The following is a 72,089-nucleotide window of genomic DNA, read 5'->3' on the forward strand; positions in this document are numbered from 1 at the left end:
TAGTAGTTAACGAATGTTGGTTAACAAGGTTAATGAGTTTAACCGGTTAATCTTGGATCGTTGGAGCCCATGATCTATAGGTCCATTAGATCCCTCTGCTAGCTCATATCGGACTAAACCATAGAACAGTGTGACGAGTGAGTTCGAAGTGTTCAAATTCAAATTAGGGAATATGCGCTACATATATACGATATATTTAACCGCATTTTTGTTTTATTTACAAATTAAACAAAAAGAGAGAATCTGAGATATTTAAAGAAGATTTAAATATCTTAATCAATTATGTGTCGGAATTGATTAGAATTGGCATTTGAATTAATATTAAATATTAATTAAATAGTTTAATTAATCATTTAATGTTACTTTAATTTGAAATTCATTATTCAAATTAATTGTTGAATTAAAATGAAGAAAGTCAAAATGTTGACTTCATTTAATGGAAAAATCCATGTTAGTGGAATTTTGAGGTGTCAAAATTTGGTTTAACCAAACTTGCATGCTTGCCAAATAAACCCCACAAGTTTGAGTGGAATTTTGAGTGTCAAAATTTGGTTAACTCAAACATTCATGCTTGCCACATAATCCCAAAAATTTGAGTGGAATTTTAAGTGTCAAAATTTGGTGATATCAAATTTGCATGAACATGCAAACATGACTCTTTAAATAGAGTGATCATGGTACATGGAAGGTCTTCTTCTTCTTCGTGAAAAACCTTGAGAAAAATCTCTCACAAACACTCTCTTCACATATACAAAATCCCTCCCAAGTTTAGTCACTCACCGGATTCCACAATCCCGTTCTAAGGCCGAAGGATAGTGGAGAAGACATTAGTGGTGGTTCGAAACCGGTTCGTGAGGAAAAAGGAGTTTGAACTACAAAAGGTTAGTATCTAAACTCATTAAGTTTTAATACTTATGAACATGCTAGTTATTTATTATAATTGATGGTCTAAAAGTGCCTAAGATCTAAATTGCTTCCGCATGTGTTATATTGACACCATCAGCATTAACACACATCCTAGTCCATTCTTGGATGCGACACTATAGATTACGTACTCTTCTGAGATCTCGGGACTGTGAGTACCGGGGTGGTTACCAATCTCTCTTCTAGGTCCTGGAAGCTTGCCTCAGAAACATCATTTCATATAAATGGTACCCCTTTTCTCGTTAACTGTGTCAAAGCAAGGCTATTCTAGCGAAGTCCTGCACGAACCTTCGATAGTATCCCCCTAGTCCCAAGAAACTCCGTACTAATGTTACCGTAGTTGGGCGTTCCTACTTTGTGACTACTTTGACCTTAGTAGGATTTACGGATACTTCGTCCTTTGTCACCACGTATCCTAGGAAAGAGACTTGTCGTAACCAAAATTCGCACTTTGAGAATTTGGCGTATAACTTGTTCTCTCTTAGGGTGGCTAGGACTTTTCAGAGGTGTTCCTGGTGTTCCAAGTCTATTTTCGAGTACACTAGGATGTCATCAATGAGCACGATCACAGAAGTGTCTAGACAGTCCTTGAACACTCGGTTCATTGACTCCATGAACATAGCTGGAGCATTGGTGAGGCCAAATGACATCACCACAAACTTGTAGCGATCATACCTTGTCCTAAATGCTATCTTTGGTACGTCTTTTTCTTTACTCTTTATTTAATGGTAACCTGACCGCAGATCTATCTTAGAAAATAACGTTGCCTCTTTGAGTTGATCGAATAAGTCTTCTATTCTAGGCAGAGGGTATTTGTTCTTTATGGTTCTCTTATTTAACTCTCTGTAATCGATGCACAAACGCATCGATCCATCTTTCTTCTGAACAAACAGAACTGGCGCAGCATAGGGGAATATGCTAGGTCGAATGAACCATTTATCCCGTAAGTCTTGTAATTGCGTCTTGAGTTCCTTCAACTCTGCTAGAGTCATGCGATAGGGTGCTTTAGAAGTAGGCCCAATTTCCGGCTCGAGTTCGATGACGAAGTCAACCGCTCGGGAAGGGGTATTCCAGGTAGGTCGTCCAGAAATACATCTGGGAACTCCTTTACTATTGGCATGTTTTAAAGGGTCTTTTCTTTTCCTCTTATGTCTACGACACCTACTAATATAGTCCAACCGCCTTGTTGGACTCATCTCTTTGCTTTCATCATCGAGACTACCTTTGGGGTAGTCCCGATACTTGTGGATTTAAATTTAAAGCAAGATCACATCGATGGTGAGTTGCGACAGTCTATACTAGTACGGTTTGCAGCTAGTCAATCCATGCCTAGTATTACGTCGAAGTCGGTCAGCTTTACTACCATTAATACTACGCTTAGCGTTTGGTTGGCTACTAATTCAAACCCTGTCTCTGATCCCTCTCGAGGTGGGCTCTCTTCAGCCTCACCTCGTCCTCTACCTCTAATATGAGGTCGTCCCATTCCTTGTCTTACTCTTTCGCGTGGTCTAGGCAGCATGGTTCTAGAATCCAAGCTAGCATCTCTTAAGTCTAAGGCTCATTACCTATGAAATTATGCTATACATTACATCTACTAAGTTCACATCATATTGCAAACAAAATCACTCAGCATGCAACACATCACATCATGCTCTTAAATAAATACGTGAAATATCACAACTATTTTAGTAACATTAACATAAAAATGCATGCGAGTTTAAAGACGTTTCTCTTTTCTTATTTGGTGCAAGGCGTACCTGACGGTGACGGGGCATCGACGTTGGGACCATGGAACGTGTCAAGCCTACATTGTAGGCTAGTCTACAGAATCTAAAACCTAGAGCTCTCATACCAACTGTAACGACCCTAAATTTCCACATATCTAGAGTCGCCACTAACTGTTAGGCTATGGAGCCTGATACTTATTTATAGCTTGGTCAACGGTTATATCCGGTAAAGCTATATTTAGTAAAGCTATATATAGTAAAGCTATATATGGTAAAGCTATATCCGGTAAAGCTATATATGGTAAATAGCTATATATAGTAGATGGCTAAATCTGGTAAAGCTATATATAGTAAACTATACCATATATATATCTGGTCCGGTAGAGCTTTGAAAATGTACTTTTCTATTCTCTGTACTCTCTCTTGTTGTACATACTGAAGTCATCAATACAAAATCCTTTTAGCCAGAGTTCTCCTTGCAACTTTCTCTATCCCATTCTTTGTGTTCATCTAGATCGAGCGTGTGCGTTGTTGTGCGATCCTAACAACTGGTATCAGAGCTAACGACTGATATCGATCCTAACAACTGGTATCAGAGCCAGGTTGAAGTCAGAGCCAGGTTGAAGTCAGAGCCAGGTTGAAGTCACAGCCAGGTTGAAGTCACAGCCAGGCGGAAGTCACAGCCAGGCAGAAGTCACAGCCAGGCGGTGTCAAAGCTAGGTAAAATTCACCACGATCTGTGAAGATGGAAAGTTCAAAGATTGGAATTGAGAAGTTCGATGGATCCGATTTCGGTTTCTGGAAAATGCAGATTGAAGATTATTTGTACCAGAAAGATCTTCACGAACCTCTGTTGGGGGTGAAGCCGGATACCATGACCACGGAACAGTGGAAGCTCAAGGATCGACAAGCCTTGGGGCTGATCCGGTTGACGCTATCAAGAAACGTGGCATTCAACATTATCAAGGAGAAGACAATGTCAGGTCTGTTGAAGACGCTGTCGAATATGTACGAAAAACCGTCGGCTATGAACAAGGTGTATTTGATGCGGAGATTGTTATGAGTTCTTGTGAGAACTTCGTTATGAGCAAACATAAACGAGTTAGCTTCATAAAGACTGTTAGAGAATTGAAGAAAAGTACCGAAAGAAGCATCGCTGAAGCTCTAGAGGAGGTTGCGTCGCCCGGAAGCGTCGCTAAAGCTCTAGAGGGGGTTGCGTCGTCCGGAAGCGTCGCTGAAGCTCCAGAGGGGGTTGCGTCGGCCGGAAGCGTCGCTGAAGCTTCAGAGGGGGTTGCGTCGCTGAAGCTCTAAAGGGGGTTGCGTCGCCCGGAAGCGTCGCTGAAGCTCCAGAGGGGGTTGCATCGTCCGAAAGCGTCGCTGAAGCTCCAGAGGGGGTTGTGTCGCTGAAGCTCCAAAGGGGGTTGCGTCGCCCGGAAGCGTCGGTGAAGCTCCAGAGGGGGTTGCATCGTCCGAAAGCGTCGCTGAAGCTCCAAAGAAGGTTGCGTCGGCAAGAAGCGTCGCTGAAACTCCAGAGGAGGTTGCGTCGGCTGGAAGCATCGCTGAAGCTCTGAAACTCCAGAGGGGGTTGCGTCGGCCGGAAGCGTCGCTGAAACTCCAGAGGGGGTTGCGTTGGCCGGAAGCGTCGCTGAAACTCCAGAGGAGGTTGTGTCAACTGGAAGCGTCGCTGAAGCTTCAGAGGGGGTTGCGTCGTCCAGAAGCGTCGCTGAAGCTCCAGAGGAGGTTGCGTCGGCTGGAAGCGTCGCTGAAACTCCAGAGGAGGTTGCATGGGCCGGAAGACTCTTGCTGAAACACCAGAGGTGAAGCAAGTGGGAGTTGATGTTGAGTTGCTAAAAAATTCACAGAGTAATGTTGTAGCGGATACTCAAGAAACTCCGGAGACTCTTGCTGAAACACCAGAGGTGAAGCAAGTGGGAGTTGATGTTGAGTTGCTCAAAGATTCACAGAGTGATGTTGTAGCGGATACTCAAGAAACTCTTGAGACTCTTGCTGAGAAACCAGAGGTGAAGCAAGTGGGAGTTGAGGTTGAGTTGCTCAAAGATTCACAGAGTGATGTTGTAGCGGATACTCAAGAAACTCCTGAGACTCTTGTTGAGAAACCAGAGGTGAAGCAAGTGGGAGTTGAGGTTGAGTTACTGAAAGATTCACATAGTGATGTTGTAGCAGATACTCAAGAAACTCCTGAGACTCATGCTGTTGGCGAGGAACCCGGTCTATCATTCAAAACACAGAAGGCGATACTATTTCACTCGGAGGTTAGTTGAAGATGGTGATGTGTTTTGAGAAGATAGAGGGTGCAAAGAATCCAGCAAACATGTTGACAAAATGTGTTGATGTTGGAATATTGAGGTTGTGCAAAACCTCAATTGGTATGGTTCAGTGAAGATGCTCATGGTCGTTTGAGAGTGAAATTCTTGGTTGACTAGATAAGTTTCTAAGTGGGAGAATTGTTAGGCTATGGAGCCTGATACTTATTTATAGCTTGGTCAACGGTTATATCCGGTAAAGCTATATTTAGTAAAGCTATATATAGTAAAGCTATATATGGTAAAGTTATATCCGGTAAAGCTATATATGGTAAATAGCTATATATAGTAGATGACTAAATCTGGTAAAGCTATATATAGTAAACTATACCATATATATATCTGGTCCGGTAGAGCTTTGAAAATGTACTTTTCTATTCTCTGTACTCTCCCTTGTTGTACATACCTGAAGTCATCAATACAAAATCATTTTAGCCAGAGTTCTCCTTGCAACTTTCTCTATCCCATTCTTTGTGTTCATCTAGATCGAGCGTGTGCGTTGTTGTGCGATCCTAACAACTGGTATCAGAGCTAACGACTGATATCGATCCTAACACTAACGTCTCATGCTTATCTACAATGCGGAAATATAACTCTTACATGAACATCATTTATAACGTAAACTTCGGAAAACGTTTAAAACAACTTCTTCTCTGGAAAACACAGTCATGGTCGTACGTGTTTAAATACAAAATACTAAAATTTAGAAGAAAATAAAAACAAATACAAAATAATTTAAAACAATTTAAATATGATTCTACCCTATGCATGTGCCACAGTCTCTGCTCGCGATGCCGCCGTCCTCCGTACAAGTGCGCCTTGCTTTGACCTGAAAAATGATGTGGCACACGGCCTGAGTATTTCAAAGAATACTTAGTAAGTGGCCCCATATAAGGTGTAATAGCCGAAAAATAAATAAAGAAATAAACAAATATAAAAAAAAAAAAACTTTATAAAAAAATAGTTAAAATAATAATAATAATAAATTAATTAATTAATTAAAATTAGAATTAAAAAAAAAAAAATCATTCCCCACCTCTCTCCACTAACCCTTTGTCCCTTCCCACAATTATCTCTCCTCGACCCATCCCACCTGCCAAAAAAAGAGAAAGAAACAGAAAAACAACAATGGTCAGATTTGAGAAGAAGTACAATGGCAGATTTAGAGATTTTTGTCAGTTATTACGGTGAAATCCTATCTCAGATTTCCTTTTCCTTTAGAGTTATGGTGATAAGAAATTAATTTAGGATCAAATTTCTTTCCTATCTTTAACCGTCTATAATAATCACATCCCATATACAATTATTAGATTTTTGTTAGCATTTTAATTATACAAAATAAGGTTATAAGTTATATTCAATAAAATTTTAGGTGGCAAATCTATAAACTAAAAGATGGTAGCCTGTACTTAAAATTCGTTACAAATATCTATACAAAGCATCTACATGGCCAAGCTCCTTTCAATTTTGTGTAACAGAAAACATTCAGAATTTTCATCCGAGGCAGTGAGCTTCTTTAAATTTTGTCCAACAGAAAAGATCAGAATTTTAAGATGGCAATGTAAATTAGAGTAATAATTTTATAGAGATAAAACTTGAAACTGATGTCATGAGCTCATATAGGTTGGGGGGATACCCTTATCCCATCACGAGGGTACGGACGCGTACATCCAAATGGCAGGACAACGATCGTTATGCCCTGCATAGCGCTGCCGTGACGGTTTTAGTTTTAACGGGTCCCGGTGGGCCCCAGAGCATTCCCACCGGGTAGGGACAGTGGCCCAGCGGTGTGCGAACTAGCTGGTGAGCCCATACTCGCACGTATGGGCTGCGTGTAGAGTATATGGTACACGTCCACGATTACCTGTTAGGATTACACCGTGGGGAAAACGAAACAAAATGAAACGAAACGAAATGAAAGATAGGTCCCATCATTTCATTGCATGTGATTGTTGCATTTAACCCCATTAGTGGGGTCACTTACTGAGTATTTCTTTAAATACTCAGGCCATGTGCTACTACATTTTTCAGGTAAGGCAAGGCATTCCTGTACGGCTGACGACGACATCGCAACTCGAGATCATGGCACATGCATAGAATAGTAGTATTTATTTTTCTTAGACTTAGGATAGAATAGGATGTTTTAAACTTAAACGCTTATTTATTTTAGTTCGGGTCTTTTGTTGTGTCGTTTTAAAGATGTTTTCGAAACACGTAAGTCCATGGCTGTGTTTTTAAGTTAAAGGTTATGTTTTATGGAATTTAAATAAAGTCTTCCGCATTCAATGTTTATGGTATGTATATAATAGCGATCTTAAATTAAGTAGAAAATTTTGGGTCGTTACATAGGGGGCCATGCAAATGTAAACACATGCAATCATGATTTAGGGACCTATCTCTAATCATCTTAAAGGTGGAAGTCTCGGACAAATTGGGTGTGTAGTACTTTCCTACACACGACTCACACGTGCGAGTGTGAATCCCCAGGGTGCTCACACACCCCCTGGACCCTCTGACCAAGCTAATCTGTAGGGACGTCCGGAGGTCAGCAGAACCCCATAGTGTCATGCGCCTCATGAACACCCTCATCTATGTGCATTCGCACCTGTGCGCATTTGCGCTCATCATACGGTGCGTGTCCGCACTCATCATCTCTAGAGGAAGTAACCCTATGCTTATGAACATATAATATGCATGAGGTCCCTCTAAATCCATCATAATGTCTCTTCTGACACAACCCTCTAGTCTCATCTCTTTGTTACTCTAGGTAACACATACTCGTGGATATTTATATTAATATCATTTTCACGCTCTTAGGGTTGTGTCCTATGTCGATCTAACGACATGATGCAATATGACACTCATCATCATATAGCATGCTCAATATGGAAAACATCATCATATTAAGGTAAACGTCACGCAATCATCAGACTCATCATATTGCCACAAAGTGCATCAAACATATCAAGTACGACATTCATCAAAATATATATATACTGCGCACATCATCAAGTATCGTAACCCATACATTATCATAACTCATATACCGCAGACATAGTTCATACATCATCATAACTCATACAATTTTTAGCCTATCCTATAGTAAGACCACTTACCTGATTAGCTTATACGGGTGTCACCAATTTATCCTTAATAAAAGTTTGATTTTTCCCTTTGTATCCAAGCCAACTTATATGAATCTATGGCATAATTTCATGTTCAATTTTCTAACTCTTACAATGGTTCATGTGCTAAAGTTCATGTGAGCATTAAAGACTTTGCATGGATAAAGTCTTGGAACGTTATAATATACATCTAAATATGTATACATATTATATTTATATATTATATTTATATTAAGATTTTATTTTCTATTTTTATGTATATATTTATATATTATATTTATATTAAGATTTTATTTTCTATTTTTATTTCGAGGCACTACTTTCTTGTCTTCTGATATTATTGCTGTACTCTGTTTTTTCTCTCAATTTTTGTTCAAGACATATTCTGACCAATTTTAATCGATTCTTACCTAATCATATTATTGGTCAATTACGATCGATTCTTACTCCCAACTCTTTTCTTTTATTTTTCTCTTTTTCTGTATTTTTTTTTTCTTTTAATTTTGTATTTTTGTCTTCTCTATTCTCTCTTTTACTTCTATCCTGTTCTCTCTATTATTTTTTTTTCAAGACTATTCTTGACGAATTTTAATCGATTCTTACTTAATCATATTATTGGCCAATTTTAATCGATTCTTACTTAATCATTGGCCAATTTTAATCGATTCTTACTCAATCATATTATTGATCAATTACAATCTATTCTTACTCCCAACTCTTATCTTTTTTTTTCTCTTTTTTTTTTCTTTTGATTTTGTATTTTGGCCTTCTCTATTTTCTCTTTTAGTTATCTCATGTTCTCTTTATTATTTTTTTTTTCCTTTTCTGTAGTTTTCTCTTTTAGTTCTTTCCAGCTCTCTTTATTTATTATTTTTTCTTTTTTCTCCATTTCTTCTTTTCTTTTTTTCCTTTTGATTTTGTCCCTTTATTTATTTTTTCTTTCTTTCTTTTTGATTTTGTCTGGCCTCCTATATATACATTTTTGTCTTTTCTTCTGATTTTGTTAACAATATTTTACTTCTCTTTAGTCTTCTCAATTTTCTTGTATTCTAATTAATTCTTCCTTCCAAAATCTTTCCTTTCTGTTTGTTTTTTTTTTCTTCCTTCAATTCTGTTATCATTTAAATTCACACATATCACAAAGAATTATCTTTCCTTTCTTATTTACTTGGTAATTTTTTTTTAAACCAAATCTTTTCTTTCCTCCTATTTATTCTTATTTTCCATTTTTCTCTTTGTTCTGTATTTTTTTTTATTCTCTTGACACATATTAGCCTCAGTTATACTTAATTTTCTCTAACCTGATAACCAAAATCATCATAACCAAAATTAGAATAGATAAATCTTATTCTAATAGTATAAATAAAGAAGAGATCGAAAAAAATGACGTACCTTATTAACAAAGCAAGATCTCTCTCCAATAATTAAATCTCCAGCTCTCCTGGTAAATCTGGTTGTTGGTATGTTCTTTTTTCTTTCTTTAGTTTCATTGTAGGAACCACAGATGCATCCTGTATTATGATTTGGGATTTTGACTGATGAGTTCGTTAAGGAGAGATAGTTGGGAGAGAAGGAGGGGTGAGTGTAGAGTAGTTTAGGGAAAATTATTATTTTAATTATTTAATTATTATTATTATTCTTTTTTTTTTGTTGGGTCATTACAATTATAATAGTTAAGGGTGGAAAAAATATAATTTTTCTTGTTTCATGTTGTTTTCATCCTTAAATTGTAGCTTGTACAAGTAAAAGTAGACCAAAGAAAATGGATGTTAATTCCATAACTGAATATTCTTCCGATGATCTGTTTCATGTTCTTCTCGTAGCTTCTAAAAGTGAAATACAGCTCCCACAACACTTTTCACCATACCAATCCCAAACACACGAGTCTTCTCCTATGTCATTTTGCTTCCAATAGCTAATCACAGCTTTTTGACCACTCTTAGTTTGTCCAGCAGTGGCCTTATAATTTTTGTGCTTTACAATCAGGACATTGTGTAGGTGGAGGGGGAGGGATAATTCCTTCACAATCCATGGCTTGTGGCCTCAGAAGGGAAGAAACTCGCTTACTAACTGCCGGTGCACCTTCTTTGTTTATAAACAGGTAAAACTCAAACATTCATTTATTTTAGTTCAGTTTATTAGATGTTCAAATTATAATTAGTTCATTATGTTTGGATTATAATATTTAACGGTGAAAAAAATAATAATTTTCTTGTTTCATGTTATTTTTATCTTCAAATTGTAACTTGTACAAGTAAACTAGTAGAACAAAGAAGAGAGATGTTAATTCCACAACTGAATATTTTTTAGATTGCAAGCATTTTCCATCTTTAGCATCTGTTTAATGTTATTTTCATCTTCAAATTGTAGCTATACAAGTGAAAAGCTTAGATCAAATATTTCACAATAAATAGAGGTGCATAGTAACGCCATGATAAAAAATAGCTCCCACAACACTTTTCACCGTACCAATCCCAAACACACGAGAATTTCCCTGTGTCATTTTACTTCTAATAGATAAATCACAACTTTTTTACCACTTTTAGTTTGTCCAGTAGTGGCCTTATAATTTTTGTGCTTACAATCAGGACAATGGGTAGGGGGAGGGATAAACTCCTTCACAATCCATGGCTTGTAGCCTCAGAAGGGAAGAAACTCGCTTACTAACTGCCGGGGCACCTCTTTTGTTTATAAATAGGTAAAACTCAAACATTCATTTATTTTAGTTAAGTTTAATAGATGTGAAAATTATAATTAGTTTATTATGTTTGGATTATAATAGTTAAGGGTGAAAAAAAAAAAATTTCTTGTTTCACGTTGTTTTCATCTTCAAATTGTAGCTTGTGCAAGTGAATCAGTAGAACAAAGAAGAGGGATGTTAATTCCAGAAGTGAATATTCTTCAGATTGAAAGCATTTCCATCTTTAAGAGGTTTGTTTCATGTTATTTTCATCTTCAAATTGGAGCTTGTACAAGTGAAACACTTATATCAAAGACTTCAATAAATAGAGGTATATAGTAACGCCATAATAAAAAACAGCTCCCAGAACACTTTTCACCATACCAATCCCAAACACACGAGTCTTCCCCTGTGTCATTTTGCTTCCAATAGCTAAATCACAGCTTTTTGACCACTTTTAGTTTATCTAGGAATGACCTTAAAAGTTTTGTGCTTTTCAACAACGACAATGTGTAGGAGGAGGGATAAATTCCTTCACAATCCTGTGGCCTCAGAAGGGAAGAAACTCGATAACTAACTGACGGGGCACCTCCTTTGTTTATAAACAGGTAGAACTCAAACATTCATTTATTTTAGTTCAGTTTATTAGATTTGCAAATTATTAAATGAAATTTCTTGTTTGAAAGAGAATGGTCATAATATTTTTAAAATTGATGTACCTGGTGAAAAGGATGTATTTAATTGTGATGAGAAAAATGCATTAATTGATAAAGTTAAGTCTATTGAGCATGATTGTTGTGAAAAAGATAAATTAGGAGTGACCATGGAGGAGAATTTGACAGTATTGCCTTTGAAAATTTTTGTGAAGATAATGGTTTTTATCAGGACTTCTCCTCTCCAAGGACTCCTCAACAAAACGGTGTGGTTGAAAGAAAAATAGTACTTTACAAGGATTTGCTAGATCAATGTTAAATGAGTATAATTTACCTAAATACTTTTCGGTGGAAGCCATTATAACGCTTGTTATATTTTAAATAGAGTTTTAATTAAACCTTCATTAGATAAAATTCCTTATGAACTCTAGCATAACAAAATTCCAAATGTTTGGTATTTCAAAGTTTTTGGTTGTAAATGTTTTATTTTGAACAACAAAGAAAAGCTTGGAAAATTTAATTAAAAAACGGATATTGGTATTTTTCTTGGTTATTCATCTACTAGTAAAGCTTATAGAGTTTTCAACAAGAGAACTTTAGTTATTTAGGAATCTATGCCTGTGGTATTTCATGAATCTAGCAATAATATTTTTAATGAGTCTAGTTGTAGTGATGATTTAGTTGTAGTGATGATTTAGAAAGAAATTTTGGAGATTTACTTGTTTGTGACAAAGGCAAGGAAATTGTTTCTAGTAAGGAAGAAGTGAGCTTAAAGGAAGAAGGTTCTTCATCAATGACAAAAGAATGGAGGTATGCCTTATCTCATCCCAAGGACTTGATTCTTGGTGATCTCGAACAAGGTGTGAAAACTCGTTCTTTTATTAATTTATTTAATAATCTTGCTCTTGTTTCTCAAATTGAACCAGTTTTAAGGATGCCGAAACAAGCTCCAAGAGCTTGGTATGATAGACTTAGTAATTTTCTTATCGGGAATGATTTTAAAATGGGTAAACTCGACACTACACTCTTTATTAAGTAAAGAAAACGATATGCTATTAGTGCAAATATATGTGGATGATATCATATTTGGTTCTATTAATCCTTCTTTATGTGAAGAATTTTCTAAATGTATGCCAAGTGAGTTTGAGATGAGTATGATGGGAGAACTTAGTTTCTTTCTTGGACTTCAAATCAAACCACTCAAGGATGGTATCTTTATCCATCAAGAGAAATACACTAAAGATTTGCTCAAAAGGTTTTGAACGAAGGTAAGATTGCAAAAACTCCCATGAGCACATCCACTAAGCTTGACAAGGATGAAAAAGGAAAAGGTGTGGATATTAAAGCTTATCGAGGTATGATTGGATCTTTACTTTACTTGACCGCTAGTAGACCCGATATTATGTTTAGTGTATGTCTTTGTGCTAGGTTTCAATCTTGTCCCAAGGAATCTCATTTACATGCCGTTAAAAGAATATTTAAATTTTTGCTTGGAACTATTGAATTAGGATTGTGGTATCCTAGAAATGTTAGAATTTAAATTGGTAAGATATTCTGATGCAAATTTTACCGGAAGCTTGATCGTAAAAGTACGAGTGGAACTTGTCAATTTCTTGGTAGTTCCTTAGTTTCTTGGTTTAGTAAAAAGGAAAATTTGGTTGCCTTATCTACTACCGAAGCGGAATATATTTCGGTTGCTAGTTGTTGTGCTCAAATTCTTTGGATGAAACAAACTCTCTGTGATTTTGGATTAAAATTTGATAGTGTGCCTATATTTTGTGATAATACAAACTGCTATTAATTTAACCAAAAATTCTATTCATCACTCTAGAACTAAAGATATTGACATTAGACATCGTTTTATTAAGGAGCAGGTGCAAAATGAACATATTATTCTTGATTTTGTAAACTCTAATAATCAACTAGGGGATATTTTTACCAAGTTAATGAATTTTTTTTTTTGCAAAAATAGGCTTGAGCTTGGTGATATATCTTGAATTTTATAATTTTGTTTATAATTTTTTAAGGCATGTTTTTAGGGGAGCCACTTTGTCATTCTTGCTGTATTATTTTTCAATTGTTATTTTTGATGATTACAAAGGGAGAGAAAAATATATATATACTCTAAGTTTGTTGTTTTATAATTTATGAATCATTTACTTGATGTGAAGTTTCGTAATTTCTTGAGGCATTAATATAGGTGGAGAATATGCTATTGAGTGAAATTTATGATAATATATTAGCATGTTTGATATTATTGCATGGACGGTGTATTACTTTGGTTTTTATGATTTTTTCTTGAAATAGTTTGTCATCATAAAAAAGGGGAAGATTATTGGCTTTTTTGCCGTGGATCCCATTTTAATTAATTTCAATCAATTAATTGATTGATGTTTTGATGATATCAAACCTACTTTTAATTATTAACTATTTTCAGTATTTTGAACTGTCCATGGTATAAGGTCGGGAATAACGATTTCAACGACTTTTCAATTACTCAAATTAGAGCTAAAACGAAGAAATTATAGTCGAGACAACATACCCGACGTGATGATGTTGCTGCAAAATCAAAATGATGGACAAATCAAAAAATGTCAAAGTATGACATTTATAATTTTGGAAGAGTACAAATGGTTGAGTTTTTCTTATTATTATATTTCTAAATAAAATGATTTTTACCTAATATAAATTTGAATCTAACCGTTACTCACATGGATTTTTATTATTACTATATTATATTATTATATTATTATATTTTAAAATTTTGGTGGTTACTCACATAACTTTTTATTATTATTATATTATTATATTTATAATAAATTTGGAATGGATCATTCTACGGTTACTCACATTAATTTTTATTATTATTATATTTAAAAAAATTAAATAAATAATTTTGGAAAACTTTCTTATTTATTTACTTTTAATCTCCACCTTCCATTATTCGTAACACAATCCAATGGTCAATATTAATTCCTACATTTTGTCACTTCTTTGTAACAGCCAAATAAATAAATAAAAATTATAAGAAAGAACAAAAAAAAATTATTATTATGTAAAAAAAAAATAATAATAATAATAAATTAATAAATAAGTAAATAAAAATAATTATTCCCTCATCTCTTCTAGTCACTTTCCCCAATCTCTCCTCAACACACCTGATAGTTCCTGCACAAATGAAACAGAAATGAAAAATGTCAGATTTGAGAAAACAGAAATACCTGTGTCAAATTTATAGGAGATGGTTGTAGAGCTGATCAAGATTTACATGGGAGAGAGATTTAAGATTTCTCTGTAAGTTACATCTCAGATTCCTGCACAAATGAAACAGAAATGAAAAAATGTCAGATTTGAGAAAACAGAAATACCTGTGTCAAATTTAGAGGAGATGGTTGATTTATAGGAGATGGTTGATTTATAGGAGATGGTTGTAGAGCTGATCAAGATTTACATGGGAGAGATTTAAGATTTCTCTGTAAGTTATATCTCAGATTTTTTTTTTTATCCAATTATTTAGTTTTATTTAGCAATTTACGTTGTTAGAAAGATCGTGATCAATAGCAGAAAGAATCGATTAAATTGGCCAAAATAATTGCTAACCTAATTGAAAAGGTAGCAAACAAAACTAAAGAAGAAGGGTTAAACAGATTTAACGTATCAGAATTTCTTCTCTCGTAAAAAAACAAACACAAAAAAAGGTTCAGATTTAGTTTTGACAGAGATATTTTGGTAGAAAAAGATTTTGCATTTGAAAAGGTCAATCGTTTTCTTTTATTTTATTTAATGATATTAAAAAGATTTTGCATTGAATAGTTTTCCTTTTATATTATTTGATGATATTAAAAGTAGTTTTCCTTTTATTTTATTTAATGATATTAAAAAGACTTTGCATTTTAGTAGTTTTCCTTTTATATTATTTAATGATATTAAAAGTCATCCTCAAACACAGTGGATAATTAAAAGAAGGGAAATACAGTAAGAGATAGGAAGGGAAGATTGTGAATATAATTGAAATTATCTGGAAAATGTTAAAGAGTATTAAACACGGTAAGAGAAAATAGAATATGTGTAAAATTTTAATGGGTATTAAATGGTTTATATGAAAATAATATTATAACAAATGTATATAAATATTTCAAGACCTAACTCAAGCAAAGACTCTAACGTTCGCATGAAGTATAACACATGGATCAATATAAATCAGAGAAACAATTTTGTAGAAATTCAAACTTGGAACTGATGTCATGGGCTCACATAGGTTGACGTGGAGTTCAATGGGCTTTCATTAAGGATAACGACGAAATCAAACTTTCATTAAGGATATATTCGTGACAACGACTTAAGCTAACCAGGTAAGTGATCTTACTATCGGCATGGTTATTTTTTGATGTTGACACGTGCCCTGTGGTTCTACACGTGTCATATATATTGATATGTGTGAATTGTCTGTGGATCGATATGCTTCCTATATGTTATGTTATGTTATATAATATGTGGATTGTATGATAATAATTATGGTACGATGTGCCCTAGGAGATGTTTGAGATAGGATACGAGAAGGATGCACAAAACAAAATGTAACGATAGGAGTAAGATACGTTCACGAAACGTTAAGGTTAGGTTACATACCGAAGTGCTATGGATAGGAGAGATTGATGAAAGAATACGGTTAGGTTATGGGTAGAAAGGGATAGGTTTGTGATAGATTGATAGAACGATGGCGTTAGGATACGTTCTGGTGATGATATGACTAAGGTACGTCACGTAATGATATGTCTGTGATAGGTATAAGAACGTTAAGGCTATGGTAAGTTAGAGAACGATATGACTATGAAGTGTTTACGTTATGATTTGGTTATGATATGATACATTGTATGCTAGATTATTGTGCTTAAGTACGAAATCATGTGAACGTGAATGTATGTTATTTATGCTGCTTAGTTGATGTGATATGAATGCATGTGACGATGTGTGGCCCTTGTACGATTATGGCTTGTTGTATGGGTATTGAAATGTAACTGAATGAATTGTATGACATGAAATACGGTAAATTGCATGATACATAACCCCGCTAGAAATATGTATGATATGTAACGAAATGAGAATGAGAATGACATGTAAGCATGAAAACGTGACACGGGGTTATGTTCATTAAATGATGACTGTAGGACTAGTGGAACCTCATGCATATTGTGTGATCATGCATTTGGGGGAATACCCCTATCCCATCACGAGGGTATGGACGCGTACATCCAAATGGCAGGACAACGATCGTTATGCCTTGCATAGCGCTGCTGTGACAGTTTTAGTTTTAACGGGTCCTGGTGGGCCCCTAGAGCATGCCCACCGGCTAGGGACAGTGGCCCAGCGGTGTGCGAACTAGCTGGTGAGCCCATACTCGCACGTATGGGCTGCGTGTAGAGTATATGGTACACGTCCACGATTACCTGTTAGGATTACACCATAGGGAAAACGAAACGAAATGAAACGAAACGAAACGAAATGAAATGAAACGAAACGAAATGAAAGATAGGTCCCATCATTTCATTGCATGTGATTGTTGCATTTAACCCCAATAGTGGGGTCACTTACTGAGTATTTCTTTAAATACTCAGGCCATGTGCTACTACATTTTTCAGGTTAAGGCAAGGCATTCCTGTACGGCTGACGACGGCATCACAACTCGAGATCATGACACATGCATAGGATAGTGGTATTTATTTTCTTAGACTTAGGATAGAATAGGATGTTTTAAACTTAAACGCTTATTTATTTTATTTCGGGTCTTTTGTTGTGTCGTTTTAAAGATGTTTTCGAAACACGTAAGTCCATGGCTGTGTTTTTATGTTAAAGATTATGTTTTATGGAATTTAAATGAAGTCTTCCGCATTCAATGTTTATGGTATGTATACAGTAGCGACCTTAAATTAAGTAGAAAATTTCGGGTCGTTACAGTTGGTATCAGAGCTCCAAGTTATAGATCTTGTAGACTAGCCTACGATGTAGGCTTGGCATGTTCCATGGTCCCACCGTTGATGCCCCGTCTCCATCAGGTATGAAATGTCGTTGATTGTGTATGTTGTTATTGCTTGATCATTATAAAATATAACTCATAATTGGACTTTTACACCATTGATTGTATTATAATTTACTGCATTATTGTTGCCTTAATTCTACATTGATATTAAATGTAGAATATGTTATGTTTTACCTTGCATGGAATATGAATGTAAATTATTGTATTGATGATGTTTTGACTCACTGAGGTTGTTATTGTGAATGAGTAGCTATAGTTTTAGTAAGCTACTAAATGTTAGTATATGCGTGAAAATGATTTTGCTAAGCAAGATCATATGTTTTAGTTAGACGTCTTGAACATAGATAAACTACACAGTCTTATGACCATAGAGATGGGGAGGACTGTAACAATGTATACAGAAGAGTAAGTAGTTTTAGATGAAATAAAATGACTTAAGAAGCTTGATAGATGTCAATATCCTATAATATACTATAGATATTAAAAGTGGTAGTGTCTGAAAGAGAATTTTATAACTTTGAAGTATGTAAAGATGAAATTAAAGTATCAGTAAGAAAAAAAAATTGAGTTAAGACCATAAAAGTTTAAAACATGTATACTTAAATTGATTGGTGAATGACATAAGTGCCATTAATGGAAGATGAGCTTTGGAAGTACTGAGATGTAGAAAACTTTCCTGCCTTAATACGAGCTGAAAATTAAAAATTAAAAAATAAATAATAATAATAATAATAATACAACCAATTAGGGAAGTTGTGAGGTGATTTAAAAGTATCGAACCATAGTTTGGACGAGACATTACGATCATGGTCAAAATTTTAGAGGTATATGGAGAGGGACTACGATATGAGATATGAGATTGTCAAAATACCTTAAATTTAAGAAACCATGATTTAAGATGAACTTGGGTGGGGGACACACAAGGATTAGAGTGGGACATTGTCTCTAAATCAACTAGAAGTTTTATGGTAATCCTCCCGAAGGTATACGAATGCACTCAGGAAGCTCAACATAAACAAATTGTTGTAGAAAATTACCAATCAATTTTTCCTAGCAATGTCAACGTGGTTAAAAGGTATTACTATAGTTAAAGTTTCAAAACTGTCATTTTAAGTTTGATTTTCAAGTATCCCAAGTTTTATGGCATGTGAGGATATCCACCATGCTTATATAATACCAATTTTTATAAGAGAATTTTGTTAAGCCCATTCTTCATAGTAAAGGCATTGAAAGGGTTGTGATGTCTTTCCGTTATGGTTATAGGAGCATTAGTTTTGGGCTGTACTAGATAAGGTATGCCAAGAGAAAAGCCTATTTGACAATGTTTCCAATGAAAGTTACCAAATCCTCAAACTCTAGCTTGACCACAAACCAAATACAGGAAGTCGTTCATAGATCTATGTGATTTACCAGTGCATTCAATTTGCATTGGGTTAGGGTGGAGTTTTTAACCAGTTTCATGTCATGATTTTCACTCCAAAAAAAAATATATACTAGAATTGGGGTAGGTAGCCGAAACAGACGAAATATTAAAAATTTCTTGATTTTGTATGGCAAAATAGGCAAATTTGTATATGGAATTCATCTACAAAGATAAGACCTTAATGACGAACCAAAGCAAGTGGACACTTACAAACAATACAAATACAAACAATAATGTGGAAAGAAAAACAACTCTTTTTCTTTTTAATTATGAAAAATACAAAGAACGAACAATGTTAATTGGAAACATTCCTCTAATGAATTCCCTGAGAACTTCTATAGTAAACAGACTATACAGAGTTGTGATCAGACAAATATTGCGAAGCCCCAGTATCTATTACCTGTCAGAATTGGACTATAACGAAATTTTGATCTATACCGGCACCATAATATTTGATTGGGGAGGAAGATTAGAATTAGAGATTGATCGAGAAACAAAGGTATGAGTGCGTGTGAGTAGGAAACATAAAAATATCTATACTAGTTCCATCATCAGCTATGGGTTCGAATCTTAAGAGAAATTCTCGAGAAGGTTTCTACCCTGAAATTTTTGGTTGTCTTTCTTTAATGATAAGGAGAGGAAAAATTTAGATAAAAAGAAAGTGACATTTTGGAGTTTTACCAACAATTTTCTTGTGTAGGCCGAGATCCCGTATTTTAAAATGAGATTTTGAGGATGTATGGACAAACAGGTCAATTAGTGAACCTTTAGCTAAGTGTAGAAAATTGGATTTAAAGAACAATTTAAAGCAGAAACTAGTAAAACTATTGATCTAGTAGATGGAATCATAGTAAAAAAAAAGTGAGGAACTATGTAAGTTTTCCAACCTTATTGTATACATGAACATTTATTTCAATGAAGTGCCAGAGCCACAAAACTTAGATGAATTATGTTGTCCATGAAATTTTAGAAGAAGACCCAATATGACATGATAAGGCTATGTACGAAATTTGGTGACCATTAGGTTATGATAACGGGCTAAACCAAGTGTAGGTGTAAAATGACTAAAATGCCCCTATAATTACGTACCACTAGTTTATGACCAAAGTGACCTCTAAATGACATGAAATTTGATGAGGAGCCTTATATCATGGTGTAAAGGGATTACACAAAGTTACAAGACCATTGGAATATGCTGAAGACTTAAACCAAGATTTGGGGGTAAATGACCAAAATACCCTTTTGGAGTATGAATTAAGATTTAAAATACCTAACTATTTGACAAGACACCTTATAAGGATTCAAAGATTTTTTTGAATACAAAGAGAAAGGCTTATGAAAGTTTTATGCATGCAAATAAATGTTATGACTCATACGAATTAAGGTATACTTGTTAAGAATTTTTGCTTAGTGGTACTTGAAAACTTAACAAAGAACTCTTAGAATAAGGACCCGAGTTATTCCAAGATTAAAACACTTTCGAGGACGAAAGTTTTTTTAGAGGGATATAATGTAACAGCCAAAAAGATAAATAAATAAATAAATAAAAATTATTATAAAGAACAAAAAAAAATATTATTATGTAAAAAAATAATAATAATAATAATAAATTAATAAATTATTTTGTTCTAATAATTATCCTTTTTACTTATTTGTAAAAAGTTTCCATTATTAGAAAAATTAATGACGTTTAAACACTTTTATTGGTAAAACGGTATTCACCCCTCTACGGTTGCCATACCAATCTAAGGGTGTTTTCAACTTTTATTGGGAGTTCTTTGATTTGTTGAGTTTTAATGTTGTACAAGATTACTTGTCCTTTGTTGGCCTCCATTAAAAGTTCATGGGAGCTCACAACCAACCATGACTTGTCAACTCCAGAAATAAGACCAATTGTAAGCAATTTTGACCATGAACCCCGAGATTCATCTTTTTCCATCTCTCAAATATCGAAAGTTTTTTCAATTCCTTCTTATAGATAATGAAACACAACCATGGATCCATTTAAAATTCTCAAACTCCTTTGCTTCTCCCACCTTTCCTCCTCCTCATCCATATTAATGAAAGCTTCCGTTCCTCGAGAGTTGCTCTAAAGGTTGTCGGGAGTTGATTCTTATTATAACGTTCATCTTATTTACGTTAATAACTCATATTTTATCATAAATTAACTTAAACTTAGTGATAGGGTGTATACTGAGCTTATTTGCCTTAAATAAGATAAAAAAAATGGGTTGAGGAGGGTCGAAAATGTAGGAAACCATATATTAAATATGTATATGGAGCCGAATTATGTGTTTTTTAGCCAAGAGGCCGCGCCACGTCAAGCCGAAGGAGTCGGCGTCCGCATGAGTGAAACCGTGTCGTTGCGGGCGAAGAGACGCGTGTCGGGTGGCGTTTCGGGTGGAGGCGTAGACTTCAAGTCTTGTCCTCGAGTGCGCAGGTCGTGAGGCTGGGCCACGAGGGAGCGCATGTTGGGCCGAAAAGGCATCAATTGCATGCGTGACACATGTCGCATTCACATGTCGTTTTGGGCCGTCAAATTTAATGGATCGAAGGGGTATGGACCGTCTGCATGTGTGACACATTGGGCCGTCGGATTTTATGTTTGGATAAAAATCATTGATTGTACTCCATCTACTGCCGTCCGGATAGAGTTTGATTGATGAAAAGTATTAACTCTTTCTTTTTTTTTTACTTGAGAAATATTTTTAGTATTATATTATGATTCTCATTTTATTTCAAACCAATATCAATCAAATTGACCCTTGCTCTAAATTAGAGACGTAACAACATTATTTCACCTGATTTCCAAGCTTTCCAACTTTGCTTTCTGAATATTTGGTTTTTGAATAACAAGTTCAAGTTAAAGATATGTTCCCTATGTCAAGACATCTATCTTCTATTACTATATTAGACGTTTGAATTTTCTACCAAATATTTTAGGCTCAAAATAATATTTTCTTTTTATTTCTTTAAAGTAAAACAAAATACAGATTCATAAACAAAACTTTCAATCGAACGATCATCTCGTATTAGTTTAGTTTCTTTATCTTTGATGTCTAAGTAATTCCTCTTTTGTAACCTCAACCTTATCTCATATCTTGTATATGGTGGAATAAATTATATTAACTATGATATATTTATAAATCTTATACAATTATAATAATTTATTAATAAAACAATAAAAATAAAATAAAAACTGATTTATGTATAAATTAATTATTACACTGTAATACTTAATTAATGGTTATTAATTACATTTTTTTTATTTGAATCAATTAATTATAATTTTGATTATGATATATTAATTAATGAGCTAAAAAAAATTAGTCCAATAATCCACCGTAATTAATTATAATTCTTGAAAATAATTTTTTTAATAAGGTATCTAATCCTAATTAACCATGGTACTTAACATATTATTAACTAATTAATTAATAATTTTAATTAAAGAAGTAATTTATTTATTTAATAACTATTTTATCAAATTAAATGAAATATATATATTTAAAACAAATTATTGTTGATTTATTATTATCAATTAATTAAATAAGTTTATTAAAAATAAATTTAGAGATGGAAAAAAAAAGAGGACGGATATGGATTTACATTATGGATGAACGGTAAAAAAAAAATTAAAACCGCGAAAAATACTATAATCTTATCTAATAGATTAAATTAGGTTGATTGAATTTTTTGAACGTCTAAAAATAAAGGTAAAATTATGATTTTTTTTCTCAATTAAATGTATTTGATATATTAACCAACCAGAAAAAATACTCCTAATCTAATAATTAATCATAAAATTTAACCAAGATGATTGATAATTATTTAAATAGTTGAGATATGAAGAACAGAGTTTCAATATCAAAGAGGAGGGGTGGAAGAAGCGTAGTAGTTTCGAGATTTTGAATGAATCCATTGTTGCCTTTCATTATACATTGGAAATGAGTGAAAAAAACGTTCAATGTTTGGGAGATGAAAAAGGAGGCTGAAAATGGTGTTGTATCGTGGTCAAACCTTTTGAAATTGGTCTTATTTTTGGAATTGAGAAGCCGTTGTTCTTTTTGAGCTCAGATGAATTTTTAATGGAGGACGACTAAGGACGGGTTTAGCAAACTGAAATATGTGGGACTGGATCTGGGTCGGGCAAACCACCCAGATTATCTGTCTCTCTGTTTTCTTGTTTTCTCTCCCTCACCTTTTCTGTGGTTGTCGGATTTTGTCGTCCTTGTTGGTATAGGTCGAAACTCTGGTTGTTTTCTTCAGCAAAGTCATAGATCGTCCTCTCGTGAACCTTGGATCTAGAGCTCCAGTTCTTCCAGCGAACCTGGGTCTTTTATTTTTGCTCATCTCTTTAAGTTAAGACTAAATGTTTGTTTGTGATAATTTATTTGTACAAAAGACACGAGGAACCAGGAGGTTCCACTAGGAAGGATTCAAGAGTAGCAAGTGTTAGTGGCTCTAACAACGAAGAGACAAGGCCTTGACATAGTTGATCTTCTTGCTCTCTCTCGTAAGACTTATTTCCATAAACTATTAGTAGTCGCTTAAAAAAATTATCAACGGTCAAATGATAAAATTTTAAAATAAGTATAAAAAAATTAATCCGTTATGAATAACTAGTGTAACGACCCTAAATTTCCACATACTCAGAGTCGCTACTAACGTCTCATGCTCATCTATAATGCAGAAATATAACTCTTACATGAACATAGTTGATAACGTAAACTTCAAAAAATACGTTTAAAACAACTTCTTCTCTGGAAAACACAGCCATGGTCTTACGTGTTTAAATACAAAATACTAAATTTTAGAGAAAATAAAAACAAATAGAAGGTGATTTAAAACAATGGAATGCAAAACACCCTATTCTAACTTAAAACTAAGAATTTAAATATGAATATATCCTATGCACGTGCCACAGTCTCTGCTCGCGATGCCGCCGTCCTCCGTACAAGTGCGCCTTGCCTTTACCTGAAAAATGATGTGGCACACGGCCTGAGTATTTCAAAGAATACTCAGTAAGTGGCCCCACTATAGGGGCCATGCAAATGCAAACACATGCAATCATGATTTAGGGACCTATCTCTAATCATCTTAGGGGTGGCCTCCAGTCTCGGACAAATTGGATGTGTAGTACTTCCCTACACACGACTCACACGTGCGAGTGTGAATCCCCAGGGCGCTCGCACACCCCCTAGACCCTCTGGTCAAGCTAATCTGTAGCGACGTCTGGAGGTCAGCGGAACCCCATAGTGTCATGCACCTCATGAACACCCTCATCTGTGTGCTTTCGCACCTGTGCGCATTCGCGTTCATCGTACGGTGCGCGTCCGCACTCATCATCTCTAGGGGAAGTAGCCCTATGCTTATAAACATACAATATGCATGAGGTCCCTCTAAATCCATCATAATGTCTCTTCTGACACAACCCTCTAGTCTCATCTCTTTGTTACTCTAGGTAACACATACTCGTGGATATTTATATTAATATCATTTTCACGCTCTTAGGGTTGTGTCCTATGTCGATCTAACGACATGATGCAATATGGCACTCATCATCATATAGCATGCTCAATATGGAAAACATCATTATATTAAGGTAAACGTCACGCAATCATCATACTCATCATATTGCCACAAAGTGCATCAAACATATCAAGTACGACATTCATCAAAATATATATATATACTAAGTACATCATCAGGTATCATAACCCACACATCATCATAACTCATATACTGCATCGTACGACATAGTTTATACAACATCGTAACTCATACAATTTTTTAGCCTATCATATAGTAAGGCCACTTACCTGGTTAGCTTATACGGGTGTGACCAATTTATCCTTAATGAAAGTTCGATTTTTCCCTTTGTATCCAAGCCAACCTATAAGAATCCATAACATCAATTTCATGTTTAATTCTCTAACTCCTACAAGGATTCATGTGCTAAACTTCATGTGAGCATTAAAGACTTTATGAGTATTGAATATATATATATATATATCTTGGTATCTTTTTTTTTTACTCTATGTATTTACTCTGTAAAATTATTTCTGTTCACCAAATCTTCCATTTTCCTCCCCCACTGTCTCTCTCTTTTCTTTCATGTATTTAATTAGTTAAATATATATAATTTCCTTTCCTTTACCTCTCTCTTTTCTTCTTTTCTGTACTTAATTAAATATATGTATATATATTTTTCTTTACCTCTCCCTGTTTAATTCATTTCAAACCTCTTGATTAATTCTTGTTCAATTCTTTTCTTCCCTATTTAATTCTAACAGTTTAGTAAATGAAGGGTGTTGGATTTCGATAATCGGCCAGGGAAATCACCGAGAGGATATTGTCGATAGGAGGTTGTTGGAAGAAAGATAAAATGCCTAAAATAAGAGAGAGAAGGACTGAAAGTTTGACTGCTCTTCAAAATCCGGTTCTGAAATCTTGTAAACAGATTTCCTATTTAAATACAACCTATCCTAAAAATGGGTGGATAGTGGCCAACTGAATCTGTGCCACTTACTAGAAAATTGACGTCTAAGAATTAGCTAATCCATTCGACGTGTTTGTCAAATGGTCAAAGGTAAATTAAATGTAAACGTGTGAATCTAAATAAGGAAAAAACAAAGGTTTTATCTAACAATCTCCTCCTAAAACCTGTGTTATATCTGACTTATTTCGTTTCGTTTGAACTCCGTTTTGAGCCCTATGGCTCGGTGTCCCTGGCGGCATGTCCTCCAGACTCCACGTCTTGTTCGGCCGCCTCTTCTTCGAGTTGGCGCGCCGCCAGTCCAGGTGGTTCACCTCTCCCTAATAGGTCTTCCATCTTCCGGTACCTGGCCGAGAGGTTGACCGGTTGCTCGGTGTCCCTGGCGGCATGTCCTCCAGACTCCACGTCTTGTTCGGCCGCCTCTTCTTCGAGTTGGCGCGCCGCCAGTCCAGGTGGTTCACCTCTTCCTAATAGGTCTTCCATCTTCCGGTACCTGGCCGAGAAGTTGACTGGTTGCTCTATCTCTAGCTTTAGGATGTAAAGGCAGTTTGTCGTGCACCGAACTTGCGTGAGCAACCGTCGTCGATCATCGCGGATCCTAAGTAGCCCGCGTTTGATGGAAATGTGGCAGCCGGCCTTATCGAGTTGACCCAGGCTCACAATATTAGCCTTAAGTCTCGGGATGAAGTAGACGCCGGTCAGCTTGTGATGATTGCCTCCCTTGCCGACGAATAGGATGGTGTCGTGCCCTTCGATTTCGACGATGGAGCCATCGCCGAATTTCACCGTCCCGCGAATCCCCGAGTCAAGCTCGGAGAACGCAGACTTGGCCCCGGTCATATGGTTTGTTGCCCCCGTGTCGAGGACCCATCGCCGGTGCTCTTGCTGCTCGCCTCTTTCACCGATTTGAGCGAGCACTCGCTCCTCCTTTAGTCGAATTGGCTCCCCAGGTGCATTTGTTATGCACAGTTAGAGTTCTTCCTCGGGTTCGACGTTCACCGGAGCAGTTATGCCGTCGTCGATTACCTCTGTGGATTTGGGGAGCTCTTCCTCGGGTTCGACGTTCACCGGAGCAGTTATGCCGTCGTCGATTACCTCTGTGGATTTGGGGAGCTCTTCCTCGGGTTCGACGTTCACCGGAGCAGTTATGCCGTCGTCGATTACCTCTGTGGATTTGGGGAGCTCTTCCTCGGGTTCGACGTTCACCGGAGCAGTTATGCCGTCGTCGATTACCTCTGTGGATTTGGGGAGCTCTTCCTCGGGTTCGACGTTCACCGGAGCAGTTATGCCGTCGTCGATTACCTCTGTGGATTTGGGGAGCTCTTCCTCGGGTTCGACGTTCACCGGAGCAGTTATGCCGTCGTCGATTACCTCTGTGGATTTGGGGAGCTCTTCCTCGGGTTTGAGGTCAGGTAGGACTGATGCAGTCACCATGAAAAGGGTCGGCTCATCCTCCTCGGATTGAGCCACATGGGCCTTTTCGGCCGTCTCCTTGTTCCTGAGCTTGCTCCAGCAATTCTTGCTCAGGTGACCTCTCTTCCCACAGTACGAGCACTGGATTGGCCCGTCATCAGTCGACTCCTCCTTCTTTTGATCCGCCTCTTTCCTGTGCATGCGCCATCGAGATTTCCACGGCTTCTTACCGCCTTTGCGGCTGGAGGGCCCATTGCTCTCGCCGGTGTCGTCACGGAGCTTTAGGCGTGCAAGCCATTCCTCCTCAGTGAGGAGTAGACGACCCTCCTTGTCGACAGCTGAAATGGTATTTTTCTTCCGCTGCTCGACGTTACGCAGTCTTCCGGTCACCTCTTCCACCGTTAGGTCATTCACGTCAAGCAATGTCTCGATTGAAATTGCAACTTGCTCGAGGTGATCGGGGACGACCTGCAGCATCTTCTTCACGATTTCTGTCTCGTTGATGCTGCCACCGAGTGTGGTGATGCTGTTGGCGAGCCCCGTGATTCGCATTGAAAAATCATCGACGGATTCGCCGTCCTTAAAGCGGATCTCCGAGAGCTCCTTCCGCAGCTGCTCAATGTTGGATTCCCGCACTCGCTGTACACCGAGTGTGGTGATGCTGTTGGCGAGCCCCGTGATTCGCATTGAAAAATCATCGACGGATTCGCCGTCCTTAAAGCGGATCTCCGAGAGCTCCTTCCGCAGCTGCTCCAATGTTGGATTCCCGCACTCGCTGTACACCGACCCGACGGGATTTAATTCATTCCCAGGCCGATTGCGCGGTGCGCTTGGTGGAGAGAGATGCCAGCATCTCTGGGGGCACAGATCGTAATATGGCGGCGAACGCCAGCCGATCCTCCCGGTACTCGATTGTTTCTCCTTCCTCTGGCTGGACAGCGTGCCATAACCCATGCGCCTGTAGGTTGACACGCATCAACAAGGCCCACTCGTTGTAGTTGGACCTTGTCAACATCGGGTACTGAACGACGGCGGTCGTTGTCTCCCTGATCACTCGCTCAACGACACCTCGACGCCCGTCATCACGACATCAACAAGGCCCACTCGTTGTAGTTGGACCTTGTCAACATCGGGTACTGAACGACGGCGGTCGTTGTCTCCCTGATCACTCGCTCAACGACACCTCGACGCCCGTCATCACGACGTCGGCCTCTTAGTGGTGGTGATGGAGATGCCGGCACTTGACAGCGGCGTGGAGGAGTGAGCGAGTTTGCTCGGGATGGACCCCACGATGTGCTTATTTTCGCCCTTTGCATTTTCTTCTACTCGAACCTGAGACCTGTGTGTTGTTAGGTCGACACTCTGACCACTTGAGCTATTCAACTTGATTGTTGATAGGTTGGCTCTTCTGTGATGGTATACTACCGATCGCTTCAACGAGGCTCTGATACCACTTGTTGGATTTCGATAATCGGCCAGGGAAATCACCGAGAGGATATTGTCGATAGGAGGTTGTTGGAAGAAAGATAAAAGGCCTAAAATAAGAGAGAGAAGGACTGAAAGTTTGACTGCTCTTCAAAATCCGGTTCTGAAATCTTGTAAACAGATTTCCTATTTAAATACAACCTATCCTAAAAATGGGTGGATAGTGGCCAACTGAATCTGTGCCACTTACTAGAAAATTGACGTCTAAGAATTCGCTAATCCATTCGACGTGTTTGTCAAATGGTCAATGTCAAATGGTCAAAGGTAAATTAAATGTAAACGTGTGAATCTAAATAAGGAAAAAACAAAGGTTTTATCTAACAAAGGGTTGATCTAATTCTTAATAATGGTACGAAGAAGAAGATCTATGATCTCATTCAAAGATCTGACATGATTTCTAACTGCTAATTAACATCTAAATAACTGGGTAGGTGGAAATCTGATTCTAATTAATTCGATAAATGATTTTGAATTTTTCTTTTCTTCCCTAAAACTACTGTCATTAACCATTTCCAATCTATTTTAATTTTAAAAATGGCTATGCAAAATGATTTTGAATTTTTCTTTTCTTCCCTAAAACTACTGTCATTAACCATTTCCAATCTATTTTAATTTTAAAAATGGCTATGCATCCATCCATTGCGATTTTCTTCTCTTTCCTCAAAATGATGATTCAATTTAGATACAATTGACACACCCAATTTTGATTTTCGATCCCATATCCAAAAATCTAAATAATTGAAGGAGAGATCTAAGATAACTTTTATCTCGTGCAAAAATAAAAGAAGATGAGATCTAACTTACCGATGACTTTTCTATCTCTTTCCATTCCTATTAGATCTCCAGTGAAGGTAATCTCCAATTCTTCTCTCCCAAAATCTGTGATCTTTCCTATGTTTCTTTCTCCCATTTTTCCCTTCCATTTTTGTTTCTGTTTCCTTTCTTATTTTTTTTTGCAGATCATTTTACAGTTGGAGGGGTTGGGGAGATATTTGGGGAAGGTGGAGAGAGAGGGTCGATAATTTACTTTTTTTTTTTTTTTTTAATGTTTTTATAATTATTATTTACTTATTATTATTATTATTATTATTATTTTTTCTGGTCGTTACAACTAGTATCCATCTCCATCATCCATCAACCACTTATACAAACCTAATAGACCAACTAATAAATATATATTAATTATTATTTATCAAAAACAAAATTTATATTATTTATTATTCAAAAGAAAATTTGATTTTTTTTTAATTTATATCATTCATTACCCAAAACAATATCTGATTTTCTTACTAAAATAATATGTTTTTTTATACATTCAATTAATATTTAATTATTTTGTTTTAAATTTTTGGATCATATAAACCGACACTGACACTAAACGACACAACTCTTCAAATTGAGATATCTGTTAAAAAAAATGGTATATTTATACATGATGAGTCGATTGAGATTATAAATTGAAAAAAATCACAATATTGACAATTTATATACGAATAGACTCTAAAAATTGAGAAATTAACATTATTTTATTTATAAAATATAAAATTTATATAATAGAATACTCAGTAAACAAATTTAAAAAAGATAAAAAGGAGAGTTTCTAATTATTTTTCTAATTTTTTAATGAATTTTAATGACTTAATATGAAATTATATAAATTTATGATGAATTTTAATGACTAGTTTTTTTTAATAATATTTTATTATTTTTAGTTTCTTTTATATTATTATTTTTAATAAATTTTAAATTTCTTTTGAAGTGTATATATATAAATTAATATCTATCACATTATATAAATTAAATTATTCAAAATATTTATTTATTATTTATTTTTCATATATAGAACAATCATTTATAAAAAAAAATATTTATGAAACTTGTAAAAAATGAAAGATAGTTATATTGTTTCAGTTGTAAATTTATAAAATAGACAAAGACTTGCCCAATAGATGTTAAACTTATAAAAAATATTTATTTACTAATTATGACATTCTTTCTTTCACGGTTGTAAATTTATAATTTTGATTAATGGAACTAACCTAAACTTAGGGTCCAAATGTTTGTGTTGGAGATTTCATATCATTATCGACCTAAATAGTGAGAATGACGGTAGATTTCAAAATTTTGATAATGCTCATATATGACAAATCCACATCATAGGTTGTTTGGATTACATTTTTGAAAATATTGAGATTCGTCAAAGGGGGTTTGAGATCCCTCAATTCATGACATTAAATTTTCTCAATTCGTACCAGTATAGATTTACTCGTTGTTCTCTTTATTTAATTCGTAAATACATATATAAGCAATTTATACCTATAATAATATTTTATATATAAAAAAAATTGAATAATTTTAGCACACTATCAAAATTTCTCCAACCAAAACTTTAACAATGATTTTAATTTTATCACAGAGAATATCAGTTTTCTACACATTATCATGTCAATCAATATATTTTCTAAAATAAATATATTTTAATATAAAATAAACTTCAAACAAATGTCTTTAATTTTGTCACAAAAAAATGTCTATTTATGGAAGCAATATGAATTTCTTTTCGAAAAAACATAATGCACAATCATTTTCACATAATTGTGATAATGAGCTTACGAGCAGCATGGATTATGTCTTCGAGTGAATTGGGCCATAACAGAAAAAACATAATGCACAATCATTTTCACATAATTGTGATAATGAGCTTACGAGCAGCATGGACTATGTCTTCGAGTGAATTGGGCCATAAAATTAAAATGTATGGGCTTTGGATGTTTGAACCGTGAATTAGGCCATAAAATTAAAGTTCATGGCAATGATGCCTAGACAAGTGGATTGAGTTATAAAATTAAAGTTGAACCAATTCGTGGGCTAGCCATTACCATTGTACTCATGTGCTTGGGCTTATTGTGATCCTAGGGCTTTGAATATCTGGACCATTTCCTGACTAGCCATTACTATAATTATTATGAGGCCCTCATTAAAAAGTTTCTATAATTCATTCAATTATAATTTACATAAAATTAATAATAATAACATAGTATTTAGAAATTGCAATTAAAAAAGATTCGAATTATAATACAAAATATTTGTAGTTAAAGAGTATTTTATATATTTTTTTACTTATCCACATGTATTTAGAATAAAAAATAAATAGAATGGTTGTTTTGGGCTGTCTTCGTACCCGGACTAATGAGTTGGTTCTACCCTTTATTTGTCATTTGATTTAACCTATTTTTGTACAATAGATTTGTTTTTGTACTATGTTATACAATTGGATTAATTTTGTATTCATGCGCTACGTGTGTTAAGTAGCGTCTAAATATAGTAAATTTGGTATTCATGTTATCCATGGTGGAGATCTATAATTAATTATTTGGTTATTTTTGAGCTTGTAATTCTTTTTTGGTCTATGATTAATCTCCTGTTCGTAAAACAAAATTAAAATCGTCTGTTCGTAAAGCAACAAATTTAAACAACTCTATTCGTACAACAAACTTAAAATCGCTTATTCGTAAAACAACAAACTTAAAATACACAGTTCGTAGGACAATAAACTTAAAATCTCGGAACAAACTTAAATGCAAACTAAAAATCAACTATTTGTAGATCAAACATAAAATGACTTGTCCTAGAACAAACTTAAATTCCCTATTCATAGAACAAACTTAAAATCTTTGTTCTTAGAACAAACTCAAAATTCTAGAACAAACTTAAAATCTCTTGTTCTTAAAACAAACCTAAGATTTTTTTGTTAACAATATTATTTCCTCGTGTATCGAGAACAAGCTCTTCACGAAAAAATAGCTTCAAACATGTCTTGATTTCTTTTTTCTTTTTTTTTTCACTTGCGACCTATTTATCTTCTTTTCTCTCTCTCTCCTCACCGTTTGACTCTAATGGCGGTTAATATCTTTTTTCTCTCTCTCCTCCTCATTACATATCCTAAGTGGCTTCAATTTTTTTTTTTTTTTTTTTTTTTTTTGTCTCTACTCGTGACTTCTCTAATGAAGGCGATTGTTTGAAATAATAGACTAGACTTGAAATAATATCATACTATTATGGAGAGTCGTGTATCGTGACTTCTCTAATGGAGGTGATTGTCTGAAATAATAGACCAAACTTGAAATAATATCATACTATTGTGTGGAGAGTCGTGTATAAAACAAAACAAGCATATAACGTGCGTCCAAACAATTAATTACATGCTCAATGTGATTAAATTTCAAAAATGGCGTCACACAAACTTGACCTGGAGACCTTCAGTGTGTTAGATTGACGTGATAACCAACTACACCACGACACCGTTGGAAGCCTCCCTAGAAGGTCAGCCAAACTATAGAGTTAAGCCCAAACTTTCTAGAGCCTAAAGAAAAGCCCGTGGAAACCTACCAGAAATTGGATGCAATGAGAGTCTACAAATAGGCTGCTTACGGAGTACTTTTTTACTCACTACATTTTAGATTTCTTTTTCAGGTCTTCGCTAACTGTCGCTCGAGGTGGGAGAGCGTTTGAGAGATGCATTGTCACTTGAGGGTCGTTTATGAGTGTTGACCCAGTCTGTGTACTTTGGGTCTTTTATATTTCGTTCGAAACAATATCCCGAACCCTTTCTCCGTTTGTAACAAACCTTTAACAACACATGTTTGCATTGCCTTTCAATTTGTTCTAGTGGAGGTGTTGTTTGATTTTAAATTGCATTATCTCAATGTTTAATTTAATTTAACTTTTATTTTTATTTTTCTTTCTTTTTGTCATTTTCGTCACGGTTTGAGATTTGAATCCTCGAAAATCACGTAACGAAAGACTCAATGACTCTACGTCTAGCGAAAACAGTCTCTTCGACCAATCAATCTAGACCTCTGATACTGAGTTTAGTTCATAAATTTCTTGGCTAAATCATTCCACCCTAGTCCTTGTTGATTCCTACCGGTATTTCTTCAATAAAAGTCCAAACAATTAAGGTATTTCAAAGTTTTTTGGTTGCAAATGTTTTATTTTGAACCACAAAGAAAAGCTAGGAAAATTTGATTCTAAGAAGGATATTGGTATTTTTCTTGGTTATTCATCTATTAGTAAAGCTTATAGAGTTTTCAATAAGAGAACTTTAGTTACAGAGAATTATTCATCTATTAGTAAAGCTTATAGAGTTTTCAATAAGAGAACTTTAGTTATAGAGAATCTATGCATGTGGTATTTGATGAATCTTGTAATAATATTTAGTCTATTTGTAGCAATGATTTAGAAAGAAATTTTGGAGATTTACTTGTCATGACGAAGGAAAAGAAACTCTTTCAAGTAAAGAAGAAGTGAGCTTAGATGAGAAGGAGGAAGGAGGTTCTTCATCAGTGCCAAAAGTATGAAGGTATGCCTCATCTCATCCCAAGGACTTGATTATTGGTGATCCCGAACAAGGTGTGAAAACTCGTTCCTTTATTAATTTATTTTATAATCTTGCTTTTTTTTTTTTTCCTCAAATTGAACCAAAAAGTCTTGAGGACGTCGAAAATGATAATTTTAGATTTTAGCTAGGAACTAAATCAATTTGAAAGGAACAAAGTTTGAGACTTAGTCCCTATGCCCTCTAATATTTCTATTATTGGAACCAAATAGGTTTTTAGAAATTAAATTGATGAAAATGGGAATATCTTTAGAAATCAAGCTAGACTTGTAGCTTATGATTATTATCAGGAGGAAGGTATAGACGATGAAGAAACTTTTGGGAGATTAGAAGCTATTAGAATGTTACTTGCATTTGCTTCTTACAAAAATTTTATATTATATCACAGGGATGTGAAAGCACATGGTTATATTATGGAGGAAGTTCATGTAAAACAACTTCCTGGATTTGAAAATCAAATCCAATTTTGATTTTCCACATCATGTCTATAAGTTGAAAAAGACTCTTTATGGTTTAAAACAAGCTCCTAGAGCTTGGTACGATAGACTTAGTAATTTTCTTATTGAGAATGATTTCAAAATGGGTAAGCTCGATACTACTCTCTTTATTAAAATTAAAAAAAAAATATGTTATTAGTGCAAATATATGTGGCGGTTCTTGCAGGATCAGCAACGAGAAGTTTTCCTCCGCTGTGATTATATTATATTTAGTTCTACTAATTCTTCTTTATGTGAAAATTTTTCTAAATGTATGATGAGTATGATGGGAGAGCTCGGTTTCTTTCTTGGACTTCAAATCAAACAACTGATAGATGGTATTTTCCTAAATCAAGAGAAATATACCAAGGATTTACTCAAAGGTTCGAGTTCAATGAAGGTAAGATTCCAAAAAAAAAAAAAAAAGAAAAGAAAAAAACTCCAATGAGCACATCTACCAAGCTTGACAAGGATTTAAAAGGTAAATGTGTAGATATAAAATCTTATCGAGGTATGATTGGATCTTTAACTTTACTTGACTCATTTACCTGTCGTTAAAAAAATATTTAAATATTTGCTTAAGACTATTAATTTAGAATTGTGGTATCCTAGAAATGTTGAGTTTAAATTTGTAAGATATTCTGATGCGGATTTTACGGAAAGTTTACTTGATCATAAAAGTAATAGTGGAACTTGTCAATTTCTTAATAGTTCATTAGTTTCTTGGTTTAGTAAAAATAAAAATTCGGTTGTCTTATCTACTACTGAAGCGAAATATATTGTGGTTGCCAGTTGTTGTGCTCAAATTCTTTGTATGAAACAAACTCTTTGTGATTTTGGATTAAAATTTGATAGTGTGCATATATTTTGTGATAACACTATACTATTAATCCTGTTCATCATTCGAGAACTAAACATATTGACATTAGACATCATTTTATATCCTTGATTTTGTAAACTCTAATAAATAATTAGCAGATATTTTTACAAGTCATTAAATGAAGATTTTTTTTTTTTTTTTGCAAAATAGGCTTGAACTTTGTATTACTCGCTGTGATATATCTTGAATTTGAATTTCGTATTACTAGGTGTGATATATTTTGTATTTTATAATCTTATTTAAAGGCATGTTATTAGGGGAGCATGTCATTCTTTTATTATTTTTTTACTGTTCTTTTTAATGATTACAAAGGGGAGAAAATTAAAAAAAATATGCTATAAATTTGTTATTTTATAATTAATGAATCACTTCGTTTTATTTTACAATTAATGAATCACTTCGTTTTGTGCTGTTTCATAATTCATTGAAGCATTAATATAGGGAGACAATATGGATTTGAGTGAATTTCAAATTTTCATAATTCATTGAAGCATTAATATAGGGAGACAATATGGATTTGAGTGAATTTCAAATTTCTGATAATATATTAGAATGCCTATCATGATGCATCAATATTATTATTTGGACATGTTCATTATTTTAAGTTTTATGGATCTCATACCATTTTTTCTTGAAATGGTTTGTCATCGTAAAAAATAAAAAAGGGGAGATTGTTTGCTTTTTGACCCTATCTCAAATTAATTAATTAATGTTTTAATTATTAACCATTCACAGTATTTTTTCCACAGTGTAAGGTTGGGAATAATGATTTCAACGTCTTTTTTGGTTCACTCAAATTAGAGATAAAACGAAGAAGTTCCAGTCAAAACAAATACCCGACGTGATGATGTTAAAATCGTTATCCCCAACCTTACTCTGTGGACAAAATATTGAGAATTGTTAATAATTGAAGATATGTTTGTTATCATCAAAACATTAATTAATTAATTAATTAAAATTAACTAATTTGAGATTAAGAGCTAAAAAGCCAACAATCTCCGGTTTCTTCCGATGACGACAAACCATTTCAAGGAAAATAGTATGAAATCCATCCAACCATAAAACTTAAAATAATGCACATGTCCAAATAATAATATTGAAACATCATGATAGGCATTCTAATATATCATCATAAATTTGAAATTCACTCAAATCCATATTCTCCCTCTATATTGATGAACATTACAACAACAAAGTTATTCATTAATTATAAAATAACAAACTTACAGTATATTTTTCTTAATTTTCTCCCCTCAAAAAGAATAATAAAAAATAATAAAAGAATGACATGCTTCTCCTAAGAACATGCCTTTAAACAAGATTATAAAATTCAAGATATATCATACCAAGTAATACCAAACTCAAATTCAAGATATATCACACCGAATAGTACTAAGCTCAAGCCTATTTTTGTAAAAAAATTTCTTCATTTAACGGCTTGATTAAAACATATGCTAATTGATTATTAAGAATAATATGTCCATTTTGCACATGCTCTCTAATAAAATGATGTCTAATATTAATATGTTTAGTTCTAAAATGATGAATAGGATTTTTAGTTAAATTAATAGCAGTTGTATTATCACAAAATATAGCCCCACTATCACATTTTAATCCAAAATCACAAAGAGTTTGTTTCATCCAAAGGATTTGAGCACAACAACTAGCAACCGCAATATATTCCGCTTAGGGGTAGATAATCCTACCAATTTAAACTCAACATTTCTAGGATACCACAATCCTAAATTAATAGTCCAAGCAAGTATTTAAATATTCTTTTAACGACATTTAAATGAGATTTCTTAAGACAAGATTGAAACCTAGCACGAAGACATACACTAAACATAATATCAAATCTACTAGCAGTCAAGTAAAGTAAAGATTCAATCATACCTCGATAAGATTTTATATCTACACATTTACCTTTTTCATCCTTGTCAAACTTGGTAGATATACTCATTGGAGTTATTGCAATCTTACCTTCATTGAAGGTGAACCTTCTGAGTAAATCCTTGGTGTATATCTCTTGATTTAGGTTCTGAGTAAATCCTTGTGTATTTCTCTTGATTTAGGTTCTGAGTAAATCCTTGGTGTATTTCTCTTGATTTAGGTTCTGAGTAAATCATTGGTGTATTTCTCTTAATTTAGGAAGATATCTTTAGTTGTTTGATTTAAAGTCAAAAAAAGAAACTGAGCTCTCTCATCATACTCATCCTACATTTAGAAAATTCTTTACGTAACTAAAGATTAGTACAACCAAAGATAATATCATCCACATATATTTGCACTAATACCATATCTTTTTCTTTAATTTTAATAAAGAGAGTAGTATCGAGCTCACCCATTTTGAAATCATTCTCAATGAGAAAATTACTAAGTCTATCGTACTAAACTCTTAGAGATTGTTTTAAGCCATAAAGAACTTTTTTTTCAACCTATAAACATAATGTGGAGAATCAAAATTTTTGAATCAGGAGGTTGTTTTACATAAACTTCCTTCATAATATAACCATTTAAGAATGCACCTTTGATATAATATAAAATTTTTGTAAGAAGCAAATGCAAGTAACATTCTAATAGTTCTAATTTAGTAACGGGTGCAAAAGTTTCTTCATAGTCTATACCTTCCTCCTGACAATAACCTTAAGCTACAAGTCTTCATTTCTAATGATATTTCCATTTAAATCAATTTTATTTCTAAAAATTCATTTGATTCTAATAATGAAAATATTAGAGGGCCTAGGAACTCATTCCCAAACTTTGTTCCTTTCAAATTGATTTGGTTCGATTTGAGAAACAAAAGCAAAATTATTAAATAAATTAATAGAGGAACGAGTTTTCCCACCTTGTTCAGGATCACCAATAATCAAGTCCTTGGGATGAGATGAGGCATACTTCTATACCTTTGGCACTAATGAATAATCTTCTTCCTCCTTTTCGTTTAAGCCCACTTTTTCTTTTCACTGAGGTAAATCTCCAAAATTTCTTTCTAAATCATCACTACAAATAGACTCATTAGAAATATCATTATAAAATTCATAAAATACCACATGCATAGATTCTTGTATAACTAAAGTTCTCCCATTGAAAAATCTATAAGCTTTCCTAGTAGATGAATAACCAAGAAAAATACCAATATCGGTCTTAAAATCAAAATTTCCCATCTTTTCTTTGTTGTTCACAATCAAACATTTGCAACCAAAAACTTTGAAATACACCATATTTGAAATTTTATTATGTCAGAGTTCATAAAAAGTTTTATTAGGATCTAATTAAAACTCTATTTGAAATATAACAGGCGATATTAACAGCTTCCGCCAAAAAAATATTTCGGTAAATCATATTCATTTAACATTGATCTAGCAAATTCTTGTAAAGTACGATTTTTTTTTTCAACCACATCTTTTTCCATCTTTTCTTTGTTGTTCAAAATAAAACATTTGGAGCCAAAAACTATGAAATACACAATATTTAGAATTTTATTAGGTCAAAGTTCATACAAATTTTTATCAGGATCTAATTAAAACTCTATTTGAAATATAACAGGTGATATTAACGGCTTCCTCAAAAAAAATATTTAGGTAAATCATATTCATTTAACATTGGTCTAGCAAATTCTTGTAAAGCTATTTTTTTTTTTTTCAACCACACCCTTTTGTTGAGGAGTCCTTGAAAGAAGTCATGATAATTGTTGAGGAGTCGAGAGAAGTCATGATAAAAATCATTCTCTTCACAAAAATTTTCAATTGTCATACTATCTAATTCTCCTCCATGGTCACTCCTAATTTTAGTAATTAAAAAAACCCTTTTCATTTTGAACTATTTTACAAAACTAGCAAATCTTTTTAACAAAACATCATTTTTATGTTTTATCATCAAAACCCAAGTAAATCTCGAAAAATCATCAACTAAAAAAAGTACATTTTCAATGAGAGTACCAGAGTCATTAGCTATAGTACCCTTACCAATTATTTTACCCTTCTTGTTGTCGCCAAAAGTTACTAAGCCACCATCCTTCTTGTAAATACTCACAAACTTGGATTGGTTTCCCGTCATGTAACTTGAATAACCACTGTCCAAATACCACTTATTTTTTCTTGGAGGCTTTCAAATGAACCTATAAACAAAGATATTCAAAATGGACCTTTTGGTACCCAGACTTGTTTGGGTTCTAACAAGTTAGTTTTCACAAATTTAGGAATCATGTTTGCATTCATATTAAAAAAACTTACCACACGAGAAACAAACAATATCATGCACGGATTTATTTCTTGGACTAAGTTTATGTATTCTATTTTAAATGGAAAAATTATTTCTTAAAACATTATTAAATTTTATATTTTGAGAAAATTTTCCTCCCCAATGAATGTTTTAAGAATTTTTCAATTTAAAGCAATTAGGTCTAATATGACCTTCAACACCACAATAATGACATATAGGCACAAATCTAGATTTATCATACTGAGATACAAATTTGCATGTGTTAGGCTTAGACATAATGAGGGATGCTTTAGCAAATATTGTTTTAGAACTTGAAGAAGTAGAACATTCATCAATATAGCGTAATCCTCTTTTATCACCATAAGACTTACATGAAGGAGTAGAACATTCATCAATATAGCCTAATCCTCTTTTATCACCATAAGACTTACATGAAGGAGTAGAACATTCATCAATATAGTCTAATCCTCTTTTATCACCATAAGACTTACATGAAGGAGTAGAACATTCATCAATATAGCCTAATCATCTTTTATCACCCTAAGGCGGCTTACATGAAGGAGTAGAACATTCATCAATATAGTCTAATCCTCTTTTATCACCCTAAGGCGGCTTACATGAAGGAGTAGAACATTCATCAATATAGCCTAATCCTCTTTTATCACCCTAAGGCTTACATGAAGGAGTAAAACATTCATCAATATAGCCTAATCCTCTTTTATTACCCTAAGGCTTACATGAAGGAGTAGAACATTCATCAATATAGCCTAATCCTCTTTTATCACCCTAAGGCGGCTTACATGAAGGAGTAGAACATTCATCAATATAGCCTAATTCTCTTTTAGCTTACATGAAGGAGTAGAATTGTAACGACCCGAAAAAAGGAAAAAAAAGAGAAAAAAAAAAAAAAAGAGAATAATAATAATAATAAGTAAATAATAATTATAAAAAAAAAAAAAAAAAAAGAAAGTAAATCATGGACTTTCCACCTTCCCCAAATATCTCCCCAACCCCTCCTCCAACTGCAAATGATCTGCAAAAAAAAACTAAACAGAAACAAAAAAAAAAAAAAAAAAAAGGCATATTTTGGGAAGAGAAAAATGTGAGGAAAAAAACAAAGGAATGGAAAGAGATAGAAAAGTTATATGTAGGTTAGATCTCCTTTTCTTTTATCTGTTGACAGAGATAGAAAAGTTATCTTAGATCTCTTTTTCAATTATTTACATTTTTGGATATCCGATACAAAATCAAAATTGATTGAAAATGGTTTTGTCAATTGCATCTAAATGTAATCATCATTTTGTTAAGAAAGAGAAGAAAACAGGCTAGATTGAAAATGGTTAATGATAGTAGTTTTAGGAAAGAGGAGAAAAACTAATAGATTGAAAAAGGAAGGAGAAGAAAACAGAATAGATTCAAAATGTCTCCTGTTAACAATAATAGTTTTTAGGAAAGAGAAGAAAAAAAAATTAAAAATGGCTTCTGTTAATTGACAGTCATACTGTGTGGAGAAGAAAACAGAATTGATTGATAGTCATATTGTGGAGGAGAAGAAAACATAATTGATTGAATATTGTTTTATAATTGCATAGTCATTTATATGAAAGAAGAGACAGAGAGAATAGAAATAAAGTGGTAAACATAGAGAAGAAAATGGAAGATGTGAGAAATTATTAATATAATATTATAACAAACCATAATTGGTTTGAATGATTGAAGCACCATGAAATAATATTGACATATTTTCAATTTAAGTTTTACTACCCAACTAAAATTTAGAAACAATGAAAACGTGGAATTTGATTTTTACAGAGACCGGTTTAGAGCTGTATTTCACATTGTTAGTTGGATTATTAATTAAAATGTGAAATACTAACGAAAGGTGACGAACAATTCGATATGAAGCGAACTCTAGCAACCTTTGAAGCAGCTCTCGAGGAACGGGAGCTTACGTTAATTAAATTAGGGAATCTTCGGCTAAGGCCAACCAGGTAAGTGGCCTTACTATAGGATAGGCTACAAAGTGTATGAGTTACGATGTTGTATGAACTATGTCGTACGATGCGGTATATGAGTTATGATGATGTATGACTTATGATGATGTGTGGGTTATGATACCTGATGATGTGCTCAGTATATATATATTTTGAGGAATGTCGTACTTGATATGTTTGATGCACTTTGTGGCAATATGATGAGTATGATGATTGCGTGACGTTTACCTTAATATGATGATGTTTTCCATATTGAGCATGCTATATGGTGATGAGTGCCATATTGCATCATGTCGTTAGATCGACATAGGACACAACCCTAAGAGCGTGAAAATGATATTAATATAAATATCCACGAGTATGTGTTACCTAGAGTAACAAAGAGATAAGACTAGAGGGTTGTGTCAGAAGAGACATTATGATGGATTTAGAGGGACCTCATGCATATTGTATGTTCACAAGCATAGGGCTACTTCCCCTAGAGACGATGAGTGCGGACGCGCACCGTATGATGAGCGCGTATGTGCACAGGTGCGAAAGCACACAGATGAGGATGTTCATGAGGTGCATGATACTATGGGGTTCCGCTGACCTCCGGACGTCGCTACAGATTAGCTTGACCAGAGGGTCCAGGGGGTGTGCGAGCGCCCTGGAGATTCACACTCGCACGTGTGAGTCGTGTGTAGGGAAGTACTACACATCCAATTTGTCCGAGACTGGAGGCCACCCCTAAGATGATTAGAGATAGGTCCCTAAATCATGATTGCATGTGTTTGCATTTGCATGGCCCCCTATAGCGGGGCCACTTACTGAGTATTCTTTGAAATACTCAGGCCGTGTGCCACATCATTTTTCAGGTAAAGGCAAGGGCGCACTTGTACGGAGGACGGCGGCATCGCGAGCAGAGACTGTGGCACGTGCATAGGGTAGATTCATATTTAAATTTCAAGTCTTAAGTTAGAATAGGTTGTTTTGCATTTCATTGTTTTAAATTATTTTGTATTTGTTTTTGTTTTCTCTAAATTTCAGTATTTCATATTTAAACACGTAAGACCATGGCTGTGTTTTCTAGAGAAGAAGTTGTTTTAAACGTTTTTTTGAAGTTTACGTTATCAATTATGTTCATGTAAGAGTTATATTTCCGCATTATAGATGAGCATGAGACGTTAGTAGCGACTCTGAGTATGTGAAAATTTAGGGTCGTTACAAGAACATTCATCAATATAGCCTAATCCTCTTTTATTACCCTAAGGCTTACCTGCTTCAATTATTTTATTGAATTTTTGAGCACCTATAGTTAACTTTTTAATAGACTCTTTAGCCTTACTAGGTTCTTGCATAGTGTTTGATTCCTTTTCTTTGAGTAATTTAATTAACTCATTTTTTCACAACAATCATGCTCAAGAAATTTAATTTTATCCATTAATGCAGTTTTCTCATCACAATCAAATACATGTTTTTTACCCGGTATATCAAATTTTACAACATAAGATACTTTGAATAATTTAATAAAGACTTATTTTTAATAATTGAAGCCTTATATTTCTTTTGAAGCATAAGATACTTTGAATCAAGTTTTTCTAAATCAAGTTGCATCTCCTCAACAACTTTAAATAATTCATCATAAGATGAGATTCAAGAATTACCTGTCTTCTTCATCCTCTTTGTTACCGTGAGCCATGACTTCATCCTCTTTGTCACGAAGCAAAAATTTGAGTTAGTTCAAGAGTTTTCCAAATTTCATATGCTAAACAACACATAGATACTCGGTTAAATTAATCACTACTTAGGGCACAACAAAGACAATGTAGAGCACTAGCATTAAATACATTTATTTTATATCATGCTTATCAAATTCATTCACTCAATTAAGCTCCTCAATATTATAAACAATTTTTATCAATATTATAAACAATTTTTATTGGAATATAAGAGCTTTTACTAACATTTAAGCAAATAAATTTTCATTTTAACTCTCCTCGAATATAAGGGCCTTTATTAAGATTTAAGTAAATAAATTTTCATTCTAGCTCTCCATTAGGTATAATTTGTTCCATCAAAATAAGGAGGTCTAGAAGTTGAAACCGTTTTTAACACAGATTTGACATAAGCTCTAAAAATAAAGTTTATATAAAAAAAAATCATTAAGAGCAACTGCTCTGATAATTGTTGGATCGTATAACAACCTAGAGGGGTGAATAGGGTTTCAACAATATAATTATTAATTTTTTTTTTAATAACAATAAAACTTGATACCATGCAATACCATACAATAAAACTTAACAATAATTTAAATAGGAAAAGAACTTAACAATAATTTAAATAGGAAAAGGGTTGAAAATATAACACCTTAGTTTTATAATGGTTCCGTCAAACTCGACCAACTCCACTCCCCAAGTGCCTCTTGGAAATTTGAATAAAACTTTCTGACTCTTTACTCGGATCAAAGCCCAACCGCTACACCGCTCCTTTTACGAGTTCAAGAGCAAACTCAATTCTTTCCACGGTTTAGGATCAAACTGGTACACCGCTCTTTTTACAAGTTTAAGAGCAAATTCAATCCTTTCCACGGCTCAGGATCAAACCGGTACAATTGTCTGTGAAACTTTATAGAAACACACCACACACCACAACTCTTTGAAGGAGTGGATTTACAATTTTCTCAAGAAATAAAATTGGATTTACAATTTTCTTAAGAAATAAAATTGGAAGCTTGAGAGAGAGCAAAATGGAGGCTTTTAAAAAAAAGTTTTAGATCGAGGAAACTATGAAACTATGGGAGTTGTGTATTGTGTTCTATGATCTGTGTGTTGTGTTTTGAAGAAAAATATGAAGAATATACATCTCTCTCCGAATAGAATAAACAAGAAAAAATATGAAGAATATACATCTCTCTCAGAATAGAATAAACAAAGAAATAAAATTGGAAGCTTGGGAGTAACAATGGAGGCTTTTAAAAAAAAGTTTATGATCGAAGAAACTTGGAGGCTTTTAAAAAAAAGTTTAAGATAGAGGAAACTATGAAACTATGAAACTATGGGTGTTGTGTATTGTGTTCTATGCTCTGTGTGTTGTGTTTTGAAAAATATGAAGAGATGATGAGTTTAAATAGTGATGAAGTCCTAAAAATAGGAATTGATACCTACCACTAACACATGAACGAAACTTAATTTATTTATTTTTAAATTTATCATAAAAAATTATAGACCACATGTTTCATTTAATATATATATATATATATATATATATATATATATATATATATATATATATATATATATATATATATTATTTTAAATAAATATTAAAAAAATTTAAATTCATTTTTATTATATATATTATACATATTTAAATGTAATAATATAATAAAAAAATGTTAATGAAAACAGAGTAACAATTTAAAAAAGTAATGGAATAGTTTTATAAATCTAATTGAAATCATTAAAATGTAATAGAAATAATTTTATAATTCAAATATTTTTCTCTCTAAAAACTAGTTTTCGTAATTAAAATCATTATAAATGTAATTGAAATAATTTTCTTTTTTAACCTAAAACTTTGATTGTTACTCTACCAAAGTATAAATGTCATACTTTTATTGGTCCATGATGTCAATTTTGCCGCTGGTTCATGAAGTGAATTTTGTCACCACATTATCACGTCAGGTATCTTGTTTTGACTGAAACTTCTAATTAATTTGAGATTAAGGGCCAAAAAACCAATACAATGTGTGTTTGAGGGCACGGTTCTTGGGCTAATCAAGCTCTAAGGCTCTTAAACTTTATCGTAGAGGTCTAAAATGAATCTAGAGACCTTCAGTGTGTTAAATTGATGTGATAATCAAATACACCATGACACCGTTGGAAGTTTCCCCATAAGGTCAGCCAAACTATAGAGTTAAGCCCATGTTGGTTTTATGTCCTAAAACTCATAGTTCGTAAACAAAAACATATTCTATTTTCAATAAAGTTATTATTGATGTTTATTCAGTAACGATTATTATCGAATAAAGTGAATTTTACGACCATTAATCTAAATCCAATAAACTAAGAACACTCTAGCTATAGTATGATTACTTGAACTATATGTAGAGACATAAGAGTGACTCAAGATCAAGTATATAGTCAAAATGATCTATAGTACAGGGATAAGGCTGAGTACCTTATCTTGGAGACACTATGGATGCGGCCCACTTTGTATATGATATAAACAATGTGATCACTAAATTGTACATGTGGAGATATGTGAGTGGGGGCATCCTATGCAATGAGTATTGCATAAGATCGGACCATGAAGAAAATCACTCTTACTTTATAATGTCGTTTACTGTTGAGACTGATTTTTTCATTCGATGACCTTGGTAACTCGACATTAATCCTGAGATAACTATGAACTCCTGTTTATTCGGAATTAATCTTAGATTTGCATGGGTGAAAGTGGCTCAAGTTTGCCGACTCAATAAGCCTCCCATTTCAGGGTTAAGACTGGCTGAATAGCTGGGAACATAGGGTGCAAGATAGAACTCACTCCTACCCGCTTTTAGGGATAGTAGAGAGGTTGTTTCCTTAAGTATTGACTCCAAGTCTTGAACAAGGGGCCCCACCCTCTCATTGTTCCGAGAGGGATTCGGTTTCGTGGTTGGACCACAAACCAATTGTTCATTAGAGGATCAGTGGGACTTAAGGAACAAGAAGTAACTTTAGGGGTAAAACGGTAAATTGACCCAACTCTAGTTACGAACAACCTGTGAAGGATCGACTTGCTAATCATGGTTATATCAAATGGACAAAAATATATCTATAGTGAGGGGAGTGCAACTACTAGGCTATAGTGGAGTGTCCTAGTATTTAACGAATGTTGGTTAACTGGGTTAATGAGTTTAGCCGGTTAATCTTGGATCATTGGAGCCCATGATCTATAGGTCCATTAGGTTCCCCTGCTAGCTCATATCGGACTAAACCTTAGAATAGTGTGACGAGTGAGTTCGAAGTGTTCGAATTCAAATTAGGGAATATGCACTACATATATACGATATATTTAACCGCATTTTTGTTTTAATTACGAATTAAACAAAATTTGAAATTAATTATTTAAATTAATTGTTGAATTATAATGGAATATTGAGTGTTAATATGGTTTAACCAAACTTGCATGTTTGCCACATAATCCCACAAATTTGAGTGGAATTTTGAGTATCAAAATTTGGTTTAACCAAACTTGCATGTTTGCCAAATAAACCCCACAAATTTGAGTGGAATTTTGAGTGTCAAAATTGGGTTAACTCAAACTTGCATGCTTGCCACATAATCCCACAAATTTGACAAATTTGAGTGGAATTTTAAGTGTCAACATTTGTTAATATCAAATTTGCATGAACATGCAAATATGACTCTATAAATAGAGTGATCAAGTACATGTAAATCCTTCTTGAAAAACTTTAAGAAAATCTCTCAAAACTCTCTCTCTTTGCATATACAAAATTCCTATCAAGTTTAGTCACTCACCGAATTCCACAATCCCGTTTTAAGGCCGTAGAATAGTAGGGAAGACACTAGTGGTGGTTCGAAACCGGTTCATGAGGAAAAATGAATTTGAACTACAAAAGGTTAGTATTCAAACTCATTCGATTTTAATGCTTTTGAGCATGATAGCTAATTTACTATAATGATGTACTTAGAGTGCCTAAGATCGAAATTTCTTCCGCACGTGTTATAGTAACACCATCAATTGGTATCAGAGCAAGTTTTAGGCACTTTATTTACATTAATTTGAGCATGGTGGGTACCATCTCATGAATGAAATTTTGTGGTTGCTAAAGTGGATGTTTATGGTTTTGACATTTTTTTTATGCTTTCATTTGATACAATTAATTGGCCTAATGTGTATGGGCTTTAATGAGTGAAGAAAGGTCTATAATTTTTATGGAGTTCTTAGAGTCCATTTTAGGTTGTAATTGATCGATAATGAAAAAAAAAGCAAGCTGAACCAAAGAAGATGGAAGAGGCGGTTTGGGTGTTTTTCTGCTGGTTGGGATCCGGTTCAACATTTTTAAGGGTTGGTTCGACCGATTCGTGATCCTCGGGAGCGGTTCACGATAATTTCAAATTATTAATGTAATAATTAGTTAATTGCTTGCTTTAAGATGCCAAAACCAGTCCACTTTAGTGTGTTTAATTAATTATGCATTGTGAATGTATGTTTTAATTCAATAGAAAATCTATATGCATAAAGTATGTCATATAGATTTAAAATCTCAGCATAGGCTAAGCATGTTTCATGCATTACAAGTATGTTATAAGTGTTATAACGTAAAGTATGCATGTTTAGGGTTCCATGAGTGATAGATATAAATTGTTATATTATTGCATGGAATGGATGATTATATAATTGTTATATAAAGTATGTTAGATGCATGTTATAGGTTATTTTCAACGTCATAAAACGAGATAGACGTTAAAATCTATAACACAGATAAATGCATGCTCACTTAAGGTTAACAACCAAGCACGATCAATTTTAATAGTTAAAATAGGTCGATATCTTGTGAAACTGCGGTTATAAGAAAGCTCACCTGGCACGATCTTGTCTAAGACTAGAGGTACTTAAGTTGACGGTTTACGGAACACCTGCTACCTGGGGATCAGGTCAGTACTTGAGCTTAGTTAGCCCAGTTTATAAGCATGCGTGAGTGATGTAAGAATTTTTTTTTAAAATGAAAAATCACCTAGACATCATAGGTAAAAATCCAGTATAAATGGTATACTTGGAAAAATCACTTAGACTTAGGTTATATTTAATTAGCCGGAATATACCTAAGTAATAAGTATACCCAAACATCTAAAATACATAATGGGAGGAAAAAGATATATGAGATACATCGTTTTCTTTTTACGCTCTCTGAAAAATTCACACCGTGAGATTCATGCTCGGTCTCATGTCGCCTTGGGAGCGGCCTCCATTCGGAAGGTATTTGCACGAGTCAATAACAATGTGAATAGATAAAGTATTTATAGTAAGTGAGAGAAGGAAGTATATCAACACATCCAATGGCCTCCACCCCTAGGTTGCACCGTGAGATTCTCATGTTCTGTCTGCATGTTGTCCTAGAGCAACTACCCATTCGGAGGGTCATGACGTAAGATCCGGGTTGACTCGATGGCTCTAAAAGGCGGGTAAATTTTTCCTTCTTGATAAAACCATTAAAATTTAAAACAGAATTTACATTATAATCAAAATAGTATGGAATACAACATAATAGTTAAAAAACATAATAAGGAATAGACGCAAAACATTTTAAAACAAAGGTTTGAGGACGACGGGTGAGGTTAGTCTATGGCACCTGCTCCAGAGTCCGCTCCCGACCTTGACCAGCTCCTTATCACCTGGAAAAAAAATGGAGAATAAGGAATGAGTACAAGACTCAGTAAGTAGCCTACTTGTAGGCTCTTAATCGTGTCCTTGATATGCTCGGACACCACATTCTTTGTTCTTACTTGTTCTTGATCTTGTTCTTGTTGTTAGTACTAAGGCCCTTTTAATTCTTGTTCTTGACTTGGGGTTCTTATCTTGATCTTTCTTGATGACCTTGGTCCTTAAATCCTAAAACCTTGGTTTTCCTTTAAGGCCTTAGTACTATGGTTTTTGGTTCTTAGTCCTTTGTTCCTGGTTCCTGTCCTTAGAACTAGGATCTTGATCCTTGTTCTATTCCTTGATCTTTCTCTTGTTCTTGGTACTTTTTTGGTTCTTGTTTTGTTCTTGATTCGTTCTCCAAGACACTCCCCCTAGGATTTACGGCACTAGACATGTACCTAACAATCTTGTGTCCAAGGCTTCATGCGTTCCAAGTGACACAGCCTTAACCTACGTCCAAGGCTTCATGCGTTCCAAGCGACGTAGTCTTACCGCATCTTAGGGCTTGCCCTTCGATACGGTCTGCTTAATCCTATGCCCAAGGCTTCATGCGTTCCAAGCGGCATAGTCTGAAAACCTACACCCAAGGCTTCTTACGTTCCAAGCGATATAGTCTTAATACTGCATCAAGGGCTTACCCCATAATACAGTCTGCTTAACCTATGCCCAAGGCTTCATGCGTTCCAAGCGGCATAGTCTGAAAAACCTACATCCAAGGCTTCTTACGTTCCAAGCGATGTAGTCTTAATACTGCATCAAGGGCTTGCCCTATAATATAGTATGCTTAACATACGCTCAAGGCTTCATGCGTTCCAAGCAGCGTAGTCTAAGTCATGAGCATGCTGTACCGTGGGAGGTCTTAGAAGGTTCTTGATTCATGGCTAAGGTAACATACTCTCTTCTTGTTCCTCCGTGACTTTAGACTACTCCCTTTAATAGACCGTAAAGGTCACTTGCTCGGTGCATACTTAAACATGGCATCTTGCAAGTCTGCAGGGCATCTCTTCTAGGTGAGGAAAACTTGATGCATGACATCCTGCAAATGAAACATGGTGCAGGGCATCCCACCTAGAAGAGGAATTCTTGGGCACCGCTTGGTGGGAGGTCATGGGTAACTTTGGACATGACTAGAGTATTACCTAGCATTCTTGAGTTCCTTGTATTTGGGGACCTTGGTCCCTCGTCCTTGAGTGGTACCTAACATTCTTCTTACTTGGGTAGTTGTAAAGCTTGTGTGTTGTTGTTCTTGGTTCTTAATCTTGTAAGTTTCTAAGGTCCTTGATTTCTTGAGGTATAAGTTGTAACTTGTATTTGTAACCATATGAACCCATCTTAGCGTGAGTTGTTCTAGAAGGTCATAGATTCCTAGGGAGTTCTTTAGAGTGTTCTAGAAGAGTCTAGAGTCTTGTGGCGTTTCCTTTAGGTGGTTCTTGGGTCCTAACTTGGTTTAGGTACCAAACTTGCTCCAATCAACTTGAGAACCGGTCTAGAACCGGTCTAGAGTTTTTCATGAGAACCGATCTAGAAGGGAGTTAAAATAGAGAAAAACTGGGGGAAGGTCGAGTTTTGGGTTGACATGGCCGGTTCAACTGAACCGACCACGTCATCATCTTCTTCCTCCAGACGGGAAGAAGACGCGCGCAACCGTTCGCGTCGCCATCTGTAACTCGCCCTCCCCAGCTCCTATCATGCTATTTCACCCCTCGATTCCTTCAAGAAACTTAAAGAGGGTGTTAGAAGAAGAGCTAGGGATAGATTTTGTACCTTTTCTTGGATTGTAGCCTAAGATATTTGCTTCCAAAGTTCGTCCAAAATATGATTTCTCGCCAGAGTAAAAACAGAGGATTTCTTATTGGGTAGCCGATTCTAGGGGTTTTCGAAGCTCGATTTCTTCACGAAACCTCTTCCTTATTCTTCCTTCAAGATAAAGGAATTGGTTTGAAGGAACAACTTTGAGTGTGGGATCTTAATTTCGAGAAACCACTCTCGGTCTGCAAGTTACCCGACACCTCCGATTTTTGATCTCTTGGGTATCTTGTTCTACGACGTTTCAGCTCTCCATTCCTTCATAGAACTTGTGGGTAATCGTGTTTAGAAGCTATAGGAACAAGTTTGAAAGGAAATAGTGGAGAATTTCTCTCAAATTTAGAAGAAACCCAAGAGTAGAGACCCAAAATCTAAACACTTATTGCCAACGACTGGGAGCTCGAACTTGCTCGATTCTTGTTCCAAACGATTGCCACAACTTCAGAATTTATAGGCGAAACTTAAACCGACATTGGGAGCTCCAGAATCGTCGTGAATTTTTGGTTGGATTTTCTGGAAAATCCGTCGGAAATATCTACTCCGATCAGAGACTCACCGACTTTGGTTTTGAATCCTAGCCGTTGGATGTGATGATCTGTCCATCTTCTAGATCATATCCAATTTTAGGGAAGATCCAACGGTTGATATTTTAGTTTTGAGAGATTTTGCTCAGATAGTCATTGTAGATGCTCTGATTCTGATCAGAGGGGCATTTTCGTAATTATCCATTCTTCCAGGGGTATTATGGTAATTTTTCACTTTCCGAATATTTTAATATTATTTTCTTGAAAAATCCATAATTTTTCTAAAAATCTTTCATCTCATGTTGATCCTTCTTTCCTTCTTGAGAATCTTGAAATTCCTTCTAGATAAGGAACTAAAAATCTGGAAAGATGCTTAATAATTGAAAAAATGACATTTTTGCCCTTTTCACTTACTTTTACATTCCAATCATTTTTCCATAGGTCTTAAACTCCTTAACATTACTTGTTAGGGTATAAGAATAACTTGTTTGAGATCATCATCCTTGATTAATCCTTACTTTCTCACCTTTTGATCATTTGGGTCTTACATGGGCGGCTTATTTTAGTTGGATCTAATTCCTTTCATTTTTGGGGTGTTACATAACATGAGAGTCGGAACAACACAAACTCCAGAAGTGGATAGGATTTCTTAGGTCCATTCCCAACTTTGGCTTTTTCATTCGATAGCATTGTTGGAGCCGATCTCTGAGGTCTGAAAATAGCGGGTCACACTTACAATGAATTACTAAGAGTTAGTATATTCTTGACCAAAGTGGCGACGACTAAAACACTATAGGAATAAGAGTATTAGTGTTTAAGTCAAGAATGTCTTGGTTTAGTGAAGGAGTGATTGACTGTCCCTCGGTAGCAATTGCTCTAACTCACTAAAGTATCGTTGCAAATTAATAATTTTGGGTACATTATTACATTTGCAAAACTTGATTGGATTAAAAAGGATTAAGTCAATTCACTAATAGAATTTGTTTTAAATCTCAGCATGTTAAGCTCAATAGTACAATTACTCGCTTTTGAGAAATTAAACGGCGACAATTACGCAACTTGAAAATCAAACCTAAACACAATACGTGTAATTGATGATTGAAGGTTTGTTTTAACTGAGGAATGTCCTCCAAAACCCATCTCAAATGCAAACTGAACAGTTCGGGATGCATATGACAGATGAACAAAGGAAAATGACAAAGACCGAGTGCACAATTTAGCCAGCATATCTGATGTTTTGGCTAAGAAACACGATGTTATGGGTACTGCTAAAGAGATTATGGAATCTCTAAAAAGGGATGTTTGGACAACCATCCTTCTCCCTTAGACATGACGCCATAAAATACGTTTACAATTGCCGTATGAAAGAAGGGACCTCAGGTAGAGAACATGTACTGGGCGTGATGGTCCATTTCAATGTGGCAGAAGTAAATGGAGCTGTCATTGATGAGAAGAGTCAAGTCAGTTTTATCATGGAGTCTCTTCCGAAGAGCTTCTTCCAGTTCCGCACAAATGCGATGATGAACAAGATAGAATATAACTTGACTGCTCTTCACAATGAGCTACAAACTTATCAGTCCCTCTTAACGAACAAGGGACAAATAGGAGAAACAAATGTTGTCTCTAAGAAATTACTACGACGACAATCAACTTCCAAAAATGTTTTGTTAAAGAAGGGTAAGGGGAAAAAAAGATTCCTACTGACCACAAACACAAGGTTCAAAAAGCAGATAAAGAAAAATGTTTCCATTGCAACGAAAACCGGCACTAGAAGAGAAACTGCCCAAAATACCTTGTAGAGAAGAAAGCCGAAAAGGCACAACAAAGTAAATTTGATTTACTAGTTGTAGAAATATGTTTAGTGGAGTATGATCACTCAACCTGGATACTGGATTCAGGGGCCACTAATCATATTTGTTCTTTTTTTCTTCAAGAAACTAGTTCCTAGAGAATGCTTGCGGAAGGCAAGATAACACTTAGGGTTGGAATAGAAGATGTTGTCTCAGCAAGATCAGTAGGAAATTTAAAATTGTGTTTTTTTTAGATAGATTCATTATATTAGATAATGTACTTTTTGTTCCTAGAATAAAAAGAAATCTAATATCTATCTTTTTTTTATTAGAACAATTCTATGATGAGTTTCACTCAACTACCTGATTCGTTTTGGAGATATGCAGTGGAGACTACTGCATACATTTTGAACATGGTTCCTTCAGAGTGTTTCAAAAACGCATTATGAGTTATGGAGAGGGCGTAAAGGTAGTTTACGTTACTTCAGGATGTGGGGATGCCCAGCACATGTGTTGGTGCAAAACACTAAGAAAATAGAACGTCATTCAAAATTATGCTTATTCATAGGATAACCCCAAAGAGACGAAAGGTGGTCTATTTTATGACCCTCAAGAAAACAGAGTGTTTGTATCAACAAACGCTATTCTTATAGGAAGACCACGTAAGAAATCATCAACCTCGCAACAAACTAGTATTGAGTGAGATTTCTAAAGAAGCTACTGATAAAAACAAAAAGAGTTGTTGATCAGGCAGGTCCTTCAACAAGAGTTGTTGATGGAGCTGGCACTTCTGGTCAATCACATCCTTCTCAAGAGTTGAGAATGCCTCGACATAGTGGGAGGGTTATAACTCAACCCGATCGTTATTGGGTTTGCAGAAACACAGGTCATCATACCTGATGATGGCGTTGAGGATCCATTGACTTATAAACAAGCAATGAATGATGAAGATATAGATCAGTGGATCAAAGCGATGAATCTTGAAATGGAGTCAATGTACTTCAATTCAATCTGGGAACTTGTAGATCAACCAGATGGGGTAAAACTTATTGGTTGCAAATGGATCTACAAGAGGAAACGAGACCAAGCCAGTAAGGTACAGAACTTTAAAGCTCGACTTGTAGCAAAGGGTTATACCCAAAGAGAGGGGTGGACTATGAAGAAACCTTCTCTCCTGTTGCTATGCTTAAACAGATTAGAATACTCTTTTCCATTGCCACATTTTATGATTATGAAATTTGGCAAATGGATGTCAAGACAGCCTTTCTAAACGGAAATCTTGAGGAGAGTATCTATATAGCTCAACCAGAGGGGTTCATTGAACAGGATCACGAGCAAAAGGTTTGCAAGCTTAAAAGATCCATTTATGGGTTGAAGCAAGCATCTCGATCTTGGAATATAAGGTTTGATACTGCGATCAAATCTTATGGCTTTAAATAAAATGTTGACGAACCTTGTGTTTACAAGAAGATAGTCAATTCTACAGTAGTTTTCCTGGTGTTGTACGTTGACGATATCCTACTCATTGGGAATGATGTGGGATTTCTTACTGACATTAAGTATTGGCTAATGACACAATACCACATAAAACATTTGGGAGAGACTCAGTTTGTTCTTGGAATTCAAATTATTCGGAATCGTAAGAACTAAACACTAGCATTGTCTCATGCATCATATATTGAAAAAATATTGGTTCGATATAAGATGCAAGACTCCAAGAAAAGATTATTACCTTTCAGGCATGGAGTTCATTTGTCGAAGGAACAAAGTCCTAAGACACCTCAAGAAATTGAGAATATGAGACATATTCCCTATGTATCAGGAGTCGGTAGTCTGATGTATGCCATGTTGTGTACCTGACCCGACATATGCTATGCTGTGGGAATTGTAAGCAGATATCAGTCCAATCCGGGACATGCTCATTGGACTGCCGTTAAAAATATCCTCAAGTATCTTAGGAGAACGAGGGACTATATGCTAATGTACGGCACTAAGGATCTGATCCTTACAGGATACAACTGACTCAGATTTTCAGACCGATATCGATTTGAGGAAATCGACATCGGGATCGGTTTTCACTCTGAAGGGAGGAGCAATAATATGGATAAGTATAAGGCAAGGTTGCATTGCTGATTCCACCATGGAAGCTGAGTATGTTGTTGCTTGTGAAGTAGCGAAAGAATCAGTTTGGCTTAGGAAGTTCTTAACTGATTTGGAAGTCATTCCAAATATGCATCTGCCTATAACTCTTTATTGTGATAGCATTGGAGCAATTGCAAATTCTAAAGAACCAAGAAGCCATAAGTAAGGAAAACATATTGAGCGCAAATATCATCTCATAAGGGAGATTGTGCAACGAGGAGATGTGATCATCACACAGATAGCTTCTGAGCACAACATTGCTGATCCATTTACAAAGCCCCTCACGACTAAAGTGTTTGAAGGGCACCTAGTGAGTCTAGGACTATGAGTTATGTAATGTAGAGCAAGTGGGAGAAAATGCATTGGTATGTGATGCCCTAGTTCATTGTATTTATGTCTTTCTCTCTACTCAACATTATAAAATCTCACTAGAGTTTTAGTCCAAGTAGGAGTTTGTTGGGTTTTATGTCCTAAAACTCATAGTTTGTAAACAAAAACATATTCTATTTTCAATAAAGTTTTTATTGATGTTTATTGAGTAACGATTGTTATCGAATAAAGTGAATTTTACGACCATTAATCTAAATCCAATAAACTAAGAACACTCTAGCTATAGTATGATTACTTGAACTATATGTAGAGACATAAGAGTGAATCAAGTTCAAGTATATAGTCAAAATGATCTATAGTACAGGGATAAGGCTGAGTACCTTATCCTGGAGACACTATGGATGTGGCCCACTTTGTATATGATATAAACAATGTGATCACTAAATTGTACATGTGGAGATATGTGAGTGGGGGCATCCTATGCAATGAGTATTGCATAAGATCGGACCATGAAGAAAACCACTGTTTATTCGGAATTATTCTTAGATTTGCATGGGTGAAAGTTGCTCGAGTTTGCCGACTCAATAAGCCTCCCATTTCAGGGGTAAGACTGGGTGAATAGCTGGGGACATAGGGTGTAAGATGGAATTCACTCCTACCCGCTTCTAGGGATAGTAGAGAGGTTGTTCCCTTAAGTACTAACTCCAAGTCTTGAACAAGGGGCCCCACCCTCTCATTGTTCCGAGAGGGATTCGGTTTCGTGGTTGGACCACAAACCAATTGTTCATTAGAGGGATCAGTGGGACTTAAGGAACAAGAAGTAACTTTAGGGGTAAAATGATAAATTAACCCAGCTCTAGTTACGAACAACCTGTGAAGGATCGACTTACTAATCATGGTTATATCAAATGGACAGAAATATATCTATAGTGAGGGGAGTGCAACTACTAGACTATAGTGGAGTGTTCTAGTAGTTAACGAATGTTGGATAACAAGGTAAATGAGTTTAGCCGGTTAATCTTGGATCGTTGTAGCCCATGATCTGTAGGTCCATTAGGTCCCTCTGCTAGCTCACATCGGACTAAACCTTAGAACAGTGTGACGAGTGAGTTCGAAGTGTTCGAATTCAAATTAGGAAATACACGCTAAATATATACGATATATTTAACTGCATTTTGTTTTAATTATGAATTAAACATAAAGAGAGAATTGGAAATATTTAAATATTTTAATTATGAATAGGGATTTATAATCAATACGGGAATCTATTGGGATTGACATTTTATTTCATGTTAAATATTAATTAAATTGTTTATTTAATCATTTAATATTATTTTGATTTGAAATTAATTATTTAAATTAATTGTTGAATTAAAATAAAGAAAGTCAAAATGTTGACTTCACGTAATTGAAAAATACATGCTTGAGTGTTAAAATTTTGTTTAACCAAACATGCATGTTTGTCCAAGAAACCCCACAAATTTGGGTGGAATTTTGAGTGTCAAACTTTGGTTAACTTCCCACATTGGTTAATTTAGTGGAAGATCATGGGTTTATAAGTGAGGAATATACTCAAAGTGGACAATATCATACCATTGTGGAGAGTCATGGAGAGTCATGATTCCTAACATGGTATCAGAGCCATGCCCTAAACTTAACCATGCCAATAAAATCCTCAAATATCGAACAAAGAATGGCGAGCCTCGAAGGTGTAGTCAAAAGTGACTAAAGTGTCGAACAAATCTTGGTAGAAAAACTTAAAATCTTTTATACTTCAAACAAACTTAAAATTCACTATTAGAACAAACTTAAAATCTCAATTTTAAAATTGATGGTAAAAAAAACTTAAAACATGTCTTGATATTCTCCTCACCACCACTCAAACTCTGGTTTATCTTCTTTTTTCTCTCTCCTCAGGGTTACAAACTCTAAGTGGCTTTATATTTTATTTTTGTCTCTACTCGTGACTTCTCTAATGGAGGCGATTGTCTGAAACGCGACCACTCTAATGGCGGTTAATGTCTTGTTTCTCTCTCTCTTTACCATTACAAACTCGAAGTGGCTTTATTTTTTTTTTAAAGATGAGTGAGTACTGGAACACCATCAACCTCAGCAATTCAGCCATTGTGACATTGTAAAAACAAATAAAATGTTTAGTTTTGAATTAGAAGGTATTTATAAAATACAAAATAGTTCAAATGTGTATTTACACTCCACCAACCCCGGGTGGAATTAAATTCACCACCTAACAAATGATTCATAGTATTCATATAATAAATATATAAATATTTTGGGTAAAAACAATATTATTTTGGATAAAAAAATAATAAACCTATTTTAAGTAAAAAATATCTAATATTATTTTGAGTAAAAAAAATATAATAGAAATATATTTTTGAGTAAAAATATAAGATGTTTTAGTAGAACAAATTTAAAATTCATTTTGTTCGATACAACAAACTTAAATTTTTCTGTTAGTAGAACAAACTTAAAACAATCGGTTCATAAACAAACTTAAAATTATATGTTCATAGAACAAACTTAAAATCGCCTGTAGAACAACAAACTTAAAATGGCTTCTAAGTAGAACAACAAACTTAAAATCACCGATTCATAGAACAAACTTAAAATCTCATATTCGAACAACAAACTTAAACTCGCCAATTTGTAAAGCAACAAACTTAAAATCCACTATTAGTACAACAAACTTAAATTTCCCTTATAACAAACTTAAAGCAGTCAGTTTATAAACAAACTTAAAATCTCATGTTCGAACAATAAACTTAAAAATGCCCGTTCATAGAACAAACTTAAAATCTCCTGTTCTTAGAACAACAAACTTAAAATCTCATGTTTGTACAATAAAGTTAAAATCGCATGTTCATAGAACAAACTTAAAATCGAACAACAAATTTTTAATGGAGGACGACTATGATTGTGCCAATTTTGTTAGCACCAATTGCCCTCCTACTCTTCTTTTTGTTGCTCCTAAGTAGCTGGTTCACAAGTCTGTTTTTTTTTTTTTTTTTTTTTTTGTCGTCTTTGTGTTCTATAATATCATTATTCTCTGCTTTTACTTTTAAGGTGTTTGTCTTTTCTCCTTCTTCATGTTCTTCATGTTCTATTAAAAGAAAGTGTTGTTAGTGTGTTACTTTTCTCTCTTTTATGTTGTGATCAAGAGATTATGAATTAAATTAGCATGTTGGAGTTATTCTATTGGAAAAAAGAATTAAAAAAATTATAAGCTTGGAAATAATCGTGACCAAATGATTAATACAACTTAAATAGATCATAACAACAGAGTGCAAAGCAGATTTGAACATCAATGCACCTTTTGAAATTAACCAGCTGACTTTGTTAAGAAAAATGAGAATTTTGAAATTATTTGAGGATGCATTTTGTATTGCACTCATAACAATCTTTTAGGAGATAAGAATATTATCTTTGAATACGATGAGCTATATTTAAGCATTTCATGAAATACAGAACATATCTATGGTGTACAATCCATTCTCGATGTCTTGTACCTTCAAACGACACCAAAGTTTGGTGTCGTCTATGAGATACATCGAGGCTACTGTCACCTTCATGTCGTCGGTACAAGCCGGTGTGGCTTTGAAGTACTGTTCGACATCAAAGATGAAGTTCTCCAACTCTTTGGCATCCCGGTTCCCTTTGAAAGGTCTAGGTTCGAGAAACTTCAGTTTGTTGGATCCTGTATTAGTTTGCCCTGCCGAGACATTCTCCACGGCTTTCATGGTCACCTTGATTCGGGTGCTCATGGCGGACAATTTTCTTGCATGTCATGGATCGTTGTTCTGAATTCGTCAGCTAATCCATTGAACAAACTCATCATTGTATTTTGTAGCAGGTTGAACTCTTCGCCACGTCCCTCCTTGTGTGCGACAGAGCTATCGGGGCTACTAGACGGTCTTGGGCTGCTCGTAGGAGCAATCTTTTCTTCGAGTGAGGTCACTCGAAACATCAGTTCTACGATTGGCAACCCATTTAGGTGGTTACCCATTGCATCGATCTCTACGACTTTTTCACTCAATTCTTTCACCCGTGCTTCCAAGAAGCGGATGGTGTCAGGGATTTCTTTGAGGAACAACATTTCCTCCTCTATTAAGGTAAGCCGGTCGGCTTGTGCTTTGGGTGTCAACTTTGTCGTCGACATGTTCTCGGTCTTTGCTATTTCACGGAGCTTACAAAGCTCTGATACCACTTGTCACAATCGCACTTTTAATGGCAGCGGACTTGCGATTGTGCGACACTCACTTTCCAATGACAAGTAAGATAAGCCAATTCGTTCTTGCGTCGCTACGGCCAAACGACGTATGCTCGAGCCTCTGACCTCAGTTTTAAGAGAAGGTTTTAGAAAGCGAGGGCAGAGAGAGATTTTCGAAAGAGAGATTTTTGAAAGAGACTTTATATAAGCAAGCAAGAGAGAAATAACAACGACTTACAGTATATAACCTTGGGTTGGGAGAAGTTGACAACTAGTCGTATCCCCCTATAGTGCATTCTGAGGCATTTCATGTCTGATAGGCCTAGACATGATATTTCTGAAACGTCATACTTCCTAGAAATATAAAAGTAAAACACTAGAATATGAAAAGACATAAGGGGTTGGGCTTGTCATGGGCATGCGGGCATGGGCAACACGCCTTGGACACGCGGTACCATCTTGTTCATCAGCAAGGGAGGCGAAGCACCGCAAGCTGACCGACGTCTACTTCATCCTGAGGCTCAAGGCTAACATTGTGAGCCTGGGTCAACTCGATCAGGCCGGCTGCTCACGCAAGTTCGGCGCACGTCAAACTGTCTTTACATCCTGGAATTAGAGATAGAGCAACCTGTCAGCCTCTCGGCCAAGACCGAAGAGGTATCTTGGAGGTGGAGGTGGAGGCAATCGATGATGGCGTAACTGCTTCTCTAGTGAGCGTCGAACCCGAGGAAGAGCTCCAGCGTAGCAAAGGCACCAGCTGGGGAGCCAATTCAACTGAAGGAGGAGCGAGTGTTCGCTCAGATCGGCGAGAGGGACGAGCAATATGAGCACCGACGATGGGTCCAAGACATAGGGGCAACAAACCATATGACTAGAGGGCTAGATCTGCGTTCTCCGAGCTCGACTCGGAAATTTGCGGGACGGTGAAATTCAGCGCGGCTCTGTCGTTGAGATCGAAGGGCGCGACACCATCTTGTTCATCAGCAAGGGAGGCGAGCACCGCAAGCTGACCGACGTCTACTTCATCCCGAGGCTCAAGGCTAACCTTGTGAGCCTAGGTCAACTCGATGAGGGCGACTGCTTCATTTCCATCGACGACGTCTGCTCACGCAAGTTCGGCGCATATCAAACCGTCTTTACATCTTGGAATTGGAGATAGAGCAACCTGTCAGCCTCTAGGCCAAGATCGAAGAGGTATCTTGGAGGTGGCACGCAAGGTATGGGCACTTAAACTTTCTTGGTACGGGCACTTAAACTTTTCTGCTCTAGAAAAACTACAGAAGGAGGAGATGGTGCACGGTTTGCCGGCGATCAAAGGCGTGAACAAGCCGTGCGACGAGTGCCTCATTGGCAAACAGAGGTTCACCCCTTTTCCATCTCGGACATCCTACCCGCTGATGAGCCGTTGGAGCTTGTACACAGCAATATCTGTGGACCCATCAAGCTGGCGACCCTAGGCGGTAAGACCCTCATCCTCCTGTTGGTCAATGACAAAAGCCGCTTCATGTGGCTGATCCTGCTGCAAGCGAAAAGTGAGGCAGCAGAGGCGGTTAAGCGCATTCAAGCGCGAGCGGAGGCCGAATGCGGGAAGAAGATGCGAGTCTTGCGCATAGACTGAGGCGGAGAATTCACCTCAACAAGTTTCGGTAAGTACTGTAATGAGTTCGGTATACAACGGCAACTAACGGCGTCCTACTCCCCCCAGCAGAACAGAGTGGTGGAACGCCAAAATCAGACCATCATCGGGACAGCAAGGTCTTTGATGATGACGGCCGGGATGCCTGGGATAGTAAGGTCAATCGGTCACCAACCCGACGCCTTTACGGGAAGACGTCATATGAGGCCTGGTACAACAAAAAGCTAGCGGTACATCATTTTCGAGTGTTCGACTGCATCGCATACATGAAGGTAGCGATTCCCCACCTCGCCAAGCTCGACCCTAGGGGCCTGAAGGTCGTCTTCATCGGCTATGAACCCAGGAGCAAGGCATACAGACTCTATGATCCTGCAGGGGTCGAGCTCACATGTCTCGCGACGTCATCTTCGACGAAAGCAACTTCTGGCAATAGAATGATGTGATCGAGGTAGACCAGAACCCAAATCAATTCACGGTAGAGTACCTCATCACCGAGCCAGGAGAAGGAGGAGCGCAGCATCGAGAACTGTCACCAACATCAGCAGCTGCAACTCCTGAACCAGTGAAGTTTGCAACACCACGGACTGCGGATTCGAAGCTGGATGTCGATCACGATGATGATCTGGTGGCTAGGTATCGAAGGATGGACGACCTAGTGGGAGGAGGTGAACCACCTGGACTGGCGACGCACGAGCTCGAAGAAGTGACCGAACTGCATGCTATCAGCGCAGATGAACCGAACACCTTCGCCAAAGCAGAAAGGAACCCATGCTGTTTGAAGGCAATGTAGGAGGAGATGACATCCATCACCGAGAACCAGACGTGGAGTCTAGAGAATATGCCATCGGGACACCGAGTCATGGGGCTCAAATGGGTCTTCAAACTGAAGCGCATCGAAAAGGGAGAAGTTGTGAAGCACAAGGCCCATCTGGTGGCGAAGGGCTACATCCAGAAGCAAGGAGTGGACTTCGAAGAGGTATTTGCACCGGTGACAAGGTTAGAATTTGTCCGCCTTCTGCTCGTAATCGTGACACATTGCTCTTGGGAGGTCCACCACATGGACGTGAAGTCCGCTTTCCTTAACGGAGAGCTGAAGAAGACCATCGACGTCCAACAACCACCTGGCTTCCTGGACAATGACAATCTTGGTAAGGTATTGCGCCTGCACAAGGCACTCTACGGGCTTCGGCAAGCACCACGAGCTTGGAACGCGAAGCTCGATAGTATCCTACAGTCACTGAAGTTCAAGTGTTGTGCCTCTGAGCATGGCATGTACACGCACGACCACGGCGAGCAGCGACTGATTTTGGGAGTGTACGTCGGCAACCTCATAATAACTAGAGGCGACATGGAAGTCCTCGGAAGGTTCAAGAGGGAGATGTCAAAGAACTTCAAGATGAGCGATCTCGGCATACTCAGCTACTACCTCGGCATCAAAGTGCAACAGAGTACTACTGGCATCACCATCTGCCAAAATGCGTACGCGAATAAGCTGCTGGACACAACTGGGCTTGCGGACAGTAACCCTACAAGGATGCCGATGGAGGCTCGGCTCCAACTAAGGAAGGCTGGCACTATGACGACAGTCGACGCCACCAATTACCACAACATTGTCGGGAGCCTGCACTATCTGGTAAACACACGCCCTGACCTTACTTACTCAGTTGGATATGTGAGTAGATTTATGGAAGCACCTCGGGAGGAGCATCTTGTGGCTGCCAAGTGCATCCTGCGTTATGTGGCTGGGGGTGTGAGATACAGCGCAGCGCAAGGAAAGAAAAGACGAAGCTTGAGCTGGTCGGCTACAGTGATAGTGACATAGCCGGTGACGTTGATGATCGTAAGAGCACCAGCGGAATGATCTACTTCCTCTCAGGCGTCGCGATCTGCTGGCAATCAACAAAACAAAAGATAGTTGCTTTGTCTTCCTGCGAAGCAGAATACATCGCCGCTTCGATGGCGGCAACACAGGAGGTCTGGCTTGCGCGACTAATGGAAGAACTCATCGGAAGAGAAAGCGATCCACCAATGCTATACGTGGACAACAAAGCTACGATTTCCTTGATAAAAAATCCAGTTCTGCACGACCGGAGCAAACACATAGAAATCAGATTCCACCAATGCTATATGTGCAGATCGAGGGCTCATCAAGATTGATTTCATCCGAACAGAGGAACAACTTGAAGACATTTTCACCAAGTCCCTGGTGCGGATAAAATTTGAGGCACTACGCTCAAAGATCGGAGTTCAAATAATAAGGTAGATATACCATAGCTTTTAGGAGGAGATTGTTAAATAAAAGCTATGGTTTCCTTAGATTTCGTTAGTTGTTTTTACTTTTTCAAAAATCTGAATTAACGCTCTCGTTGAATGGAAGAGCGTAATTTTTGCTGGCCATTTTGGCCAACTTTGTGCGCAAATTTTTGCCCACTACTCTCCATTTTTAGGATTAGAGTTTGTTATTTAAAGTATTCAACGGAAGGAAATCAAATCATCATCGAGTTTTCAGCAAATCTCTCTCCTTTTACTTTCAGTTATGTTTCCTTCGAAGAAATTTTCGAAGGCCAGTTTTTTCGTCTACGCTTTCCTCCCAATTGCTAGAGTCAACAAATTCCAGAACCAACAAAGAAAATGGATGGTAATTCCATTCGAGAACCAACCAAGAAAAGGGATGATAATTCCATTCGAAAACCAACAAAGATGGAACCAACAAAGAAAATGGTTGGGCTAATTCGAGGACCAATAGAGAAAGGGGAGAACCAACAGAGAAAAGAGATGGTAATTCCAGAACCAACAAAGATGGAACCAACAAAGAAAATGGATGGTAATTCCATTCCAGAACCAACAAAGATAGAACCAACAAAGAAAAAGGATGGTAATTTCAGAACCATCTTTACCTTATGGGGGCTGTTGTTGGCAACCAAAGAAAATGGATGGTAATTCCATAACCATCTTTACCCTGCTGTTATGTGGCTGTTGCTGGCAACCAAAGAAAAGGGACGGTAATTCCATAACCATCTTTACCTTGCTAATTCCAATGGGGGCTGCTGGCAACCAAAGAGAAGGGATGTAATTCCATAACCATCTTTACCCTGCTAATTCCAGAACCATCTTTACTTGCTGTCATGGGGCTGCTGGCCACCAAAGAAAAGGGAGGGTAATTCCGTAACCATCTCTACCCTGCTTATTCGAGTGGGGGTTGTTGCTGGCAACCAAAGAAATTTTTTTGTACAAATACTTGTAAATGGTTGGATCATCAAAGTCTATTGAATACTAAATATTTCTTGCCATATTTAATAATCTAATAATTAAAAAGAATGAGAGCAAAGTCTTACAATTAGGCAGGTTAAACAATAAATCTAAATAATTTTTTTTTTTTAGAATGATAAAATTATTTAAAAAAACATAAAATTAGTATATTTCCCATTTTATTTATTGTTAGTGTTAGGATCGCACAACAACGCACACGCTCGATCTAGATGAACACAAAGAAAAGGATAGAGAAAATTGCAAGGAGAACTCTGGCTAAAAGGATTTTTTATTGATGACTTCAGGTATGTACAACAAGAGAGTACAGAGAATAGAAAGTACATTTCAAAGCTTTACTGGACGGGATATATATATGGTTCAGTCTACTAAATATAGCTTTACCAGATTTAACCATCTACTATATATAGCTATTTACCATATATAGCTTTACCGGATATAGCTTTACCATATATGGCTTTACCAAATATAGCTTTACCGGATATAGCCGTTGACCAAGCTATAAATACAGGGAGCAGACTCCATAACTAAAAAATTCTCCCACTTGGAGACTGATCCTACACCATACCAATTAGGGCTTCGCATAGCCTTAATTTTCCAACATCAACACATTTTGTCAACATGTCTGCTGGATTCTTTGCACCCTCTATCTTCTCCAAACACATATCGCCTTCTTCCACTAACCTGCGAGTGAAATGGTACCGTCTTCTAATGTGTTTTGTCCTTGAATGATAGACTTAGTTTTTCACCAACTGTATGGCACTCTGACTATCTGTATAAAGGATCTTCTTGCACTGCTTCCGGCCTAATTCTTCTAGATACTCTGTCATCCATATCATCTCCTTTCCAGCTTCAACTATGGCCACGTACTCAGCTTCAGTAGATGAAAGAGCAACGCATTTCTGAAGCTTGGACATCCAACTCACTGCTGTTCCATCTATAGTGTAGATATACCCAGATGTGCTCTTGCTGGAGTCTACATCTCCACTCAGATCAGCATCCACAAAACCTTGCAGAACTACTTTGCCATTGCCATAACAAAGTGTAGTATTGGATGTACCTCTCAGATATCTCAGAAGCCACTTCACAGCTTCCCAATGTTCCTTCCCTGGATTTGTCATGTACTTGCTAACAACTCCCACTGCATGTGTTATGTCAGGCCTAGTGCAGACCATAGCATGCATCAAACTCCCAACTGCAGAAGCGTACGGAACTGATGCCATGTGCTCACGTTCCTCAACTGTCTTGGGAGATTGCCCCTTTGACAATTTAATATGATTTGCCAAGGGGGTAGTCCTGGGTTTAGCGTTATTCATCTTGAATTTGGAAAACACCTTCTCAATGTACTGCTCTTGGGATAGATTTAATGTGCCAGCAGATCTATCTCGAGAAATTCTCATCCCAAGGATCTGCTTCGCTGCACCTAAATCTTTCATCTCAAATACTGAAGACAAGCTTGCCTTCAGGTGGTTTATCTCCCTCATACTTGATCCAACAATTAGTATATCATCCACATATAGGAGTAGAAACACATAAGAATCAGTGTATTTCTTGAGGTAGCAACACTGATCTTTTTCACTTCTGTGGAAACCACTCTTGCTCATGAAGGAGTCAAACTTCTTGTACCATTGTCTCGGTGCTTGTTTCAGTCCATACAAGCTCTTATTGAGCTTACACACCATGTGCTCCTTGCCTGGAGCTGCAAATCCTTCGGGTTGTTGCATATAGATCTCCTCATCTAGATCTCCATGTAAAAATGCCATTTTTACATCCATTTGCTCAAGGTGCAAATTCTCTGATGCAACAATAGTGAGTAGAATTCGGATAATAGTTAATTTCACAACTGGAGAAAAGATTTCAGCATAATCAATGCCTTTTCTTTGTGAATATCCTTTAACTACTAACCGAGCCTTAAACCTCCTTCTGCCATCTGGTTCAACCTTGATTTTGAACACCCATTTGTTTAACAGAGCTCTCTTTCCTGTGGGCAACTCAGTCAGCACCCACGTATTATTCCTTTCAAGTGAGCTCATTTCATCATCCATGGCTTGCTCCCACTTGGTTGAATCTTCCACTTGTAGGGCCTCATCAAAGGACTCTGGTTCTCCTTCGTCAGTCAGCAACAGATAATGTAATGAGGTTGAATATCTATCTGGTGCTCTGGTAGTTCTGGATGATCTTCTCAGCGTGCTCAGTTACTACATCGGCATCTAAGTGCAACAGAGTACTGCAGGCATCACCTTCTGTCAAGGTGCATATGCAAAGAAGCTGCTGGACACAACTGGGCTAGCAGACAGTAACCCTACAAGGATACCAATGGAGGCCCTACTCCAACTAAGGAAGGTCGGCACTACAACGATAATTGACTCCACCCATTACTGCAACATTGTCGGGAGCCTGCGCTATCTGGTAAACACATGCCCTCACCTTGCTTATTCCGTTGGATACATGAGTAGGTTTATGGAAGCACCTAGGGAGGAGCATCTTGTGGCTGTCAAGCGCATCTGTGCTATGTGGTTAAAACCAGAGGCTGGGGTGTGAGATACTGCACAGAGAGAGGAAAAGAGAAGCTTGAGCTGGTCGGCTATAGTAATAGTGACATGGTCGGTGACGTTGATGATCGTAAGAGCACTAGCGGGATGATTTACTTCCTCTCACGCACCGCAATCTGCTGGCAATCAACTAAGCAAAAGGTAGTTGCTTTATCTTCTTGCAATGCAAAGTACATTGTCGCTTTGACGGCAGCAACACAGGGGGTCTAGCTTGTGCAACTGATGGAAGAACTTATCGAAAGAGAAGGCGATCCACCAATGTTATACGTGGACAACAAAGCTACGATCTCCCTGATCAAAAATCCAGTTTTGCACGACCGGAGCAAGCACATAGAAATTAGATTCCACTACATCCGGGAATGTACAAATCGGGGGCTCGTGAAGATTGATATCATCCAAACAGAGGAACAAATTGGAGTCATCTTCACCAAATCTCAGGCGCGGTGAAATTTAAAGAACTTTGTTTGAAGATCGGAATTCAAACAATAAGGTAGATATACACATGTTTTTAGTCCGTCGGATCCAAGTCGGACCTGATTCGAATCCAGCCCATTTGTAGAACCTGAAGCCAAAGTTTCCTCAACCCAGCCAATTCGCTCTGCAGCCGAACGCGTCCGCGGCCCATCTCGGGAACAGAAGCCCAGCAGCCAACACCTGTAGCCAACGACCCGGGAGCCAACCCAAACCCGTGACTCTGATCGACCTCGACCCGATGCCACCTATACTACGTGGCGCGTCCTGCTGCAGCCACATGGCACCCAGCGGCACAGACGCACCCTCGGCTTCACTCGGCGTAAAGGGCTCGCGGCGATGCTCCTCCGGCAGCTCCTTTGGCGGCTCCTAGGCTTATCTGGCTCAACTTTCAATTTTTGATCCAATTATCATCGTTCTAACCCTCTCGAACCTATTTTGGGCAGCGTTTAAGGTCATTGAGGCCATTTTAGAGCCGTATTTCACATTATTAATTGGATTATTAAATAAAATGTGAAATACTAACAAAAGGTGACTAATGGTGAAATAGGAAGCGAACCCCGACAACCTTTGGAGAAGATCTCGAGGAACGGGAGCTTATGTTAATTAAATTAGAAAATGCTTCGGCTAAGACCAACTAAGTAAGTGGCCTTACTACAGGATAGACTAGAAATTGTATGAGCTATGATGATGTATGAGTTGTATCGTATGATGCGGTATCCTAGTATATGTTGATGTTTGAGTATATGATGATGGATGAGTCTATGATGATGTATGAGTTATGATGATGTATGATTGTTAGTTCTGGAATTAATTTTTTTTTTGTTCCAGAATTACCATCCATTTTATTTGTTGGTTCTGGAATTACCATCCTCATCTCATCAATTTTTTTTTTGTTCTAGAATTACAATCCCTTTTCTTTATTCTTGAATTACCATCCATTTTCTTCATGGGTTCTAGACTTACCCTCCATTTTCTCTCTATTCTAGAATTACCATCCCTTCTCTTTGTTGGTTCTGGAATTACCATCCATTTTCTTTATTCTATAATTACCATTAATTTTCTCTGTTCTAGAATTACCATTCATTTTCTTTCTTGGTTATGGAATTACCATCATATCCCTTTATCTTTGTTGGTTTTGGAATTACCATCTCATCTCTTTTCTTTATTGGTTCCCTCTTTTTTGTTAGTTCTGGAATTACCATCATATCCCTTATCTTTGTTGGTTCTGAAATTACCATCTCATTCTTTTTCTTGGTTGGTTCTGGAAAAAGAACCATCCATCCCTTTTCTTAGTTGGTTCCGGAAAAAGAACCATTACATCCCTTTTTTCTTTGTTGGTTTCGGTATTACCTTTTCTCCTTTTTCTTTGTTGGTTCTGGAATTACCTTTTCTCCCATTTTCTTTGTTGGTTGTTTGCCAGCAATAGCCCCATCCCTTTTCCTTTGTTTGCCCGCAACAGTCCCATCTCTTCCCTTTTCTTTGTTGTGAAATTCCACCCTTGTTTGCCCCATCCCTTTTCTTGGTTCAGAAATTCCATTTGTTTACCAACAACCGCCCAATCCCTTTTCTTGCCAACAGCAGCCCCAATCCATTTTCTTGGTTCTAGAATTCCATGTGGTTTGCTAGCAACCGCCCCAATCCCTTTTCTTGCCAACAATAGTCCAATCCCTTCCCATCCATTTTCCTTTGTTTGCCAACAACTGCCCCCTTTTCTTTTGTTTCCCAACAACAACAGCCCCATCCCTTCTCCATCCCTTTTCCTTTGTTTGCCAGTAACAACAACCTCATCTCTTTTCCTTTGTTTGCCATCCATTTTCCTTTGTTTGTCATCCCTTCCTCCTTTGTTTGCGAGCAACAACATCCTCATCCCTTCCCCATCTCTTTTCCTTTGTTTGCTAGCAACAATAGCCCGAAGTACACAAACCAGGTCGACACTCATAAACGACCCTCAAGTGACAATGCAGCTCTCGAACGCTCCCCCACCTCGAGCGACAGTTAGCGAAGACCTGAAAAAGAAATCTAAAATGCGGTGAGTAAAAAAGTACTCGGTAAGCAGCCTACTTGTAGGCTGTCATCGCATCCAGTTCCTGGTAGGTTTCCACGGGCTTTTCTTTAGGCTCTAGGAAGTTTGGGCTTAACTCTATAGTTTGGCTGACCTTCTGGTGAGGCTTCCAACGGTGTTGTGGTGTAGTTAGTTATCACATCAGTCTAACACACTGAAGGTCTCCAGTTCAAGTCTGGGTGACGCCATCTTTGCAATTTTTATTTTTATAATAATAATCTGGATTCATTTTGGACCTCTACGAGAAAGTTTAAGAGCCTTCGAGCTTGGTAAGCCTGGGAACCGTGCCCTCGAACACGCATTGATTCATTTTAGACCTCTACGTGAAAGTTTAAGAGCCTTGGAGCTTATAGGCCCGAGAACCGTGCCCTCAAACACACATTGAGCATGTAATTAATTGTTTGGACTTTTATTGAAGAAATACGTGTACGAATCAACAAGGACTAGGGTGGAATGATTGTGAGCATGTCATATGCTGGATTTAGCCAAGAAATTTATGAACTCAACTTAGTATCAGAGGTCTAGGTTGATTGGTGCAACAGACGGTTTTTGCTAGACGAAGAGTCATTGAGTCTTTCGTTACGTGATTTTCGAGGCTTCAAATCTCGAACCGTGACGAAAATAAAACTAAAAGTAAAATTAAATTAAGCATGTAGATAATGCAATTTAAAATATAGAAATATGTATGATACGTAAATTGAAAATGAGAATGACATGTAAGCATGGAACATGACAAGGGGGGTTATGTTCATTAATGTTAAATGTAGAAGTAATGGGGACCTCATGCATTATGTGTGTTCATGCATATATGGGGATACCCCTATCCCATCACGAGGGTACGGACGCGTACATCCAAGGGTAGGACAACGACCGTTATGCATTGCTTAGCGTTGCCGCGATGGTTACTAGTTCTAACAGGTTCTAGCATAAGGAGCTCCCAGAGTATGCCCACCAGATAAGGAAAGTGGCCCAGCGGTGTGCGTACTAGCTGGTGAGCCCATACTCACACGTACTGACTGTGTGTAGAGTATATGGTACACGTACAAAGTTTACTCGTTAGGACAGCACTGTAGGGAAAACGAAACAAAAAGATAAGTTCCATCATATCATTGCATGTGTTTGTTGCATAACCCCGATAGGGGACCACTTACTGAGTATTACTCAAGCCTCGTGCTACTTTACTTTTTTAGATAAGGGCAAGGCACCCATGTGACATCGACGGCGACACCGAACACCCCGGGACCGAAGCACATGCATAGGGTAGTTGTTTTTCCATTGTGTAGTCTAGGTTGCATTCAGTTTGCATCATTAGTATAGGTTAGCATAGGTTGAATTGTATTTGCATAATAAACCTTAGGGTAGAGTTAGACATTCATTTCAGTTTTGTTTCTTTTTCTTTATTTCAATATTGTTGTTTTTCCTTTATTTCTCTTGTATTCGTTTTCTCGTTCACGAGGTAATAAAAGGCGAGTGTAAGTCGCATTTATGATTAGGGCCCATTTAATGCAAATTCCGCATTTAAGGTATAGTAATGACCTTAGATTAAATAGGAAAATTTGAGGGTCGTTACATTTATAATCAAGACAATGTGTAGGAGGAGGGATAAATTTATTCACTGGTTTGTGGCGTCAGAATGGAACAAACTCGGTAACTAACTGCTGGGGCACCTCCTTTGTCTATAAATAGATAAAACTCAAACATTCATTTATTTTAGTTCAGTTTATTAGATGTGTCAATTATAATTAGTTCATTATGTTTGGATTATAATAGTTAAGGGGAAAAAATAATAATTTTCTTATTTCATGTTGTCTTCAAATTGTAGCTTGTACAGGTGAACAAGTAGACCAATGAAGAGTGATGTTAATTCCAGAACTGAATATTCTTTTGACTACAAGCATTTCCATTTTTAGCAGGTTTGTTTAATGTTATTTTCATCTTCAAATTGTAGCTTGTTCAAGTAAAATACTTATATCAAAGATTTCACAATAAATAGAGGTGCATAGTAACGCCATAATTAAAAACAGCTCCCACACGAGTCTTCCCCTGTGTCATTTTGCTTCCAATAGCTACATAATAGCTTTTTAACAACTTTTAGTTTGTCGAGCAGTGGCCTTATAATTTTTGTGCTTTACAGTTAGGATAATGTGTAGGAGGAGGAGGGATAAATTCCTTCACAATCCATGGCTTGTGGCCTTAGAAGGGAAGAAACTCGATAACTAACTGTCGGAGCACCTCCTTTGTTTATAAACAGGTAAAACTCAAACATTCATTTATTTTAGTTCAGTTTATTAGAGGTACAAATTAAAATTAGTTCATTATGTTTGAATTATAATAATTAAGGGTGAAAAAAATAATAATTTTTTTGTTTCATGTTGTCTTCAAATTGTAGCTTCTACAAGTTTACAAGTAGGCAAAAGAAGGGGATGTTAATTCCATAACTGAATATTATTCAGACGGCAAGCAGTTCCATCTTTAGCAGGTCTGTTTCATGTTAGTTTCATCTCCAAATTGTAGCTTGTACAAGTGAAACACTTATATCAAAGATTTCACAATAAATAGAGGTGCATAGTAACGCCATAATCAAAAACAACTTCCAGAACACTTTTCAC

The 72,089-nt window shown here is 36.2% G+C and overlaps 1 long non-coding RNA gene and 1 pseudogene across 1 annotated transcript; one reads left to right on the plus strand and one right to left on the minus strand.

The window, feature by feature from the left end:
* Positions 1-23,662: 23,662 nt before the first annotated feature.
* Positions 23,663-29,336, minus strand: LOC147790325 (uncharacterized). The gene is made up of 3 exons (XR_015422964.1): positions 29,095-29,336; positions 24,716-24,789; positions 23,663-23,870 (listed from the first exon to the last, which is right to left on the minus strand). It is a non-coding gene; the product is annotated as an uncharacterized LOC147790325 (long non-coding RNA).
* A 25,250-nt stretch (positions 29,337-54,586) lies between these two features.
* LOC147790326 (secreted RxLR effector protein 161 pseudogene) lies at positions 54,587-55,259 on the plus strand (annotated as a pseudogene).
* Positions 55,260-72,089: the final 16,830 nt, after the last annotated feature.

The sequence above is a fragment of the Cucurbita pepo genome, chromosome 11, assembly GCF_057944985.1.
Source record: "Cucurbita pepo subsp. pepo isolate OVF chromosome 11, ASM5794498v1, whole genome shotgun sequence".
Lineage (NCBI taxonomy): Eukaryota > Viridiplantae > Streptophyta > Magnoliopsida > Cucurbitales > Cucurbitaceae > Cucurbita > Cucurbita pepo.